Consider the following 72,089-nt stretch of genomic DNA (forward strand, 5'->3'; position numbering starts at 1 on the left):
CGCGTAGGTGCAGACGTACTCTACAACTTTCGTTTAGACTCCGTCGGCTAATTTTGAATTTATTTTTAAAGTTATATTTTTAACAGACCGGGATAGGAAAAGTCTGTTAAAAATTCATAACTTCTTCATCCGACGTCCGTTTTCGTCTGTCTTTTTACCGTTGTACTACTATTAATAAGATCTTCAATTCTCATTTAGGTTGCGTTGGCTAAAAATCGATCGATCTAAAATTCGAATTTCGGGCTGTGCACTGCTATGCAAAATCTTAGAAAAATCATAACTTCTTCATACGAAGTCAGATTTTGTCGTTATTTTTATGCATTCTCTCGGTTTAACGTATGCTACGACTTTCGTTTAGATCGCTAAGGCTAAAAAGCAATTTATCGTAAACTCAATTTTTATGTCACGCAGTGTCATGCCGGTTTAGCCGTTAAACTTCGACGGATCATAAATTCTTCGTTATAACTCGGATTTCGGCGTTCTTTATATGTACGAAACCCTTGTAACATATACTATAACTTAGTTAAGATTAATCCTTCTAAATAATCTTCCATCAAAACTCATTTTTGATGCTTATTGCCTCTAAATTGACTAGCCCAGATCTACGGGCGTTACATTTAGTTCTCGGGAAACTTTGAGTTCTCAAATAATCTTTCCTCTCTCTCTCACTCTCTCACTCTCTCTCTCTCTCTATATATATATATATATATATATATATATATATATATATATATATATATTGCATCATTTTTCGTCACATGTTATATTCATATATGAATAAAACATGTATCAGATTTTTGTTATAATTTAATTTTTATTTATATATGAATAAGCAGTATGTTAAAAAAAGACGAAGTGTTTTGAAAATTCGAACTGCTTATTTATATATGAATAACAAATTAACTTTAACAAAATTACAATAAACGTGCTATTCATATCTGAATATAATTTATGAAGAGAGCTAATACACGTTTTATTCATATGTAAATTTAACATTTGACGAAAGCTGATGTAAACTATAAAATTTTATTATATGTTATATTTATATAAAATGATATTTAAACTGTAAAAAAAATTAGAATATTTTTCATTCATAAGTGAATAATAAATGTATTGTAATAAAAATCTGATACACTTTTATTTAATTATGAATAACTAGAGTTAAAATTATAAAAATTAATTTTTTATTTTATCTTAAAACTATGTCAATGTGGATGTCTATTTATAGAGAATAAAAAAATTAAAAATTTTGATATATTTAAAATCGTTTTTCAACAAAAATAGCTTCTTAGAAATTAAAAAAATGATAAAAAATGTATGCTTATAAAAAAAATATAACACGTAATAAATTTTTCTTACCTAAAATATTTTTTACATCATCTTTCATTACATGTTATATTTATATATGAATAAAATGTTTATTAGTTGTCATCATATGTTATATACATATATGAATAAAACATTTATCAGATTTTTGTTACAGTTTGTTTGTTATTCGAATATGAATAAGTACTTAAGTAGTATGTTAATAAAAGACGGAGTGTTTTGAAAATTTGAACTACTTATTCATATATGAATAACAAATGAACTGTAACAAAATTATAATAAATGTGTTATTGATATATGAATATAACTTGTGAGGAATACTAATACACGTTTTATTCATATGTGAATATAACAATTGACAAGAGCTGATGTAAACTGTAAAGAGTTTATTATATGTTATATTCATATATGAATGATATTTAAACTATAAAAAAATTAATCATACTTTCTATTCATAAGTAAATAACGAATGTACTGTAGTACAAATTTGATGCATTTTTATTCACTTATGAATAACGAGAGCTGAAACTATAAAAACTAAAAAATTTATGTTATCTTAAAACTATATCAATATGGATGTCTATTTATAGAGAATAAAAAATTATGAATTTTGATATATTCAAAATCATTTTTCGATAAAAATAGCTCTTAAAAACTAAAAAAAAACGAAAAAAAACTATGTTTTTTTATATATTAAGGAAATGATTAGCATAGTTTAATTTCGGTGGAGTTGGGATTCTCACCTACCGCTTGCGGAGTTTGCCTACAACAACAACTATCATTCTAGCCTTGGCGCCCCGTCATTCGAGTTGTTGTACGGGCGGAGGTGTCGCACCCCGGTTTGTTGGGGTGAGGTTGGTCACAGGGTGAGGGTCGGACGGAGGTGGTCTTGCAGACTACCGAGAAGATTCAGCAAATTAGGCAGCGATTGCAGACCGCTCAGAGTCGGTAGAAGAGTTACGCCGACCGGCGCCGCTCCGAGTTAGAGTTTCAGGTCGGTGACATGGTACTCCTGAAGGTCTCGCCCTGGAAGGGTGTGATCCGCTTCAGGAAGAGGGGAAAATTGGGTCCCCGTTATATTGGGCCGTTCAGGATCATTGCCAGGGTTGGCAAGGTAGCTTACAGGCTAGAGCTGCCGGAAGAGCTTAGTCGGATACACAACACTTTCCACGTTTCGCAGCTGCGAAAGTGCATTATGGATCAAGAGGAGGTGGTGCCGCTGGATGATATTCAGGTTGATGAACGCATGAATTACGTAGAGAGGCCTGTTGCCATACTGGAGAAAAAGATGAAGATTCTAAGGAATAAGGAGATACCTTTGGTGAAGGTACAGTGGGAGCATCGGAGGGGGTCCGAGTGGACGTGGGAGACGGAGGCTGAAATGCGGGAGCATTACCCGGAGTTATTCGCTGCAGCAGACTTCGAGGGCGAAGTCTAGTTCAAGTGGGGGAGAATTGTAACGCCCCGATTCTCAGTTATTGATTTAATGTGTGAGTTTCTTGATTTCAAGGGCTACTCGACGAGTTGATTGCCCTACTCGTCGAGTAGCAGCGGGTTGGTCCACGTATTTTAATGACCTACTAGCCGAGTCCAAGAAGGGACTCGACGAGTAGGAGCTGGCAGATGAAACCCTAAATCTCGGGGTTTTGCACCATATTTAAAGGATCATTGGCCTCCCACAGCCTCCCCTTTTACTGCTTATTGTCCCTCTCAAACCCTAATCGAGTGTGTGTGTTCCATTTGTGTATTTTTGAGCTTGGAAGAAGATTTTGTGGAGAAGGGAGCTTGGAGAGCAAGTATTCAGAAGCAAGGAGCTTATGGGATCTGAAATATACCTTATTGGGCATCTTCTGGAAGGTATAAATCGTTACCCTGACCTCATTTCATTCTAGATCCCCTCTTTGGACAAATCCTAGGGTTTTTATGGTATGATTGGAAGCTATTCGTGTGTGCAAGCTAAGATCTGAAGTTGTAACTTCAGAACTGAGCTCCCTTGGGCTTCTTAGTCCATAAAGTTTCCAGCTTGTGCAAGGATGAGACTCTCCCAAGGTGTAAAGCTCCATTGGAAGCTTAGATTGGTCATTTAGGGCCTTTAGAGCCTTGCATGTGCGTAAAGTTTGCAACTTTACGTGATAAACGTGCCTTAGAAGCTTGGATCTGTAATCTGGAACCTTGCCATGGCTTAAAAAGCGTCTGCATGGATAAAGGTCTGCAAGGACTCGACGAGTTGGATGAACAACTCGGCGAGCCCGTTGAAGATGGTCATAAACTCGACGAGTTGGATGAACAACTCGGCGAGTCCGTTGAAGATTGCCTTGAACTCGGCGAGTCGTTCGAAGACTCGGCGAGTCGGCTAGGGTTTCTCCCAATTCTTGGACACGTATGAACTCGGCGAATTAAAGGGGAACTCGACGAGCCAATCAAGGATTTCACGACTTCTCGAGTTCAGGAAGGACTCGACGAGTCGGTGAACTGCACTCGACGAGTCGAGTCAACATGGACTGTTGACTTTGACTTGGACCAAGGGTTGACCAGTTGACTTCTGAGGGTATTCTGGTAATTCGGAGATTTATGAAAAAAGGTTTTATGGTAACTATAGGTGGTGGAGTTCGTGTTGGTGATCCGGGAGTTGAGCTTTCTAGTTTCAGACGTCAGTTGCAAGGTGAGTTATCCTCACTATATCAACAGGGTCTAAGGCACCAAGGTCGGCCCTTATGGATTTGTATTTTGATTATTACATAATATGTGCATTGTTTCGCATCCTGTTAGTTAGGATGGTGATATGATTATGCTTAGTGATCGGGTTCGGTCGATATCCTAGTTACAGGATTATGCTATGATATGACCTGGGTAGGTCGGTGTCTTGGTTTAGGACGTTGCTATGCTATTTGATCTGTTAGATCGGTTTGTCTGTTATTATGATAGCCTATGAATGTATATGCACATGTTGTTTGATTTGGGTGTTGGGTTGAGGCGGTCCTGCTTTGTGCTGAAGGCCAACATACCCAGGGCGGTCCGGATAGACTATAAAACCCAAGAGGGTATGATAGTCAGACCGAAGGCCCGACGAGCGGTCCGGATAGGCTGAAGGCCCCGCGAGGCGGTCCAGACGTGCCGAAGGCTCGGAGAGTGGTCCAGATAGACTGAAAGCCTGCGAGGCGGTCCAGTCAGGCTGAAGGCTCATTATGCTTGCTGTTTGGTTATATGTTTATATGGCATGGTTATGTGGTTGGTATTTTGGGGGTTAGCTCACTAAGCTTTCAGGCTTACAGTTTCAGTTGTTGTTTCAGGTACCTCTGGTGATCGCGGGAAGGCGAAGGCATGATCGTACCGCTCCTCTCGCTGTTATGAATTTTATGATTTGATACTGGGATACTCTGATAACTGTATTTTGAAAACAAACTATGTAATGACTTAATGGATTAAAATGTTTTTAAAAGTTTAAATTGGCTTGAATTTTTGGGTGTCACATGAAATACAACAAAGTTGCATTGAATATGAAGAACGAGAGTGTATTTTAGTAGAATACACTCTCATTCTGTTAGAATATACTTTCATTCTTCTAGAATAAACTCTCATTCTACTATAATACATTCTCGTTTTTCATGTTCTAGACAACTTGGTTTTGTATTTAGAGTGAGTGGGTCACGAAACAAAATATGAACCCATACATACAAAACTAGATGTGAATTCATTCTGAAAGAATATTATTAAGTATGGAAATCATTTAATATCTATCTTTATTTGATTAAATAATAATTTAATTTTTACTAAATTCTTATTGGTGCAATTTAGCACACAATAGATGTAAGAAACATTTGAACCTAGATCTCTCTCTCTCTCTCTCTCTATATATATATATATATATATATATATATATATATATATATATATATATATATATATATATATGGCTATGATCATTTGTAACTAGAACTATTGTATAACCGTGTAACTAAATCTTAACAATTAGATCAACGAAAAATAGAAGAATTACTGAAAGAATATGATTGCATTTGTTATAATTATTTTTTTAGAATTTGAATTTCAAATCTATCTCATGGGTAATATAAACATTTTGTTTATCCTTATTTTAGGCAACAAAATATTCAAATCCAGATTTTAGGAATTGATTTTTTTTTTTGCAAAAAAAAAAAGAAAAAATAGAATACGTTTTCTTTCTTAAAAATAGTATGAATTTGTTTTTGGAGCAATACATTCTTAAAGGAACATCAAGTGGAAATAAATAAAAAAGATACACATTCCTGAAAAGAATTACATAAAAAACTAAAAAAGATCCTCTAAAATCTAAAATCATTCTTTAAAATTGATATATTTTTGAAAGAATTACATAGAAAAACATGTTCTTTCAATAATATGTTGTTATTCTAGAAAGAATACAAATTTTCTTCATCTTGGTGGTGGCTGGTTGTGTTGGTGATAAGAATCAATCCACTACTTGAATTGATGTATAGATGCAGGTGCTTTTTTCCCTGATGAATTTCTGATTTTACTAGTCATTTGTCAATATTTTGAGGGGCTTCTCAATTTAGAATACATAAGATGACATGTATAATATCTTAACACTTAACATAACAAGTAAATTTTCAAAATCAATAGCACCTGAAAACCCTCATCTTCCAATTTCTTTTTCAAATAAATATACGAAAGATATATTAAACCAGACCTTCATAACCTTAAAAAAGGTTGAAACGTAATTGATTTTTTGGATTTTCGAAGAAGTTAAACGAATTTAAAAACATCAAAACTTACTTGAAGCCGTCGAAGCCGAAGATTTCTGTGAAACGAACCTTAATGGTGACCGACCAAGGCAAACCAATAATGACAACATTGAGGGAGAAACAGTCGGTGGATATGTGCAATGTAGAATGAGAAGCATCGTTGTTGTGTTGACAGAAATTGAATGGGAGGGAGTTGGATTGTCCCTATATTGGCCTAAAAGGGAGAAATAGATAAAGAGAGAGAGACATATCAGGCGACATTTCTGGTTGAGCCATAAGCTGAAGTCATCAGATTTCGTTTCTCCATTTAATGCATCGGAGAGGTGAAACCGAGAAAGGGAGACTGATTTGGGGAATATGCTTGTGTGTTGTTGGATTCATGGAAAGAGGTTTCCCCTCTTAGTAAACTGATACTCCATCCGTCTCAAAATTATAGTCTATCTTTCCTTTTTGGTTTGTTCCAAAATAATAGTCAACTTCTAAAAATAATAACATTTTTACCAAAATATCCCCTCATTATTTACTTAACAAACTAAACATTTAATGAAACATTAAATGCAAAGGACGAAACTGTCATTTTATTATATAAAATTAATGATAATTAATGATTTCTTAATCTGTGTGTTTTTTGTCTGTGGACAATAATTTTGGAACGGAGGGAGTATTAAAAACCTATTTTTGAAGAAATCTTATAACGATGTTGAAGGGTTTACAAGCATTAGACTGTGATGGTGGCTTAATGAAGGTGGTGTACGAGATCTGGAAAAGAGTGAATCAGTCAAAAACCTTGAGCGTGATTTTATATGTTTCCAATTATTATAGTCTTCAAATTAAGTAGTTACCAAAATTATAGGCTATAATTTTAGTTTAATTAATTAAGTTATAACTGAAATTACCTTCATATCCACCATTGTCTTCGACATCATCCATGCGTTTTTGTCGTGATGAAGCTCTGGTAAGCATGGCAAGCAGGTCATGTAAAATCATAATATGTTCATTGCATATGTTTATTTTTTTATTTTTTATAGGTATAGAAGAGCAGTTACAAAAGACTCGGCCACATTTATTACATTGATACCAACAATTAAGTTTAAGGGTAATGATTTTGGTTATGCTTCAATTATAGAAAAACTTCTTGAAGTTCTAAAAGAAAAGTTGTGTTATTATATAGTGGTTGTCTTCAAAATTATCTTATTATACTTCTAATTAGAAATTAAATATCTTCTTACATTTTCTTCCTACTTATCTTTCTATCCACGTGACATGGTGATAAGTGTTACATTTTGATAAAACTAATAATATATTTAAAACACTTGTCATTATTTCACATTGGTAGAAATATATATAGTTGTGTTATTATATTAGGTTATCTTCAAAAAAAAAAAGTTTTAAATTCAAAACTAAAGAATTATACATTCCCATCTTAAAACTATGTAAAAAGAAAATGAACGAATGGAGAAGTAAGTTGTTTTTGGATAATAATTTGCATATTATTATATTTGGTTATCTTCATAAAATTCCTAATGTTTTGATCAAATTAAGATAGAAGTCTTTATGTTTTTCTTTTTTTTTTATGTTTTTTTATATATATATTTTTTATTAACGAAAAATTCTTCATTACTAGTTAAAATATATGAAATTGGACAAAAGGATTGATTTGAATTTTTTATTTGTTAATCAAGACTAATCTATTTAAGAAAAATAAAATTTAGGACTTTCATAAAATAAAACAAAATATTAGGACTCTTCTAATAATAACCCGTTATTATTATGAAATTAATAAAACACCATCAACATACAATCAGTTTAAGCTTATGTTCAACCACTTCATGCTCTTCCATTCCTTTTCTTCTTCTCAAACCAAATTTCTGCCTTTCCCTCTCTTTACAAGCTCCATAACCAACCTCATAACCACTAAAATAAATTTTGTGAAAAAAAAACACAAAATCAAAATTAATACATGATGAAACTGAAATCTCAAAACTAGAAAAATCCATTGAAATATAAATTAGAAAAACATAACCCAAATTCTTATGAAACATAAATCACAACACCATCGATTAATTTAGTTGTTCCAGATTCAAACCTGTTGCCATAGAAATGTGATAGATTAGAGAGGAGAAAATGATCGGAAAGGAGAAAAGCTAGAGCAACTCGATGACGACAACAATTTATAGATTTTGTTAGTGATTTTAGTGTCACTAGGTCATTTTGTGTAATTGGAACTTACATGTGAGCTAAAGACTTCGTAATTTGTACACTAATATACGTTTGGGTTTGTGCGGAGTGCACGCATGTATAAGATCGAATTAGAAGTCGGTTCGACGACAAGTCGGGGGTTCGAGTTTTCCAAAGGGGCAGCGCCCCTAGCGGGTTCAAAGGGGCAGAGCCCCTGGCTGGGGTCCTACTGACTAAGATCGTCAGTTTTGGAAACCCTTAATTTCCTCATTAATTCCAGATTCTCTTGACTTGTTTTCACAGGAACCATGAGGACCAATCCTAAAAGTAAAGCCTACATCTCATTTTCTATATAAACGACTCTCCTCTTGAGGAGAAAATATCATTTTTTAGCCCCTCTTTTCTTCATACGAACTCAAAATCTACTAGCAACTTGGCTTATGTTTTCTGTGCCTAGATTCGTTAGTGTCCCCTTGGGATTATCCTAGGCTGAGTTTCTTGTAACTCGGGCATATGGTAGAAATATCAATTCAGATAGTGTTTACACGATCCAAGGGATATCCATATCTCCACTATAACCCTACCCAATTTCTAACAGATTTTGGTTTCAGATCCTTCATCAAAGTTGCAAGATGATGATGGCCACCGACCCTAGCCAACTCTATTTATCTTATTCCCTCTACTTTCAAACTAAAACAAACCTAAATCAATGAAGAACAAATGGACACAAACCCAAAAAAAATTGACTTTCAAGTGAGTCGTGACCTCCTCTATTCATTGAATAAACCTTCATTGGGAAGGATTTCATGGTGATTTGGTAATGGTGGAAATCTTTACTAAACAAACCTGATGTAATCACGAGAAATTTGATTAGAGAATATGGTGAATCATGGAATGAAGGTGGTGGATCAGTGAAAATGATGGTGGCGAATCCACAATTACATGTTGTAAATCGTTGACCGGAGAAGGAGTCATGTAGAGGGCGTGGTAGGGAGAGAGGTCTAGATGGTGTCGATGTTCACTAAGAAGATGGAGGTGCTAACATAGGTTTGTAGGAGGCTTGGAAGGATACCGTTGTTTAAATGGAGAGTAGCAAAATGAACAACACACTGATGGCGACGATGGGTTCATTTGGGCACTTGAAAAACAAACAATAAAATGATAATAGTAAAAATGATTACAAGAATATGTAAGGATAAAATTGTCTTATTATGTCTAACATGAATCAAAACTGAAACAAAACAAACTTTTAGGACCGACCGGGTGAAAAAATAGTTACGTACTAAGCACTCAAATTAACCCGGACCATACAGACCATTTGTGTAATCTACTCTAAAAATTAAAATTAGAATAATGGACTACAAAATAAAATAAAATAAAATATTGTAAATGAGATAATAATAAAATGGCCATTTTTTAATTTTTATTTAAAGAGAAATCAAATATCCTCCTACTTTTTTCTTTATATTATCTTCTTACACATTACACATTTTAAGAATTTCGATACAACTTTTCCGACAAAAATATTGTTTGCCAGAATTACATAATTTTTCGAAATACATCTATAGTAAAAGTTAGCAATTAGTTTTGTGTGTCCCGAATTTTTATTATATATTTTTATTATATATTTTTTTAAAAAAAATAAAAACTTATAATATCAATAAGGGCCTATTTTATCTGGTTCGTCCAGGGCCTTTGATGATATTTGATTCCCCAGGACCAACCCTGTTCCTAAACATCTTCCCTAGATAGCTAACATTTCGTATAATTTCAGGAACGAAAATTTAATTCTAGATGATGACAACTTGTTTGAAAAATTAGTCTCCTACTCATTTCTATCTGAGTTGTCATCAAACTCAAACGTATATGCCCAGGGCCGGTCCATAGGTTTTCAATGCCCTGGGCCAAAAAACTTAACAATGCCTCAATACCTTTATAAAATATATATCATAGTTAACTTTAGCATTTTCAACCGGTTCATCAGAGTTACCCCTAATGTAATCGATTTAAAAAAATATAGAGCCAAACAAAATTATTAATAGTAAAGCACAGGAAAACAAAAACTAGATACATTAAATTATTAGAATGTGACAAATAAATAACTCCTAATGTCATTATCTTAAATGTCAATATAATGTCAGAATTAGAGAAACATGTCACTGTGTTCATCAATTTGTAATATAATCTCAAAATTGAGACAAGTACACTTCAAATCTTCTATCAAAACTGGGAACAAGGTATCTGTCAGCAACAAAACATTGTTAGAATTGCAGAACCACCCAATTAAGGTAATCAACCTCACGGGGCACAAAATCCAAGGGTATAATCGTCCAGCCAATCTATCCCTTTAATATTCTTTGAATCCAAACTCCAGGTCACTTTAAATTGACAAATTTAACTAAATACACCTCTATGAGCGGGTTATAGCATCAAGGGCAGAATCGCCCAAACCAAACGTGGCAAACAACATTACACCACACCTGGGTAAAATTCCAAAACAAAAAAAAACATAACATTAGATAAGAAAAAATGACATCTAGAAAAGCTAAGCGACAAATTGAGAACCGAGTAATTTCATAGCAATCGGGGCACGATCATCCATAATAAGAACCATACAGAGAATACTTCCATTCCAAATCTGATCAGTACTAGATCGTAGAGAAGAAAAACATCCAGAGAGTCACGGAAAATAATAGCAGGAAAGAGTCAAAAAAATGAAAAATAAAATCTTCTTGTGTTCTTGGCAGAAATCGAGAGACAAGAGTGGATAGTTTAGAAAAATCGAGAGACTAGATAGGAGAGTTTAGAGAAATCGAGAGAGAATATACGAGAGTTTATAGAAATTACATTTCTTATGTTCTTGACAGAAATCGTTTTGCGTATCCGAATAAGAGCCTCCTGACTAATCGACGATTGAGAAACCAATCGACTCCTCGTCTTCTACATCTTGGCATTTCAACTTTCTAGGTAACGATTGGGAAAGATGGAAGCGAGTAAGCGACGGTGTATCGAACTCGGAGATGTTGAACTCATTTGGGCCAAATGCCTATAATAATAACACGATGGACTGAATTTATACCCTTCTCTTTATTGTTGCCCTGGGCCTCCGCCCATCTCGCCCAGGTATGGGCTCGGCCCTGTATATGCCTATTCCTAGACCTTTAATATCAAGGATCTGTAGAATCCTAGATCTTTGGGATCTCATGTCCTATTATTCTTTTGATTCTTCTGGGGTCTTCCATCTACCAAGCAATTTGAACCAATATTATAACTTAATCAAATATAACCAATGGAAATGTTAGCATATTTGGTTGAGTCTGAGCTCATCACTGCTAAATCTTTCTTTACTAAAAAGAACATTGATGTATTCACATCCTTTTCACAACCTTCTACGTGCATGTTGTTTTTTTCTTTGGTTGATGGAAAGTTTGGTAGGCATAGACATTATTAACCTACAATTCATCATGTTTTAAAGGTTACTTCTCGACTTAAGTAACTCGTTTACCCTCTAAATCGTTTGTACGAAAGGTTATATGTCGAACAACTTGCAGTCGAAGCCGCTCCGCCGGCATATTCGTTTGGTTAGATGCAAACTTAAACATGAACACCATGCAATTCACTAATCTAGGGATGAAAAACACTCAAAATTCTACAATTTTGAAACTGTTCTAAAAGAAAAAGTTTCAAAAATGTTCTTATGTTCATATAACAAAATTTGTTTTGATTAAGAACTTTATGATGCATATACATCAGTGTTTTAAAAATCCCGATTAATCTCCAATTAATCCCTAGGCGCTACTCGACCGACTAGCGGCCACCTAACGATTAATCATCGCATACACAATGAGTGAAATAGTAAAAAATTATGAAATTTTAATACTTTGAAGAAATTCTATATTAATAGAAATTATTTGATGAATAATTAATTAATTAGTGTTATATTAATCATATTAACCTATTTTGTTATGATATTAATGGTATTTACAAACTTTGTTATGATATTAGTCATATTTAATTTTTTTAAATTCAACAAATTAGCGATTAATGGTGTCCGATTAATCCACCGCCTAGTCGATTAATCAATTAACCCCAATCGACCGACTAACTATCATTGAACCTTTTATACAACTATGGTATACATCAATCTAAAAAAACCCATAACTCATAACAAGTTTCAAAATGTTGTAGAAGTTATTACGACTTTTTGGACTATAAGGAATTTTTGAAATTTCATTACCTTTCGGGTGACTATTTCTAGGAAATTTGTTATTTTTGATGATGTTGTTGATAATATATTTTTCCAGATTTCTAATATATGTAAGAAAGTTTAGTCATCTTAGGTGTCTTGGTTGCACAACCCTTGCTTATCTTGTATTTTGCTCTAATTGTTGTTTTTTCTAGTTTTTTGTTAGTATTTTATAAAATATTGTCGTTCAAAAAAAAAACTTTATATAAGGTTTATACATAGTCTAGCAACGAAAGATCTCAAAACTCATGAAATACAAGTATAAAATTTTCAAAGGGTTTGGTAATTGTTATCGTAAAAAATAGAGTTTTGAAATTGTTCATGTAACAAATTTACCATGTCCTTAAATATCATATACAACGTATGAGATACCTGTCTTGCAATGTAAACGTTTAGATATCAATGAAATAACGTAACCCAAACTGTTCATGATAAAATATAAATATTCATATAACGAATTTTGCAATTTTAGGTATTATATAATGTTTATTTCATATCCTCCACCCGTTTTGCAACGTGCCTTCTGAAGTTGATGACTATTTTCGGAAAATTACTTGTTTTTTTTAAATAAATAGCTATTTTTTTTTGAATTTTCCATCCTAATATAGTCATTTTTGTGATTTTTATTTATTTATTTATTTATTTTTGTTTTTTTATTTATTTTAATAATTTTATGATTGCCTATAAAAACTTAAAGAAAGTAGTTAGATATATAGAAAGAGACATGGTGCACGAGGTTGAAGTGGTGCCATTTGGAGACGTGGTGCGCGGTGTGCAAATGAGTGGGAACCAACATATACATACAGCCTAACACATATAAACATATATGATACATACAATGGCCAGCCTTTACGAATATTTGGGCTGGGATGCACGATTTCGAACTCTTAGCTAGTACAATTACTTATGAATTGTGTATTCGATATTATGGTTATTATAGTATGCAAAACGTCTTAACATATATATTATTCGATATATCGTTTTAAGTAAATAATGTAATACATTTTTGTAGATGTTAAATATGTTATATATCTTTTTATACCGACACCAAACTAAATAATATTAAAGAGTAAATTGCACAAATCGTCACTCGTACAGGTGTCAAAATACACGTTCGGCCAATTTTTAGCAAAAATGATCTAAATGAGAATTGAATATCTCATTAATAAGAGTTCAACGATAAAATAACAGTCGAAAACGTAGTCCGTATGAATTTTACACGGTCGTTATATGTGTAATCTTCTCAGGCTGTTAAACTTAAAATCGGAGAATTAGTCAATGGTATCAAAAGAAAAGCTGTAGATTTTGTCAATACTTACACGTGGATATAAAGAACGTCAAAAACAGAGCTCGTATGCGAAAGTTATAAATTTTTTAAGATTGGTTGTTTTATATGCGTCCAGCGTCACGTATCAGGCGAAGCCTTGGAGCCTACGCAAGGGCACGATGTGAATTTTAAGTTCAAAACGTGAATCGCCCCCAGACAACCTATAAATAGAGGCGCAAATCATCCATTTTCTTCACACATTTCCCATTCCTTCTCTCTCAATACTCCCAAACTCTCCCTCCCATTCCCTAGCACTTCCCAAGTGTGAGAGGCGAGTCCCGGAGCGCCAGAAGGCTCCGAGAAGAAGAGCTTTCTGCTTAGAAGTTCTGCCCCCGCAGAGCTCGGTCCTAGCCAGGCCCCCTTGTAAGTGAGTTATGCTTACCCTACTCTAAGTATATGTAACATCCGAAATCTTGAAGAGAAATTGTTGAGAATAACCCTATTTCTAGGTCAACTCGATGAGTTGGAGGGACCAACTCGTCGTGTTGAAGATGAATGGGTCGCGAGGGTTTAAGGAACCAACTCGACGAGTTGGGGAGCCTCAACTCGACGAGTTGGGGAGCCTCAACTCGACGAGTTGGCAGCTGGGAAGGAAACCCTAATTTTTAGGGTCTTGCACCATATTTAAAGTCCTTTAGTCCTTTTTTTGGCTTCCTTAACAACAAACCCTAAAACGAGTTGTAGCCTCCATTATCAAGCTTTTGGAGCCTTGGAAGGAATTTTGGTGTTCATTTTGTGCATTGTGAAGGAATTAGAAGATCTTGAAGTTTCTAGCTTGGAGAAGGAAGTCTTGGATCCAGAAGCACTCCATTTCTTGCAGTCACTTTAAGGTATCAAGTTCATACCTTGACTTTTAGATGATTAGATCTCCTTATGTTGGGTTTTGTTGTGTTTTGGCCTCTTTTGGGGATGATGATGGAGTAAAGTTATTTTAGGGGTTGTTCTTTCAGATCTGAGTTGGTTTTGGTAAACTTGAGCTTAAAGGTGCAAACTTTATGAGGATTTTGGTGTCATACATGCATTAAGTCAATTATTATGTCCATTCCAAGCTTAAGAGCTTCATTTAGACATGCATGAACGTAAAGTTGGCAACTTTACGTGGTTTTCCAGCTCAAGGAAGTCAGATCTATGTTTTGGAGTCATGTCCTTATGGATTAAGTGCTTAATGTATTAAGAGGTGAGTTTCTGGCGAACTCGGCGAGTTTGTTGGATAAACTCGGCGAGTTGGCTCAGTTTTCCTTGATATTTTCAAATTGATATAGGAACTTGGCGAGTTTGTTGGTTAACTCGGCGAGTTGGCTTGGTTTTCCCCGATCTGTGCAGTTGATGGAGAAACTCGACGAGTTGAAGGACAACTCGGCGAGTTGGGCCAACTTGGACCATTGACTTGGACTTTCGATTTATGTCTTTAAGCAAGTTTGTTCCAAGGGGTACTAGATGGTAAAGTGTATTGTAATAAGGAAAATTATGGGCTTAGGATAAGACCTATATGGGGTTGGGGCCAATTTGAAAAATTGGGCCATTAGTAGATCTTTTGGTTTTGGGCCTTAGTTTTGGTTCATGTTGGGTCAGGGGTGAAATGGTCATTTTACCCCAAGTAAGGATTATGGATTATAGCGTGGAACCCAATTTCTAATTGGGTGTGTTGTTGGTTTTGATAGCTCTGGAAGCTGGCAGGGCAGTAGCTAGATATTTCTTTTGGGAAGTTTCTGCATTTGAGGTCAGTTTTCCTTATTGTACTTGCGGGTCGAAGGCACCAATGTCGGCCCTTTGGATTGTTATCTTGGTCTATCGTATGATTGAGTACTTTGGTGATCTGTTATATTTGTATCCTGGTAGATAGGATGATGCTATGCTTAGTGATCTGTTAGATCTGCTTGTTATTTGTTCTGGCTATATGTTTTCCAGTAGCATGTGTTGATGTAGTGAGGTTGGGTTGAGACTATACGGCTTTGTACTGCCAGTTAACAAACCTGGTAATGTTTATATCAATACATTGTATGTATGTTTATCTGATATGTATATGGCGACATGGTTTGTGTGTGTGGTTGAGTTGAGGCAGGCCTGCTTTGTGCTGAAGGCCAATAGACCCAGGGCGGCCCGGATAGACTGAAGGCCTGCGAGGCGGACCAGTCAGGCCGAAGGCCCGGAGAACGGTCTAGACAGGCTGAAGGCCCGGTGAGGCGGTCCAGACATGTTGAAGGTTCTGTGAAGGGTCCAAACATGCTAGAGGCTCTGTGTGCATGATGTTATTTGTTTATGTTATCTGTTGGGTGTTGGTACTTTGGGGAAACTCACTAAGCTTCGTGCTTACAGTTTGGTTTATGTTACAGTCTCAAGGTGAAGGCATGACCGTACACAACCTCGTGTTTTGGACTTATGATTTATGGGAAACTCTGATAATGTGAATGTTTTTAAAACTATGTTGAAAGAGATTCTGATTTTTAAATAATGTTTTGGGAACAACGGTTTTTGTAAACACTTCTATAGAAAAATGGTTGTTTTGAAAAGTTTAAATTTTATTTATTTTTATGGATGTTACAGTATAATTTATGTTTAAGTTTATTATCGTTATTATGAACCTATAAGCAATACATGAGCTAAGAATTTTAAATTATACAAAGTGTTATAATACTTTTTAACTGCTCGCGGTATGGGGAATCTGGTTTGAAGGGCCTCTTGGTTTGTTGGATTTCAGAACGGCTTAATTGCTAAAATGGTCCTGCCCTCCGGTGTTTCATGTCTGGCCCCTATCTGTACATAGTAGTTGAAAAATATTGTTTAACGCTTAAACAATACAAGAAAAACAATATTTCTCGATTAATAATTAGACACAAAAATATTAAGCTAAAATCTAGTAATAATGATACTAGGTTTCTTCAAAGGGAAATAAAATTGTTAGAAACGAAGCGCTGCCCGAGTTTGGAATCATCACTTTAATAAGTGAGTTCATAGTTACTTTCATCTTACACACAAATATGAAGTATTTAATATAAATTACGTTCTATGTCTGCATATTATATGTGTTCTTGATATCTATGCTGGATGAATGATTTATACATGTTTTATTTGATTTAAACTGTATATGTACTTTTATACCTATAAATATATTGAGTAAAGATAGGTAGAAGAGTAATGAGAGATAGGTGATGATAGATATGCAATGACGAATAGGTGATGTGAGATATGAGATGATTTTAAGATGATATGAGATGATTTATAGATGGCGACCACTGACTAATCTAAACAAGTCATTTGGAAACACTGGCAGACTTATAACCTGTAGGTGATGAATTACGAGTTCAGGCGATGTTGTAACTATGTATTCATGTGATGATACTCTAACCTTTACTGGACACGTATTGGGGAAGCGATCCCCGAAACAGTACTGTCTATGCGATGCACGCGATGATCCTTATGAAAAATTCTTAAGAACAACCATATACGAAGATGCGATGTAAGGCGATGAGAGATAAATACGACGTAGGAGATGACCCTTAGGGTAAATCCATAAGGAAGAATAAATAAAGATAATAGGGATGAGTAATCGGGTTAATTGTTTGACATGAAGTATGTGAAGAAACAAATTAACTATATTATTGTGGGTTGAAAACCCTATGTACTCACCAGGTTTCCCAACCTGACCCACTCAGTTTATTTGTATTACATGTATCGATGCAAAGATACATCACACTGAGAGATTAAAGGAGATGTAACTCATTAGTGTAAATGAATGTAAGGTCTGTTTATGCTTATGTTTATGTATTGACGATGACATCCTAATGTTTTAAAATGAATAAAAAAACCACATTTCTTCCGGAAATACTTTGATAATATATTTATCATGTTTTCCGGGAACAAATTTCGTAATAATATTCTTCAAAAATGATACTCTGATTTTTAAATAAGCATAAATAATTTTTTTAAAATAACCATGAATTTGCAGATGTCACATGATTCATAAAAAAATATTACTCTATCTTGAACTTGGAGTTTCTTGGATTCAACGGTTAGAGATAGCAATCAAGATAGAGATTAAGAATATTGAATTGTTATTTGTTAATGGAAGCTAATGTATTGTTTTCGTGTATGGCAGGAAACTTTTGTACCTATAAATCCATATTGGAAGTCTGTATTGTACTCTGAAGATCTCAAATCAAGCATTTAAAGGTTAGTGTTGTAATTAGCATTGCTACAGAATAATAAGCCAAATGTTGAAGGAATGCCATTGGGTGTATATGTCCTTTGTAGCATATTTAAGAGTTTAATTTCATACATGTAATATTATTCACTTTAGGTAAATGTGAAACACGTTTACAAACCATAAGTGTACTTAATTTACCTTTGAAAAAGACTATTATAAAAATGAGGTATTTTATAATTTTCCAGTCAAATAAAACTGTAGTCTTTTAACCCCAATATACTGAACTATTTCATTTCCTCTTTGATTCCGACGTATCTTTAAACACTATAGGATAAGTAATAGTCATTTAGTAATTGGTTCCTTTATTATTTCCTATCACATAGGTCCTTTGAACCATCTTCGACTCATTACCCAATTTTTATGACAAAAAGAATATTGTAGTCTTTGTATACATCCTATTTTTGAAACAAAATATTATATATATATATATATATATATATATATATATATATATATATATATATAATATTTCCAAGCTTACAATTTTAGTCCTTTTATTAGTTGAGAGATAACTTTGGTCCTTTTATTTCTTCAACATAAAACTCATCATAGTTCTGAATAACCATAGCCATTACATTTGCTTTGAAATATGAAAATGACACCATGTAACTCATTTTCGGTAGATGAACACGACGATTCCCTTCAAACAAAACCGGATGCCAAATCCAATACCTCAGTATTACTTTAATATGAAACTTATTGTTATCAGATCAAAAGATGATGCCAAATAAGTCACAAGCACCCACGTTGATCTTTATGGTGGTATTAAATGGTCCATGTGACATCCCTAATATCACGTCCGGAAAAGACCCATTTGTTTATGTTTATTTAAAAATCAGAGTATCCTTTTTGAGGAATAACATTGCGGAATTTGTTCCCAGAAAATATGATAATGATATTATCAAAGCATTTCCGAAGAAATGTATTTTATTTATATTAAAACATTGGGATGTCATTGTCAAGACAGAAACATAAGCATAACGAAATATTAAAAGCCTTACAATAACTAAACTAGTGACCTAATACTCCTTGAATCTCTCAGCAAAATGTATATTTAATATCGCTACATGTGATACAATAAATTGAGTGGGTCAGGTTGGGAAACATGGTGAGTACACAGGGTTTTCAACCCACAATAATATAATTATTATGTTTAATCATCAAACAATTAACCTAATTTCTCATCCCCATTATCTTCTTTATTCTTAAGGATCTGCCCTAAGGATCATCTATACTAGTTCAGGGATTTCTCCATGATACCTGTCATTGGGTATTCTTCTATATTTATTCCTAAGGATTTGTCCTAAGGAATAGGCACGAAGTCTATCGATGTCAGGGTTTATCTAATAGGCACTAAGTCCATAGCTGCCAATGCTCATCTATTAGGCACGAAGTCCATAGTTACCAATGTTCATCTATAAGGCACTAAGTACATAGCTGTCAATGTTCATCTATAGGGCATTAAGTCCATAGCTTCCAGTGTTTATCTAATAGGCACTAAGTCCATAGCTGCTAGGGTTTATCTCCTTTATTGACAGTATTATTTTAAAGAGTCCATCCACGATACATGTCAATGGGTTTTTAGAGTACATTTGGTGAACACTTAGTTCAAAAACACCTACAAGTTGCAAGCCTGGTAACGTTCCATTGGACTGTCTAGAATAGTTTGTGGTTGTTATCTATACTCTGCTAGATGACATCATCTTTAAAGTCAAGGCCTCTCATCATCTATTTCATCTTTCATCTTTCATCATCTATATCATCTTTCATCTCTCATCTTCTACATCATCTTTCATCTACCCATCTTTACCCAATATATTTATAGGCATAATATACATATACATTTTAAATCAAATAAAACATGTATAAATCGTTCATCTAGCAGAGATATCAAGAACACAGATAATAAGAACATATAACATGTATTGATATTAAATACGTCATATCTATATGTAAGATTAAAATAACTATGCACTCACTTGTTAAAGTGACGACTCGAAATTCAGAAAACGCTTTGCTTCTAGTAACTGTCTTTTCCTTTGACGTAACCTAGCTTCTAAAAAAGTATCAAATACAAATACATATTACTAATGAAATAACAATTTACAATAAACTTGGCATCCTTTAGCTTCAAATATAGATATCACCAATCTAGTAAGTAGAATCCTATTCTACAAAGGGTAATAATGTCAAAACAATATTGGTACCATTCAAGCTCTCAAAACTTCGTTGTCATCTTGATTTAATAGCAGCATGGACCTCTTCACTCAAATTTGTATGTAACTTGATCCTGCAATTGGAAACAACCATAATAAGGCTAAGACATACACATACAAATCAGATGACATATACATAAACACATACATATCTGATTAGACACATACACTCAAATATTACTTTTGAGCAGCAAAAAGCATATATGATTCAATCTGATCATGTTTAGTTCAACCAAAACCAGGTAATATTCTAGATTACGACTGCATTTTCTCTTTAAAATTGGAAGCATCCTTGAATTCTGAAATAAACGTGCAAAAATGAGCCAATTTTTACATTTCCATTAGGTACTTAACTTTGTGATGTGCAGTTAAATTCCTTCTGCAAATGCAAGAAATAGCAACGTATTATCATTGGGTTTTTTTGTCTATAGAATCCCACAACATTGATGACATGAGGCATAAACTATCTCCAGCAGAAGAGTGAAACCAATCACCTGTGGGAAATTAAGAAAGTGAATATCATAACCTCAAAATTCATCCCTAACTCCAAATCAGCCACAATTACGCCCAAAATTTCAATTATCAGAAATTGAAAATCCAAAACTCAAGAGAAACCCTTAAAATAATGGCAAAATCAATGCAGTCTGATAAAAATTGGAACAAAAACTAAAGAAAATATGAAAAAGAATTGTATTTTTCACCTGAAAATCGATCTTTGAGAGCTGCAATGGTGGTCGACTTGCTTCACCTGCAAATCGATGTTTGACCTACAAATCGAGCTTGATGCTTTGCCTGCAAATCGATGTTACACCAGCAAATCGATCTTGGTGGGTGGAAATGGTGGTCCGTTGTGTGAGAGAGAGAGAGAGAGAGACGGAAAGGAGAAGAAATCGAGCTTCACCTGCAATGAAAATCTGTTAGAAAAATCTAGGGTTTTACGTGGGAGAAGAAATCGAACAAAGAGGGTTCGAAGGAGGATGCGACGGAGCGGAGAAGGGGACGACCGCCGGAGAAGTGATGAACGCGAGGTTTTTTTGGGAGCGTTCACAGAAGACAGATAAGGGAGGAAGAAGGAAACGGAATCGGTCGTTTCTTTTTAGCAAAAAAAACCCTAATGTGGAATATGTAATGGCAAGCGACAAAAACGAAAAAAAATGGGCAGGAGATTCGAACTCGGGCACGAAGCATACAAAGTTCAAGATCATACCATTCGGCCGGGCATGCCACATCCGTTTAGGAAGGAAATATATATGTATTAATACAATACCGAATTCCTTTCATTTCCTTTATTATTATTATTATTATTATTATTGTTTTCATTATTATTATTATTATTATTATTATTATTATTATTATTATTATTATTATTATTATTATTATTATTATTATTCGAGTCTTAATTTTTTTTTGGATAAATTTTCTTACATATTTAAGACACGAACAGTTAACTTTCTAAAAAGGGTCAACTTTCTAAAATTGGATTATTGATGCATTTTTTAATATAGCAATATGGTGATGGTGATGGTGATGGTGATGGTGATGATGGTGATGGTGATGGTGATGGTGATGGTGATGGTGATGGTGGTGGTGGTGGTGGTGGTGATGGTGGTGGTGGTGGTGGTGATGGTGATGGTGATGGTGATGATGATGGTGGTGTGATGATGGTGGTGGTGATGGAGGTGATGGTGATGGTGGTGATGATGATGGTGGTGTGATGGTGATGGTGGTGATGGTGGTGATGATGATGGTGGTGTGATGGCGATGATGATGATGATGGTGGTGGTGGTGGTGATGATGATGATGATGGTGATAGTGATGATGATGGTGATGATGGTGTTGGTGGTGATGGTGGTGATGGTGATGATGGTGATGATGATGTTGATGATGGTGATGATGGTGGTGATGGTGATGATGGTGATGATGATGGTGGTGGTGGTGGTGGTGGTTGTGATGATGATGATGATGATAATGGTGTGGTAGTGATGATGATGATGATGATGATGATGGTGGTGGTGGTGGTGATGATGATGATGGTGATGGTGATGGTGATGATGGTGATGATGATGATGATGCTGATGATGGTGATGATGGTGATGATGATGATGATGATGATGATGATGATGATGATGATGTAGGTATACGTGTTTGTGAGATGTATGTGAACGTATTCATAAGCATTATAGTGTTAAACCAGTAAACGAGTAATGGATCCCGTATGTGCACACGACTTTATGAATGATATTAATACCTATAAGTTGGTGAAAATATAGATAATCATGTATAAAATAGGTGTGAAAAAAACGGAGCGAAAAAAACGACGTTTGGTGCCCGAAAAATCGAAAATAAGAAAAATCCGTAGCTAATTAGCTACGGATTAGCTACGGATTTTTCTTATTTTCGATTTTTCGGGCACCAAACGTCGTTTTTTTCGCTCCGTTTTTTTCACACCTATATTATACATGATTATCTATATTTTCACCAATTTATAGCTATTAATATCATTTATAAAGTCGTGTGCACATACGGGATCCATTGCTCGTTTAATGGTTTAACACTATAATGCTTATGAATACGTACACATACATCTCACAAACACGTATACATATACATATACACGTACACATATACCACAACTCATTCATGTATATAAATATACATATACAAACATAATCCATCACAAGTTGGTGAAAAGTATATGCATTACAATGTTAAACTGTGAAACGAGTACTTGATCCCGAAGGGGCACACGACTTTATGAACGATATTAATAGCTACAAGTTGGTGAAAATAAAGATAATCATGTATAGTAGAGGTGTGAAAAATACGAAGCGAAAAAAACGACGTTGGTGCCCGAAAAATTGAAAATAAGAAAAATCCGTAGCTACTTAGCTATGGATTAGCTACGAAATTCTAACGGAAAGCTTACTCCGTAGCTAATCCGTAGGTAATTAGTATCCGTAGGTATTCCGTAGCTAATTAGCTACGGAATAGCTACGGATTTGCATCTGTTGCTATTCCGTAGCTATTCTGTAGCTAATTAGCTACGGAATAGCTACGGACCCGCATCCGTAGCTATTCTGTAGCTATTCCGTAGCTATTCCGTTACTAAACTAGGGCATCCCATTCTGTAGCTGATCCGTAGCGATTCCGTAGCTAATTAGCTACGGAAATTTTCCGTAGCTATTTTCCGTAGGAAAACGCATGTTTTCTAGTAGTGGGAATTCGTATTAAGTATTCACATCTGACTTTGTTATCTTATTAGTTTTAATGATGATAGAGTTTATACAAAATAGTTTGAGCATTATTGAGATGCTTTACTTTCATCTTAAGGCAACAATGTTTCACATTTTTTTTTTTCGTTTTTTTTGCAAAAGTGGTTATTTTAGATTGCCGAATTACATTTGTTGGATCAGTATCCTGTATGACATACATTTGTTACGGTTTATTCGTTCACACCATTCAACTCTGTTCTCTTTTTTGTTTTCCAGTGTAACAATCAAGTAGGATCTACAACCACATATTTCGTTTCTCTAAAATTCCAAAAATATGAAATTTTAAAAATACTTGAAGCCCTTATGATATGTGGAAAGCAAGAGGGTGTTTGGAAATGTGTTTTAAATTTGATTACTGCAACTTGAAGAATTGGAATCTGACAATTATATAATCAGTTAATTTGTAAGAGACACAGACACAATGCAAGTTTACTTTGTTTTTGTCCTTTGTTTGATACTACTTTTCAGTAATGTAACACATTTGCTTTATCGAGTTTTTAGAAACTAATTAAAGCAAAAAACAATTGCAACAGATGAAGATAACTATAAAGAAGCTATTGAAGTCTCATTTAATGTTTTTTCTCCCCAAGGAATTTGTAAGTACCATGAAGCCATTTTTAATTATTTTTATCTTATGTTGTTTTTTTCTCCCCAAGGAATTTGTAAGTACCATGAAGCCATTTTTAATTATTTTTATCTTATGTTGTTTTTTTTATGACAATTCATATAATAATAATAAATAATACTTTCCTTTTATGAACACCTGGTTCAAATTTGAAACAATAAAAAACAATTTCATATTTATAAAAACCATGTTGAAATTTGAAACGACTCGACACTATGTGTAACGGTGAAGTTGAGTGTGCTGATCATATTCTTATGAGATGCTCGTACGCAAGACTTATGATGAACAAGATTTTGAATGGTGTGGATTAAACAAAGAAGAATTCAATGATGTTGGTGAACTACTTCATTTTGCAGCCTTATGGGGTCGATGTCCTAAAAAGCGCATTAAACTGCTATAAATTTGCTACAGTCCGCTATGGAATCTTTGGAGGATCAGGAATAGGGATGAGCATATGGACCGGGGAACCGGCCGGAACCGGTCCCGGAACCGGAACTCGATGGAACTGGTCGGGCCGGGACCGGTACTATAATCTCGTCAATTTTTGGAACTGGGAGCCGGTAGGAACCGGTCGTTGGAACCGACCCAAAATCGGGAACCGGACCGGATAACTCACTCAAATTTTGAAAGTTGCATAACTCACTTAATTTAACTTTTTTTGACCTGAATCTTTTTCCTACATGTAGATTATGATTTACAGTTAAGTTTAGACTATAAAAACGCTTGATTTGGTTAAAAATTGGATGAGTTACAAGCCCCGCAAGGAAGGGTATCAAATTAAAAAAAAAAATTATGTTTCAGCAATTAAATGTAAACTGACTTTGTTGTTCAAATGTGCATAACTCACTCAATTTAACTTGTTTTGACCTGAATCTTTTTCCTACAAGTAGATTAGGATTTATAGTTAAGTTTAGACTTTAAAAACGCTTGATTTGGTTAAAAATTGAATGAGTTACAAGCCCCGCAAGGAAAGGTGTCAAATCAGAATTTTTTTATGTTTCAGCAATTAAATGTAATCTGACTTTGTTGTTCAAATGTGCATAACTCACTTAGTTTAACTTGTTTTGACCTGAATCTTTTTTCCTACATGTAGATTAGGATTTTTAGTTAAGTTTAGACTATAAAAACGCTTGATTTGGTTAAAAATTGAATGAGTTACAAGCCCCGCAGGAAGGGTGTCAAATCATATATATATATATATATATATATATATATATATATATATATATATATATATATATATTTATGTTTCAACAATTAAATGTAATCTGACTTTATTGTTCAAATGTGCATAACTCACTCAATTTAACTTGTTTTGACCTGAATCTTTTTCCTACATGTATATGAGGATTTGTAGTTAAGTTTAAACTATAAAAACGCTTGACTTGGTTAAAAATTGAATGAGTTACAAGCCCCGCAAGGAAGGGTGTCAAATCAGAATTTTTTTATGTTACAACAATTAACCGTCATCTGATTTTGTTGTTCAAATGTGCATAACACACTCAATTTGAGTTGTTTTTTACCCGAATCTTTTTCCTACACGTGGTTTAGGTTTGTAGTTAAGTTTAGAGTATAAAAACGCTTGATTTGGTTAAAAATTGAATGAGTTACAAGCCCCGCAAAGAAGTATGTCAAATCAGACCGGTTCCAAAATCAAAAACCCGGCTAAAACCGGAACTGGTAGAACCGCCGGGCCGGTTCGGTTCTTGATTTTGGCCGAAGCCGGTTCCCGGGTCGGGTCGGTTCCGGCCGGTTCGGTCCGTTTGCTCATGCCTAATCAGGAATGAAAGATTATTTAGAGGAGTATCTACTACAATCTATAGAGGCACTGAAAACATCAAAGCGTTGACATATTTACGGCTCAAATGCAGGGGCAATGGTCGAGTTGGTAAATAGATAGATTGGAATTTCTCCCCCCTTTCCCCTATGTAATGAACTAAAAATTAAAAACTATGTTTGTTCTTCTTTGCCCTTGCCTAGTCACTTGCTAAACATTGGGTTTTTTTAATATATTTTGCCGTTTCTAAAAAAATCATATTTTTGGGTTGTGGTTGCAGCATTGAAGGTAGTTTAATTCTTCATTTATATTTCATTTTCCTTATTCATTTTTTGTTAATTAAATGAAAAAAATATATATTTTAGTAGTTCATTGGTAATGAAGGTGGTGGTGAATCAACAATTATTCAAGCATTATGCATGTATCATGATTTTTCTGAAAGATTATCCTACATAAGTTGAAAGTGAACAAAAGTTTGTAGCAAATGATGATGGTTTGGATGATTACTAAAAGGTACTACATTGATGATTATGCATCTTATATCATCATTTGTCCCATTATCACTTATATGTAATTTCGTTTTTTCTAATTGTAGCCACATTCTTAAGATATACACTTCGAAAGTGGATGAGGAAAAAGCGGTCAAACATTAGTTTGCATTTATTGTCATAAGGGTATTCTTTTGAAAATGTTAATAGAACATTTTCTTTATGTACAATAAACCCTGAAAGTTCGTTAAAATACGGAACGAAGCCCGGACTCTTTTACACGTTATTTTTCAAGGGTAAATTTAATTTTGTTTTGATATTATCAATGAGTGACATTGAACCACCATTGACCTATTTGAAATTAACTTATTAAAAAAAAAATCCAATTTCCAAATTCTATTTCTAGTCGATCCAGAAAAACAACCAATAATTATTTTTCCAGATTAAATATTTATTTAACTTAATAATATTTTTTTAATAAAGGGTTATTTCCATAAAAGACCTTATATTCTGATTTTTTTCTTTTTAAACCTAAAATCTTTTTCTTTTCCAAAAAAGACCAAACTTTTATGTGTTACTTGTTATTTCAGACCTAGCAGGTCACCAATAGGTAAATTAGCTGGTTTTGTTTCATAAAAGACCCTATATTTTGTAGTTGTTTCCATTTTAGACCTAAAATGTTTTTTTTTTCAAAATAAACTCAACTTTAAAATCAGTTATAATCTTCGAGACCAAATATATAAGGTACTTCTTGACTACACCGAAAAAGAAAGTATACATGTATACATTAAAAAATGTTATCTAATCTATTATCTTTTGAGCGAATATACCTAAAAGAATTGCAAAATTTTATTTTTGTCTAAAAGATATAATTAAACTTTATCTTGGATATATATTATATCATTAAACATGATATATTGTTTATAGAAAATGTTATTATTACTGATAATAAAAAGTTTGATGTTAATTTGATATTTTTTGGTAACATGGATAATACATGGCTAAGAAGAATCTTTGAGCATAATACCAAATTTTTTTATTTGTAGAAAAAAAATACCATATAATTTGACAAACTGTATGCAAAATAATTTTTTTTAGTTTGTCTATTATACTTATTTGGTGAGTTTGGACATATTTCCCTCTCTCACTTTTCTATATTATTTTTTTGGCCGCATTTTTTAATCAATTTTTTTACAACAGTTAACAAACACACTCACTATCATACTCCTAAACCAAAGTCATAGAATATTTTGTAGCATTAGCCCATTATTAAATAATATGTTATAATTATATCAAATAAATACATAAAAATATTAATCCTAAACATTGTATTAGTTTTGTTTAGATATATGAGATTCAAGTTTAAGACTTTCTTAAAAAATGTTAACATCACATATGAATACATAAAACTATATTTTGGGAATGAAACCGTTAAGCATAAGTTGAAAATCCAAATAACAAGAATGATACCGTACATTTAAATATCAAAATACGATGGTTGACATTATTAACAATGGTTGGAATGTGGTGAATGAGCAAAACTGACAAAACTATGAAATTTTGTTGTAGATAAAAGAAAATTGAATAGTTGGCCTACTTCCTTATTTTATTAATCTATTTTATGTATACATGGTGTTTAGATCAATACATGGTTGTTTGTATATCACTGTTATTGAATCTTAAGGATAACCATAATAATTACCAAAATAAAATTTAGGATTTCATTTTAATTTGAAAGGATATAATCACGTTTTTATGCATGAACGAAGTTAAGCTTCATTAAATCGGTGTAGTTAAGTACCTTATACAACTAGTGTTAAATGTTGTAACCAATTTTAAAGTTGGGTTTATTTTGAAATAAAAAAAACATTTTAGGTCTAAACTGGAAAAAAGTACAAAATGTAGGGTTTTTTTATGAAATGAAAATACTTTATTTCCCTTTTGGTAACCTGCTAGGGTCTAAAATAACAAGTAATAGGTAAAAGTTAGGTCTTTTTCGGAAAAGAAAAAAAGTTTTAGGTCTAAAAAAAAAAGAATCAAAATATAAGGTCTTTTATGGAAATAACCCTTTAATAAAAATGCTTATCACCTTATTGTGTTGATAAAAATAGGATTTTAAAAAATATGTTTGGTTTAAATTATATGGTAGCAAAAAACAATAAATTGATAAAATCTTTTAAAAAATATATTTCGGATAACTTAACCTATTTCGAAAACATCTTTTTATTTTCCAAACATTTTTTTAAGTTTATTGGTTCTTTTTAACAACAAATTAACATTTCTCAAACTTAATTCCAAATACCTCTAATAAATCAAATCAGTGAATCACCCATGGCCCAACAAATGTTTAAAGTTTAAAAATTGAAAAAGAAAGTAAGAGTGAGATTAGAGGCCAGAAGTGATAACCAACGTCGAGACTAAACCGACAAACCTAGCTACATAATCAAAGTTCTTAGTCCAAAAGCCATGTCTAAAACTCTGATTGTGGGCTCTTCCTTCCGATAACCACCTTCAGATAATTTTATCTTGTCTTTAATTCAATACATCAAAGGATAAACGACTGATAGTTATAGGCCCCCGATAAGAATGGCCTATGCAACCACAAGTTAGACCTGCACATTTGCGGTCCCAGACCGGTCTTTTTGAGGTCGGTCTCGGAACGGTCCGGTCTTTTATCAGACCGGTCCCGTTCGGTCTTTTTTCGATCCGGTCTTTTTTCGGACCGGTCTTTTTGCGGATCGGTCTTTTTTTGGACCGATCTTTTTCGGTCTCGTTTATCGGTCTTTCCGTACGCCTTTTTTGGTTCGATTTATGGGTTTTTTTGTTCGGTTTCGGTATTTTTCGAATCTTTTGTTTGGGTTTCGAGTTTTTTTCCAGTAATAAATGTGAGATTAACACCAAAATAATAAACTAAGATCTATTAAAAATGATAATTTAAATTTAATAAAAGAAAAATTGATATAAATTAGATAGTTTGTGATTAAAAATTGTATAATTAACACAAAAATTATATATTTATAAAGTTTGGTTACAAGCATTGTTGCAAAAATCGAGATTAATCGTGGATTAATTGTTTGGCGTTCTCCAACCGTCGAGGATTAAGATATTAATCGGAAATTTAGGATTAATCGGCTTTGGTGGGATTAATCGGCAACAAAAGTAAAAAAAAAAAAAGTCAAGAAAAGGTTAAAAAAAAATTCAAAAAAACAACTTTTTTTTTACTCCAAAGTTTTCAAATTTTCAAAATTTCAAATATTATACCAAAATGTTCATATTTTTGTATTTTCAAATTTCCAAATTACAAATTTTCTTATTTTCTAATTTTTGAAGTACTTGTTTTTCTTAAGATATATTAATATTTAATTAATTTTAATATTTTTTAATAATCTAAGGTCCCCGATTAATCTCCGCCAAGACCGATTAATCCCTTAACACCAGTCGACCGTCGAGCTACCGTCGAACGATTTTTACAACCTGGTTAAAAGTCTATTTTTCCAGACCGGTCTCAAACAGGTCCGGTCTTTTTTAGGACCGGTATCCGAACGGTCTGGTATTTTTCGGACTGGTCCGGGACGGTCTCAAGCTGGTTTTTTTCGGTCCGGTCTTTTTTACGACCGGTATTTTTTCGGTCCGGTCACGTTTTAAACCGGTTCGGTCTTGGTCTTTTTTTGGGTCCGGTCGAAGACCGGTCTTTTTGTGCAGGTCTACCACAAGTTGAACGCCTTTATGAGCTTTTGGCCAGGCCTGACTCACAAAGGAACTCTTTAACATGTTTTAGTTTTTACTTATATTATATACAAAACTTCATAAATGGTCATTCTAGTTTCACAAAAGCTAAAGTTTCGTCCCTAATTTTAAAAAACTTCAAGGATGGTCCCTATGGTTTCAAAACTTTTAACAAAAGGCCCATATTGCTAACTTCGTCAGGTTTTGTCCGTTAAATGAAGGATATTTCCGCCATTTCACTATCATAGGCATAGCCGGTGGTAAGGGGGGGCAACGAGGGCCTGGTTTTGTAAGGGGCCCATTTTTTTTAATATATTCAATTGCAGCCCATTTTAAACTCTTAGCCCAAATCTTTTCTTAGTCCACAAACGTAGATAGCAGGTCGGCACTCGACAACAAAGGCTTCAGCGACAATTCATCAATTGACAATTATTATTGATTAATTGATTATTAGCGGCTTAAGCACTTATCGCATATGTTACTATGAATTCGCTGCGGCAGAAGGGAAGGAGAAGCATTGAAATTGATCATTCATAACTTCATATCAGGCAATTGTCTATTTGATTATTCACTTATTCAGATAATCAGATTAATAGTTTTATTAGTTTATAATTGAATGATGATTGATGAGCAATTGGACTTGAATCATTATAGAATAATTAAACTTGAATCATAATCAAAATTCACTAATTCAATTAAGATTGAATGTTGTTTATGTGATTATTGATTGAATTTTGAAATTAAGTTGAATTCAAAAATCTGATTATATGATTGAAGGTTAAATTCTGTTGAAAGTTGAAATTGTGATTATTATGATATTATCATATTGAAAGTTGAAAGTAATAAAATTATAGTGATGAAGTCTAAACAACCATCCGGTAGTCAAAAACGTAAAAAGAGAAAACTAGAAGAAGAAAAGAGAAAGTCGACGCCGATGCTCTAGATAAGTTTATTCATAGACAACCTGTTGAAGAGCATGTTGAACACCAAGAAAATGTAGAAGTAGAAGTAGAAGAGGCAAAAGAGTAAGAGCCCGTTAAAGAGCTCGTTGATATATGTGATCCAAGAAGGTGGGAAAAACTTAATTATGAATAGCTTAAACTTTTGGTTGAGAAAGGTCCTAAAAGAGATACTAGTATTATGTATGGTCCCTACGATAAATCTGTTAGACGATTTTCTACAGCTTTATATACAAGAACTTTACCAAATTTGGAGAAGTGTGATAGAGAATGGCTAGTATATTCGAAAGAGCTCGACAATGTATTTTGTTTTTGTTGTAAAGTGTTTAGAAAAGGGATTTCTAAAGGTAAATTGGGTGACGAAGGTTATTCAGATTGGCACCATGTTACGAGTAGAGTTAAAGAACACGAAATTTCCTTGGATCATCTCACAAATAGGAATAAGTGGTTTAATATGCGTAAAAGATTGAACTTGAATGAAACAATTAATAAAGTTCAATACGAGCAATACAAGAAAGAAAGAGATTACTGGAAACAAGTCCTTTTGCGAATCCTTGCAGTTCGATTGTACTCTTGATTCAAGTCACCAAGAATAGATGACTATAATAGTGAGGTATTTAAAGTTATCATATAATTATGTTACTGTTGAGGAGTCCTTTTTAGGTTTTTTGAATGTTGATGATACCTCCGGAAAAGGACTATTTGATATTACACTTGAGGAGTTAAAGTCTTTTGGTCTTGAAATTGATGATATGCGTGGTCAAGATGATAATGGAGCAAACATGAAAGGAAAACACCAAGGAGTGCAAAAAAGATTTTTAGATATAAATCCTAGAGCATTTTACACTCCTTGTGGTTGTCATTCTCTTAATCTAACATTATGTGATATGGTTAACAAGTGTGTTAAAGGAAAGAACTTTTTTGGATTCATCCAACGCATTTATACTATCATTGCAAATTCTACTAAGAGGTGGGAAATCTTAAAAGATAATGTAAAAGTTTGGAGTCTTAAGTCAATGTGTCAAACTCGTTGGGAAAGCCGAGTTGAGAGTGTAAAGGCTATTAAAATGCAACTTGTTGACGTACGAGAAGCTTTACTTCAAGTTGGAGAAAAAGATAATGATGCTGCAATTGCAAGTGAAGAAACTTCACTAGCAGAAAAATAACTTGGTGACTTTGAATTTTTGGTATCAACTGTTATCTGGCATGAAGTGCTAAACCATGTGAATATTATGAGTAAAAAGTTAAAGTCAAAGGATATGCATCCTGATAATGTTGTTACAGAAATAAACAAATTGATTGGGTACTTCAAGGATTATTGAGAAATGATTTTTTAAAAGCGATTGATAAAGCTAAGAACATTGCTATTGAAATGGGTATTGATCAAATATTTCCACAAAAGCGTTTGATTGAAAGGAAAACAAAGGTTTGATGAGAGTTCAAGTAGAGAAGAAGTTTCATTTACACCTGAAGAGAATTTCAGAGTTAATTATTTCTTATACTTTGTTGATCAAGCTATTTCTTCTCTTGAGACAAGATTTGAACAATTCAAAGAGTATGACAAAGTATTTGGTTTTTTATTTCCACATAATTTGAAGGGAATTGAAGATAAAGATCTTAAGTCGTCTTGTCATCGTCTTGAAAAAGCACTCAAATTTGAAGAAAGATCGGATATTGATGCCGAGGAACTTTATACGGAGTTGAAATTATTTGAGACATTGGAAACCAATGAATTTAGCAACCTTATAGATGTTTTGAAGTTTTTGAAAGAACTTGATTATTTCCTAAATGCAAGCATTGCATATAGAATATCGTTGACTATTCCAGTAACAGTGACATCTGCAGAAAGGAGTTTTTCTAAGTTGAAGTTATTGAAGTCTTACTTACGCTCCACAATGTCCCAAGAAAGACTTAGTGGTTTGGCGATGATATCTATCGAGAACGAAATCTTAGAGAGTATAGACTACGAAGATTTGCTCAACCAATTAGCTATCAAGAACGCTAGGAGAGCTTCACTCATATCCATATCCATATCTACATTATAATAGAGGCTTGAATCATCTACATATAATGAATTATCCTCACTATCCCCACCATCCTCACAACTTTCATATCCATTGTGATTAGTTGCCTAAATAGCCTCATTGGTTTCATATCCAAAGAGTCCGTCTCCATTTAAAACCCTTTCTCCTTGAACATTATACTCTGAATCAAATTCAACTAAAATTGAATAATCTTCTAGGATTAACTCATACTTATCTACCATATTACTTTAGACGCCACCACCATCCTTATATCTTGGAACTTCTACATTCTGGAAATTACATTATACATGATAGCTTGGCTCTTACTCTTGGCTTTTTCAATTGATCAACTTGATCTATTTTTGCTATATCTTGCACACCTCTAGTTTCTGCTTCAATGTCAACATTAAATACTTGACTTTCTGTCAACATTAAATACTTGACTTTCTTCGGTAGCATTTGACATTCTATATGGTACAATACACTTATCATATGATACGGCTTCATCAACAACAGTTACTTGTGATTGTGTTACTATAAGTCCCTCACATACATGTTCATTTAAATCTATTTTCCTACTACAAGAACTCGTGTCTCCTTTTCTTGCTTTTCTTTTTATATACTCTGGTGAGACAGTTTCAGTTTCCAATTCCTCAGTGACAACCTTGGACATGGATTTATAATATGTAAAAAACCTTGTGCCCCAGTTTCAATATATAAACAGATTTGTCTATGTTTAGGTGCATATGTGACCATTTTTATAACATCACTGTCATTCCTTAAGGGCATTAAGCCATAATCTAATGGGACATCAAGGATACAGTAATGGTAGTATAATGAATTTTCATTTTGGTATCATAAATCTTTAACCATTTCATCAAGATGTGTATTGAAAAAAGGTTTGTATCAATGAAGTCAAAATATGAGACAATCCCATCTACATATTTTTCTACATGGGGTCTTGGTGAACAATCCAATGTAATGTATCTTAAATATGAAGTAGTTGGGAAATCCTACAACAATCACAAATTAGAAAGGGTAAACACATTACGACTTTGATCAACACATTATAAGTAAAAAATAGATGCTTTTATGTAAAAGTGTACCCTATTCAGCTTCCTAGTCTATAATATTTTTTTTTTGGTTTTTCCATGCATATTCTAATTTGTAAACACAGAGTACCATTATCCTTTGTTTACTTGAAACCCTAAGATGTTTGAACTTGCTCTGTTAATCGGAAGTTGGGAGGACGAAGGAAGATGTGGGTTTCTTAGGAAAGGGATGAGGTTGATAAGATGGAGAGGAAGATGGAAATACATGCATCAAGACGAAATGATCAGTAACATTAAATGAGGAAGCTCAATTGAATTGACGAAAATACCCTTACATACAAAGCATGTGAGGAGAGTTAACGTCTCCAATATGACGGAGTTAGCCAAAAATAACAACCATAAATTTTTTTGAAACCACATGAACCAACTTTAATGACCTAAAAAGTTAAGGGCTATTTTTTTTTTTTTGAAAACCACATTTTTTTTAATTTGTGTTTTATAAAAATCATTTTAGAACTCTCTTGCCTATAAAAAAAATATCTTACAAATCTATTTTATAAAAAATGAATATTGTTCGGTCATAGTTTCTTTTTCAAGATGGTCATTCATCTTTTTTTAGTAATTACAACATGATCTAGCATTTTAGGATAGCAACCATCTGTTCCCATTGTGATACGTGTCACAGCGACACGCTGTGGCACAATATCCCAAACACATAGCACGGTTTCTCTACGTGTCATCGACCGACGTAACTTGTGCAAATCTATTTAAGGCATATCCCAATCTTCTTCGGTTCAATCTACCATCCAACTAAAAGAAGATCATACAAACTTTCTCACTGTGAAACAAAATGCAGACAGGCAAGAATACAGGATCATCCGTCAAGGAGTCGGCGGCGAACATGGCCGCCTCCGCCAAAGCTGGAATGGAAAAGACCAAAGCCACCCTTCAAGAGAAGGTTTCCATTATTGGTTCTTCTGTTAATTTCGCGTATGATTTCTGATGATTACTATTTAGCATCTCATAGTTTGTTTTTGTTTGTTTGTTTTTTTTTTGGAATTAATAGGGAGAGAAGATGACTGCTCATGACCCGATGCAGAAGGAGATGGCTAGGGAGAAGAAGGAGGAGAGGAAACACGAAGCTGAGTATGAGAAGGAAGCGGCTCGTGAGCACAACGCTGCACAGAGACAGGCGGGAGGAACCACCAGTGTTACCGGCCACCACACCGGCACCGGCGGCACCTACCTGTGATGGATGTGCATGCATATGGGAGGTTGTAGTATGGAATGGATGCATACTTAATTATAATATTAATATGTTTCTGTTTGGCGTATTTAGCAGTCTCGCTCTGTTTTGTGTTTCTTTTTGTGGTTTGTGAACGGGGTGCACAGTTTGCATATGATGTCCTCGGGAAGTACCCGTCGTTAATAATACCTCGTTTGAATTAGTAGGTAAGGAATATGTTATATATAGAGTATGGTAAGTTTTTAATTAGAACTAGTAAACCGGGCCAAGAAAAATTGGCTTCACATGAGATGAAGTTCAGCGGTCCATGCCCAAGGACTTTTTGAAAGCAGGTGAAGGTGGGAAGTATATCTGTAATTTAAATAGGGATATATATTTATAAAAAAAAATTCTTGCCACATTTCATTCTTTTATTAACTTCGATCAGAGGCGGACGCAGACTGTTTTAGTAGGGGTGTCTCTCGTACTTCAAAACGGTACACCTAATTAGAAAAAAAAAACAAATTTACACGTGTCGTAAATTGAGCAGTGGCCCGGGACCGCTCCACTAAGGTCCGCCGCTGACTTGGACACATGTTATTTTTCGGTATTTTTGAATAACTATTTTTTCATTCGTCATTTTTTTAATTTTTTTTTTTAATTTTTTCTAAATTAACACATAACACAACATGTTTATACTTCAACTAATAATTTTCAATTAATAATTTTCTTATTTGAAAATAACTACTTCAATTAATAATTTTGAATTAATAATTTTCTTAATTGAAAATAAATAATAAGTTATAATATTATTACAAATATAGTATTTAATATGTTTCCTTTTAAATTTAAATTTTAAATTTCAAATTTAAATAAAATTTTGTTTAAACCTTTATATTTAATTTTTTGTTTTATTCAACCCGTATAACATTCGGGTCTTACAACTAGTTACTATTAATTTGGCCATGGAGGTTCACCTGTAGTGACTCCAGGACATGAGGCAAAGCCTCATGTTTATAGCGATGATTAGTCAGTGCGCAAAAGCTGGCCCGAAAACCCTCGTTAAGAAAGTTTCCTTTAAAAAAAAAAAACTAGTTACTATTAATTAAGGTATCTATAACCTAATTGAAGTTCATAGAATTTAACACATTCTTACATTATTTTCAAATTTGTATATAGTTTTTGTTATAATGTACTATTAACTTTATAAAAATATATTTTCATACTATTTTCAAAATTTTATATATTTTTTGTTATAATGTATTAAACTTTATAAAAGTATACATGACATTATATATATATATATATATATATATATATATATATATATATATATATATATATATATATATATATATAGAGGTTATTGTGTTCTAACTATCTATTGTGTGCATGTAAGATTGATTCTTGACCAATCAATTTAGTTATTTTAAGAAAATAACTAATGCATATTACATGTTGAAAATATAATGAGTATTAATTAAATCTTTTACATTTAATATGCATTAATTACTTTATTAAAATAACTAAAATGATTGGTTCAGAATCAATTCTACATGCACATAATAAATAGTAGAAATATTTAAACCGATATATATATATATATATATATATATATATATATATATATATATATATATATTAGTTATTTTATATCAAATAGTTTTTATTATTGCGCTGAAATTTTTTAGTAACCGTTTGAATTAGTTAATTTAATTATTTATTAAACTATATGTGTCATGCTTTATGCTTTTTAAAATATTTTTTTATTCAATTATATTTATTGCACCGTATAAAATATATGATGGATCATATGTGCCATTCAATATGACTAAAGGGAATTGTGCCAAATATTTTTTATTTCAAGAGTACAATGAAGTATGATTGAGTAGTACTTTGCTTCCTTTATTGTCTTGATAAGTTCTTTTTTAATTTCTTGAGCTATCGAAAGTATTAGTTCGTTTTGGATCGTGTGCCCAAGATAATGCACATGAACTTCACTAGCAGAAAAAGAACTTGGTGACTTTGAATTTTTGGTATCAACTGCTATCTGACATGACGTGCTAAACCATGTGAATATTGTGAGTAAAAAGTTAAAGTCAAAGGATATGCATCCTGATAATGTTGTTACATAAATAAACAAATTGATTCGGTACTTAAAGGATTATTGAGAAATGGTGTTTTAAATGCGATTGATAAAGCTAAGGACATTGCTATTGAAATGGGTATTGATCCAATATTTACACAAAAGCGTTTGATTGAAAGGAAAAAAAAAGGTTTGATGAGAGTTTGTAGCACCCGATTCCTGGTATGTCATTAATTCAAGAATTTTATGTATTTTTCTCTGGGACTCGACGAGTTGATGGCCCAACTCGTCGAGTAGAGACGGGATCCGCGGACAGTTTAAGTGACCTACTCGACGAGTCGGAAGACTGACTCGGCGAGTAGGTGTTGTTTGGGTGAAACCCTAAATTTGAGGGTTTGCACCCTATTTAAACATCTTATTACAACCTCCTTCATCCCTTATGCTCCCAGAACACCTCATATCGAAACCCTAGCTGCTTTGAGTGATCTAAGGCCATTTTTGGTGCTTTTGGTGGTTTGTGAAGCTTGGAAGGAAGGAAGAAGCTTAGGAATTCGAGTTGGGGCTTGTAGATCCAGAGATCTTATTCCATCTTCAGCTCAATCAAGGTAAATACCTCCTATTTTGGTCTTTCATTTGGTTGTTCATCTTTAGGGCTTAGATTTTGGGTGCATTTAGGGCTTTCTAAGCCATTTTCGGGTTTGTGAAGTGATTCATGGGGTTCTACTTTCAGATCTGAGTCATTAGAGGGGTCTCATGGCATAAAGGTGCCAACTCTATGGCCATGAGAGCCCCATGCACATTGTAAAGCACCTTTTATGGATTTTTGAGCCAAAAACCCCATGCATGTGCACCAAGTTTGGAACTTTACGTATAAAATGGACATTAGGAGGCCAGATCTATGGTTTTGACATGTTAAGACCCATTTAAATCGATTGTATGGTAAGGGTCAAGAAGAGACTCGACGAGTTGTTCTTGGAACTCGGCGAGTCGGTGCGTAGTAACCACTAAATCCCTTCTGTGGTTGGACCAGTGGTTCGGGAAGGAAATCCCGTAAATGTTTAGACTCGTAAAAGGGTCTCGGGGACCATGGGACTCGGCGAGCGTATGAACATACTCGGCGAGTCCAAGGCAATCTCCCAACCCTTGAATAGGGACTCGGCGAGTTGTTCATACAACTCGGCGAGTCACAGACTGGACATGTTCATAGGATGAAGATAAACTCGACGAGTTGTTCATACAACTCGGCGAGTCGGATGAAGATGGTCCTGATGGTTTGAATGAAGGAGAACTCGACGAGTTCTCGCAAGGCTCGACGATTGGTGACGGGGTTGGATCGGGTTATTGGGGCATGGACTCGACGAGTTGGTAGACCAACTCGGCGAGTCAGGTCAACTGGGCGTTGACCTTGACCAAAGTGGACTTGCCTGGTTTTGGTATTGACCCGGGTTGGGTTGTACGATCGGTTTGATGACTTGAAGGTTGTCGTGTAGGGATTGAGGAGTCGAGGAGGGCCGAACTTCGCGCCGAGGACAGTTCAGACAGTACATGACATCGAGGTGAGTTACCTTCCAGTAGTGGTGGGTCTACGGCCACAATGCCGGCCCACCAATAGGAGTTGTATGTTAGATGATTGTCTTGATGATATTCATCTAGGTTTGCTACTACCTGTTATGTTTATATGCCAGCATGATATAATGTTAAGTGATGATGGTAGTAGTAGGGGGGAGGGGAGATAGTCCCCAAGTTACCGGCCGATAGGGCCGAAGGGGTAGTTTAGTACCTAGCTATGTTAGATTACGATTACGTGACTGTGTGTGATAGACCGGTCGAGAGGACCGAAGGGGTAGGCCAGCACCCAGAAATGCTAAGCAAGGTCACCGGTCGAGAGGACCGAAGGGGTAGGCCAGCACCCAGAAATGCTAGGCGAGATCACCGGTCGAGAGGACCGAAGGGGTAGGTCGGGCACCCAGATATGCCTGGCAATATGTATGTCATGTGTTTGTATGGTATGTGGTATGATGGGGGAACTCACTAAGCTTCGTGCTTACAGTTTTAGTTTTGGTTTCAGGTACCTCTTCAGCGAAAGGGAAGGAGCCGGCGCGGTAGCTGCACATCATACACACACTGGATTCCGCATTATGAGATTTCTTGGGATTGTACTCTGACATTGTCACTACTTTTATGATATGATTTTAAGACATGATATTACGGTTTTTACGAAATGATATGACTTCATGATATTTTCTTATGACTGTTTTCTATGTTGTATATCAAAAATCGAAATTTTTGGACTTGAAAAATGGGATGTTACAAGTTGGTATCAGAGCCCTGGTTTGAGGGATTCAGACACACCCTCGGGAGTGTCTGGACTCAAACCAAGGGATTTAAAAGATTTTTACAAAGAAAATGGTTTTCTAAAATCTAAGTTAAAGAGTTTTGAGAAAGAACAAGGTGTGTGATGTGCGCAACCGGCCGAGCTCAAGTAAGTACCCCAAAATACCCATACAAGTTATGTTATGATGTGCTTATTAGAACTGCATGCTAGATTAGGACTAAGGATCTAGGAGGACGCCTTATGTGCCTATTATATGTGTATGAGCCTTATGGATTGCATGCTAGTATAGATTCCTGAGTAGAGGATAGAGCAGTATGATTGGATTATGTGGTAGGTTTCCTTCGTCTGAATGCTACTTGCTTTGTGCTTTGTGGGACTCTAAGTGATGGGAGTTAGCCATTAGGTGAATAAGTTAAGTCACATGTAATCAGGGTTGAATAATCTCAGAGTGCTGGATTTGGCCCTATTGCGCAGCTCTTGTTTGAGTCTAACCGTTGTAGGGACGAGTCCGTTACTCGAAGGATTATCCGAGCCTCGTCACATATGATGGTATTCGGGTAATGGCTAATTGGCATCATTAGGATACCTTCAGTAGTCGAGGACTGAATTTAGGTTGGTGGTTACCCTAGGGCAAACCTAGGATGAGAGTAGGGTTGGGAGCAGTGTTAGTAGCAGTGAAAGGGACTTGGTAAAGTCAAAGCAATCCTCGAGGAAAGTACGGATAAATGTGGAAGGTAGTATGGGCCCGTACTACTAAAAGCAGAGGATTCGTACTCGAATCGAGGAGGGCCGAGATGGAACATGAAACTTGTTGAGTGCATGGAACCTCTCAAGGTTTATATATGATTCTGACATTCATGTGTTATATTTCAGAATGGTGATGATCACGCGTCATGGAGGAGGAGGTTCAGGATTAGGATCGGGTTCCGGATCAGGTACGGGAGCAGGTACCGAGCCAGTTGATGAGGGACTACGTGAGTTCATTGCTTCTGATACCACGAGAGGTATCCTTGAGTCGACCCCGGTGATTTTCGGGTCGATCAAGGAAGGGATCATTGAGTTGATGGAGGATCGACTCAGGGCATTCAGGAGTGACATGGCGGCCAGCCAGTCAGGATCACGCACGTTGTCCTTTAAGGACTTCAGGGGCAGTGGTGCGCCGGATTTCCATGGGGCAAAGGACCCCATTGTTGCCAGACGATGGATTGCAGACATTGAGTCTGCACAGTTGACTAGCTTCTGCCCCGAGGGGTCGAAGGCTCGATATGCAGCGGGATGCTTGAGGGACAGGGCCAAGGATTGGTGGGAGTCGGTTGGTGACTCTCTGGGAGCCTCAGCTATTGAGGCTATGACATGGTCGGATTTCGTGACCCGGTTCAGGGCTGAGTTCGCACCCGCTGAGGAGCTCCAGCAATTGACCCGGGAGTTCCTGGATATGAGGCAGACGACTGAGACAGTGGCGGAGATCACCGCCAAGTTCCGAGAGAGGGCTTTATTGGTGCCCCAGTATGCGGGAGATCACCGCCAACTTCCGAGAGAGGGCTATATATATAGGGTTAGGTTATTATGTTCTAACTATCTATTGTGTGCATGTAGGATTGATTCTGGATCAATCAATTTAGTTATTTTAAGAAAATAACTAATGCATATTACATGTTGAAAATATAATGAGTATTAATTAAATCTTCAACATTTAATATGCATTAATTACTTTATTAAAATAACTAAAATGATTGGTTCAGAATCAATTCTACATGCACATAATAGATAGTAGAAATATTTAAACCTATATATATATATATATATATATATATATATATATATATTAGTCATTTTATATCAAATAGTTTTTATTATTGCGCTGAAATTTTTTAGTAACCAATTGAATTATTTAATTTAATTATTTATTAAACTATATGTGTCATGCTTTATGCTTTTTAAAATATTTTTTTATTCAATTATATTTATTGCACCGTATAAAATATATGATGGATCATATGTGCCATTCAATACGACTAAAGGGAATTGTGCCAAGTATTTTTTATTTTATTATTTTTTTTTTGGAAATGACAAATATTTTTCATTAATAATAAGAGAACCAAACAAACAAGTAGTTTAATTTGTGAAAACAGGAACAAAGTAGAACGAAAAAGAGATCGAAACAAAGAGATACATGTGAATAAAAGAGCTAACGACTAATTTAAGGAGGAGCAGCTCCATTCCGTCCACTGCTTTTTCAAATTTCCACCATTCAAATATTTACGTAATGATGTGATCAACAGTTTTAGTTGGAGAGGCCAATTTTCTTGAAAATTTTATCATTCCTAGCAACCAAATGTTTCATAATATGGCAAACTATTTTTCCTTCGACAGTTACCCCACTTTGCCGCGTAGTCCAAACAGTTTCTGACAGAATCAAATTTTCTGTCAAATTGACTATGTTGTAGCTTAAACTCAAATTTAGCTCTCCTTTCCTGGACTGAACCTTGCTTATTCTTAGATTCTTGCCCTATGGTAGCACAAGGGCCTACCAGTACTTCCATGTTGTTAAGCATCTCATCCATATTGATCAATGTCTATCACTGACCAATGTACACCACCTTTTGCAGTCAAATGAGAACCATAGAACTCATAAGCATTTCCAACTCCACTAGAAGATGCACAGAAACAAGAATATGTCAACTGAGCACGATAGGCCCGAGAGTATGGATTAGGTAAAGTCATTCGTTTTAGATATGAAAGTATACATCATATCGTTGTGAGGATCGACGGGGTGGAGTAAATTGCTTATATGAGGTGAAATTGTATCTTGCGAGTTCATATATATATATATATATATATATATATATATATATATATATATATATATATATATATACTGGGAAACCTGGTGACTGCATAGGGATTTCAATCCCAAAATGTTATAACACAAACACACATGTATATATATATATATATATATATACATGTGTGTTTGTGTTATAACATTTTGGGATTGAAATCCCTATGCAGTCACCAGGTTTCCCAGCCTGACCCACTCAGTTTATTATATCACATGTAGCGATATAAAAGATACCTTCTACAGAGAGATTCAAGGAGTATTAGGCCACTAGTTTATTAATGTAAGGCTTGTAATATTTCGCTATGCTTATGTTTCTATATTGATGTTGACATCCCAACATTTTAATATAAATAAAATACACTTCTTCGAAAATTCTTTGATAATATCTTTATCATGTTTTTTGGGAAAAAATCTGCAATATTATTTCTCAAAAAGGATACTCCAATTTTAAAGAAGCATAAACAAATTGGTCTTTTATGGCCATGAAATTAGGGATGTCAAAATTGGTATCAGAGTATTAATTTAAGCGAACTAGAAATATTTGAGGATTTCTAGACTTAAACTTAGAATGCTAAGAAATGATTATGAGATGAGTGTCTGTTATATTTAGGAAGTATGCATGAATAGACATGAGCACTAACTTATTTAAGGGAGATGCCTAAATTGCTTTTTTGTGCTAAATGATTTATCCTATAAGATGACATATATTCTTTATGATGCTATTATTTGATCGGATCTATGGTCTATTTCCGACCGGATCTGGAAATTTTATGTGTTCAGATTTCTAAACGTTTAAATTACGGTATTTAAGTAACATATAACTTTTCGAAGTGATAAGGAGATTTATACATGTATCGTAAATAAATATTTTCATATCTTAATTCTCGTCACTATACTCTGAACGTCTGATTTGGCGTATAGATCAACATAGTGAGAACTCAAAGTGGATTAGGAAATGGTGATCATCAGCCTGAGCCATGAGTGATTAAGCGTGCACCAGAGATAGCAGTTGCACATGAGCATTACATGATGACAGGAGTCCAAGCAATGATTTGGGCTATTATAGCTGAAGAAAGGGAGGAGATGAGACAAATGTTGCATAATAATAGAGATGAACCTACCGTACCTTTTGTGCAACTTGAGTTGAACGAAGGACAATCTGAGGAGGGAAACTACAGTTAGATTGTTAGCCAAGCTCAGCCTAGAGTAGGTAGAAGGAACCAACCAAATGAAGGAGATGATGTACGTGAATGCAAGTACAAGGATTTCATGGAGTCCAAGACACCAAGTCTTTCTGGAAGCCCAACACTGGTGGAAGTCATGGATTGGATCTCTGAGATGGAGATGTTTGAAAGTTGCGACTGCGACAACAAGAAGAAGACTGTTCTCACGGTTAGAAAGTTGAAGACTGGGGTATTAAGCTGGTGGAAGTTACTAGCTGATACCATGCCTAAAGGTGAAGCTAGCAATATTTCTTGTGAAGACTTTCTGATGCAACTAAAAATATAGTACTACTCTAAGCAGGATTTTCTGGATATCAACAACGAGTTCCAAAATCTGAAGAAGGGAAAAGCGTCAACGAGTATGCTGCAAGTTTTACGGAGAAAATGAAGCTAGTTCATTATTTGGTTCCAACTGAACTCTCCAAGGTCAATAAGTTTGCTAATGGATTGCCAGCGGACTTTGGTCCAATGTGTTGGATTAGATGTCTAAGCCCATAACTATTATTGGTATGTACTTGACCCGAGAGTAGCATGGTCCATTTGGGTTGCATATCATCAGGACAATTTGTTAGGATGGACTTTTGAGAGAAGGTTATTTATGGTTTATTAATATATTATAAGTTATAATATATTAATATGAAATCATATGTTTTAATTAGTATCGATCAAGAATTAATTTGGAATTAATTTAGTGATCAAAAGAGACTAATTAAATCTATGGGGACTAATTATGATAATTAGTTATATTTATATGTGTTGGGCTTATGATCCATGTTGGACCAAGTTTATGTATGGATACATAAAGAGTTGGGCCACATGAACCATGGATCATAAAACCCATGGGTATGGATTATGGGTTATACCCATGACCCTTGGAATCCTACATATAAATAGGTTACTCCATAGCCAAAATTACCACTTCTTTTCTTAGAGAAATATGGAGGTGTTTTGGTGCATGGAATTCTCTCTCAAGAGCCACCTTTGTCCTAGGTGTGTTGTGATTCCATTTGAGGCATTTCATACTATTGGTGCTAAGCTCTTAAGGCCAAATACATCAAGACTTCATGTAACATCCCGAAATTCAGGTACAACTATTTAGCCCTTCTTTTATTCAAAGTGTCAAGTTAAGCCCTTAAGAGGAATTGGTAGCAAATGAGTACGCTGGGCGTACTCAAGAGTACGCTGCGCGTACTCATGCTCTTATTTTGGACGCGGACTCGTCTGAGTACGCTGGGCGTACTCAGGGTTACGCTGGGCGTAAGGTGTCCAGGTGCAAACCCTAATTTCTGACTTGTGCCCTATATATTGGATGCTAAGGCTCATTTCTCAGCCTCCATAGCAGTGAGTAAAACCCTAAGAGAGAACTTTTCATCGTTTTTAGTGAGTGTGTGTGATTTTGGAGCTAAAAGTGCCTTGGTGTGCTAGTGAAGAAGAAGGAGAGGAGTTTGTGGAGACTAGAGTTTGAAGTGCAAGTTTGGATCTGAGATCTACAGAGGAAGGAGCTGCATTTGGAGGTATAAAGTTCAAAACTTTCCTCTTCATTTGGTTTGTTGCTTCATGGACCATTTTAGGGTTAAAAGTCCCAAAGGTGGAGACTTTATGAGTGTAATGTGCTCCATGGACCTAGATCTGTCCCATTTTAGTGGTATTTGTGTTATAGATCCATAAAGTTCCCATATTGGTCGTGGATATGAGATCATGCTTGAGTATTGGGCTTTCTAGTGTTAGGAAATGGTATATTTTGGGTGTTAGTGACTTGTTCAGCCATGCAAAGGCTTAAAGTCATCGACTTTATGGATTAAGAGGCTTAAAAATGGTCAGATCTAAAAGCTGGACGTGAGTCTTAACTGTTTAAGACCTCAAGAGCTAAGGGACTGAAACTGGGATTTACGCCGGGCGTAATCCCAATACGCGCGGCGTACGGGGTGGCGTTCCCCGATTCTGAGAGACTGCCGGGTACGCCCAGCGTACACATCTGGTACGCGCAGCGTAACCCGGAGGGTTGACTTTTGGTTGACTTTTAGGGTTTGGTCTATAGTGGGGCCTTTGAGTTATGAGAGGGGTAAAATGGTCTTTTACCCTTCTGAGAGTACTAAGAGGAGGAATAGTCTAGCCTTGAGAGATGTATTGATTGAGAGTATTTATTTTACATGATTAGGCGGAGGCTAGACCTGATTTTTCAGAGTTCGAGCTTTACCGAGTTACCCGAGGTGAGTCTTCTCACTATACTTTACCTAGAGTGGTAATTAGAGCTATGAGACAGAGTATGTTGTATGCTTTTGCATGATGTGATTTCTATGTGTTATATGCTATGCATGTTACAGAGTTTTCAGAGTTAGGACCGGAAGGTCCACAGAGTTAGGGCCAGAGGGTCCACAGAGTTAGGACCGGAAGGTCCACAGAGTTAGGGCCAGAGGGTCCACAGAGTTAGGGCCAGAGGGCCCACAGAGTTAGGGCTAGAGGGCCCACAGAGTTATGGGACTGGAGGGTCCCACAGAGACACCTTGACCAGAGGGTCATCAGAGTTATAGCCTCGAGTGGCTAATATGTGTTACATGTGGTATTTTTGGGGAACTCACTAAGCATTTATGCTTACAGTGTTGTGTTATGTGTCTCAGGTACCAGCGAGGATCGCGGGAAGGCGTCGGCTTGATCAGTACACACACGGGGAGATTTTTACTATGATCTTGGGATATGATGTTATGATTGACTATGTGATACAATGGTGTTTTTATAACGATTATGAATGAAAATGTGTTTTATAAAATGTGAAAAATTGTTTTGAAAATTTGGGTGTTACAAGTTGGTATCAGAGCCTTGGTTTGAGGGATTCGGATACATCTTCGAGCGTATCTGAACTCAAACTGGGGAATTGAGAGATTTTCAAAATAAAATTTGCAAAATTTTTCACAAGAGTAAAGAGTTTTGAGACAAACAGAGCAAAGCCGTGTGTACGATCAGCCAGCGCCCGAACGGTGAATTCCCAAAATACCCTTGCAATTAGTGTTATGAGATATATTATGTTATGATATGCGATGAGTTATGCTATGCATGCTAGAGTAGACTAGGTATTCTTATTAGGACTAGAGTGGCCTGATATGTGATGCCTTAGTCTAGGAGTTTTGCTGCTAGGGATACTTGAGAGTGTTTAGATAGCAGCGAGGAGTTATGAGAGAGCTGCTAGTGAGTAGCATATGGTTAAAGAGAGTAGAGTACTTTGGACTTGGGATCCAAGGAGGAGGACTTAGAGTGAATACTGATGCGGTGTGGACGGTAGTATAGGGCCCGTACTACTGAAGACACCGGAGCAGCGCGCACCCTAAGTAAGAATCCATTGGGTACTCAGGAACAAGTAGGGTTGAGTTATCGAGTGCGAGTATACTCGATCGAGTCTTTGGTATCTTCATATTGTGTTTCAGAAACATCATTGTTGGAACACCGCACACGCCGGAGGGCAGCGGTATTAGCGATGAAGAGATTCGCAATATGATTTTGACGAAATGACCGTGGCGATCCGGAGGATTGTGAGTAGCGGATCGAGGGGTGATGTCATGGTTCGAGTACCATGATTAGTAGCAGATCGAGAGGTGATGTCATGGTTCGAGTACCATGATTGGTGGCAAAATGAGAGGTGATGTCATGGTTCGAGTACCATGATTAGTAGCAGATCGAGAGGTGATGTCATGGTTCGAGTACCATGATTGGTGACAGATCGAGAGGTGATGTCATGGTTGGAGTACCATGATTAGTAGCAGATCGAGAGGTGATGTCATGGTTCGAGTACCATGATTGGTGACAGGTCGAGAAGTGATGTCATGGTTCGGGTACCATGATTGGTAGCAGATCACGAGGTGATGTCATGGTTCGAGTACCATGATTGGTGACAGATCGAGGGGTGATTTTGTGGTTCGAGTACCATGATTTGAGGCGGGTTGAGAAGAGAGGACATGGCTCGAGTACCATGAAATGTGGCGGTGAGTGCTTCTGGTTTTGCCGGTTATTCCGCAGCGATTATCTAGACCAAGGTCGGATGTGAAGGAGTATGGGCCCAGAAGGCCAGGGAGAACGAGTTTTAGTGGAGCATCCCTTGATAGGGAAAACGAGTTAGTTCTAAGGGATTTGTTGGTGATATGCCAGTGGAGTCACAAGACTAAGAGATGAGTAGGGACGGTGCATTATGGAGGGGTACGGTCTGAGCTGGAGAGCCGGCCGATAGTAGATATGTCACTTTCCGTGACCCGAGTGGTGCTATTTCCGTTTCTTATGGGAGACGTAAGGGGTGTTGAGATTTCGGTTTCTGAGTTGGGGTGAGCCCTGTGGAATCGCACTGATGGTGACTTTTCAATCAGAGTATCCGGCAGTAGGTCTGTCACGAGGGAATGGTATAGCTTGAGCAGGTTGACAGTGAAGACTGAAATGGTCAAGGATCAGGATACACCCTATTTGAGTATAATAGGGCATGTGTTAGCCGCAGTGTTGGGCGATCAAGAGGGGTATATCAGGGCAGTGACTCCTATGGTTCTTGAGAGGTATAAGGAGTGGAAATGTGGTTTCTGCTCTTATGATAAGGGGCATGTTGGAACGTTGGGCAAGGAGTCAAGGATGAGGAGTATGATGGTTCATTATTTCCAGATCCAGGGTTAATGTTAACACTGGACAGTTGGGAGGTCCGGTGAGGGTATAGTGTGAGATCCTAAATGACTAGAGGCAGTCACGATGGTAAGTACTGAAGGTTGCATACGAGATCCTGGTATTTGGAGTTGTTTGATCTCTGTCAGGAGATCATCGAGAGTTGCGTATCACCTTCCAAGAGTAGGTGCGATGATTACTGGTGGGGACAGTCGGGGTGATAGATTGTTGGTACGCCAATTAGGGATGGTTCGAACCCTAAGCGGGGAAGAACCGAGTATTCTATCTGAGGAAAGCCGCACCTGCTGCTAGAGTTACCGAGGCCAGGCCAACGAGGGCCGAGGCAACCGAGGCTCGCGGGAGAGCCTTCCAGTTGATGGCGGGGGAGGTCCGTGCAACGCCCGATGTCGTGGCTGGTACTTTTCTTATGAGTTATGTACCTGCTTTAGTGATATTTGACTCGGGAGCGAGTCGATCATTTGTGTCAATAACGTTTGGTCGGCACATCAGTAGCCGACGAGAGGCGTTGAGTCGACCTCTACGAGTTTCCATAGCGGACGAGCGAGCGGAGTATGTTATGAATGTGAGTCGAGGATGTGTACTCGAGATCTTTGGTGTTGAGTCCCCGATAGATCTGGTCCCAATATCGATGGGGGACGTGTGTGTCATAGTGGGCATGGTTGGGTTAAGCCGATTTGGGGCTGTCATAGACTGCGAGCGACAGTTGGTGACGATACGAGACCCCAGTGGGGGAGTACTTACGGTGTACAACGAGGGTAACCGATGTGGGTCGGCGTTTTGTTCAACCGCCAGAGCGAGACAGAGTTTTCAGCAAGGCTGCAGCGGGTATGTGTCCTATGTGATGGACACACGAGAGGCCGCTGGGAGGCCAAGTTCGATGGATGACGTTCCGATAGTGCGAGAGTCCCCGGATGTTTTTCCCGAGGAGTTGCCGGGTGTGCCTCCCGAGAGGCAAGTAGAGTTTCGCATCGAGTTGGTTCCGGGGGCAGCGCCTATCGCCAAGGCGCCTTATCGCCTTGCGCCGCCAGAGACGCAGTAGTTATCCTCGCAGCTTCAGGAGCTACTAGGGAAGGGTGTTGTGATGTTACGGGAAACCGTAGTACTCACTAGTCAGAGAGAGGTTGTTGTGATACTATGGGGAGCCGTAGTACTCACTAGTCAGAGAGAGGTTGTTGTGATACTATGGGGAGCCGTAGTACTCACTAGTCAGAGAGAGGTTGTTGTGATACTATGGGGAGCCGTAGTACTCACTAGTCAGAGAGAGGTTGTTGTGATACTATGGGGAGCCGTAGTACTCACTAGTCAGAGAGAGGTTGTTGTGATACTATGGGGAGCCGTAGTACTCACTAGTCAGAGAGAGGTTGTTGTGATACTATGGGGAGCCGTAGTACTCACTAGTCAGAGAGAGGTTGTTGTGATACTATGGGGAGCCGTAGTACTCACTAGTCAGAGAGAGGTTGTTGTGATACTATGGGGAGCCGTAGTACTCACTAGTCAGAGAGAGGTTGTTGTGATACTACGGGGAGCCGTAGTACTCACTAGTCAGAGAGAGGTTGTTGTGATACTATGGGGAGCCGTAGTACTCACTAGTCAGTAGGAGGTTGTGGTGATGTTATGGGGAGCCGTAATACGCACTAATTAGCGAGAGGTTGTTATGAGGAAGCCTTCTTGATCTGAGCATGACACATGAGGGTTTTAGGCTTGAAAAGCCCTACGCATGAGTTTTGGGAGCCTGGTGGTCGGACCAGGGGTGAGACCGGGGTCTCCTCAATGATTGGGAATCATTACATTCTGAGTAAGTGTGGACATCCAATCCGAAGGGATTGGATAAGTAAAGTACACATGGGTTGCGGGTCCCCAAGCTATGAGTTGAATGAGTCATTGGAACGAGCGATTCCAACTACGGGCGGACCAAACTCTTGAGTTGAGTTGAGTCCTGGTGATGTGTTGTACAGACCGGACCGAAGGGTCCAACGATATAGACCGGACCGAAGGGTCCAACGATGAGTATCAGATGATAGAGGTCGGGGTTGAGTCAATCTCCAGTTGGGTACGAGGTTGCATTTCAGTACCGCCTACCACCCACAGACAGACGGGCAGAGCGGGCGGACGATTCGGACGCTCGAGGACATGCTTCGGGCATGTGTATTGGACTTCGGAGGAAGTTGGGACACGTATTTACCCTTGGTTGAGTTTTCCTATAACAACAGCCATCATTTGAGCATCAGTATGCCACCCTTTGAGCTGTTGTATGGGAGGAGGTGCCGGACTCCCATTTGTTGGGGTGAGGTCGGGCAGCGTGTGATGGGTAGTACAGAGATAGTACTTCAGACGACTGAGCAGATTCAGCGGGTCAGACAGAGGTTGTTGAACCACTCAGAGTCGCCAGAAGAGTTATGCGGATAGGCGACGATCCGAGCTCGAGTATCAGGTCGGAGATCTAGTGCTCCTGAAAGTATCTCCTTGGAAAGGAGTGATCCGTTTCAGGAAGAGAGGTAATTTGGGGCCTCGGTATATTGGTCCTTTCAGGGTGACCGCCAGGGTGGGCAAGGTAGCCTACCGTTTGGAGCTACCTGCGGAGTTGAGTCGAATTCATGATACCTTCCGCGTGTCTCAGTTGAGGAAGTGTATCGCTGATGAGTCCGCAGTGGTTCCGTTAGAGGACATTCAGGTGGATGCGAGCCTGAATTATGTTAAGAGACCGGTTACGATTGTGGATCGAAGGATCAAGACTTTGAGAAACAAGGAGGTGCCATTGGTTCAAGTCCAGTGGCAACATCGGAAGGGTTCTGAAATGACCTGGGAGTCGGAGTTAGAGATGCGCGAGCAGTATCCAGAGTTATTTGTTGAGTGAGACTTCGAGGGCGAAGTCTAGTTCTAGTGGGGGAGAATTGTAACATCCCGAAATTCAGGTACAACTATTTAGCCCTTCTTTTATTCAAAGTGTCAAGTTAAGCCCTTAAGAGGAATTGGTAGCAAATGAGTACGCTGGGCGTACTCAAGAGTACGCTGCGCGTACTCATGCTCTTATTTTGGACGCGGACTCGCCTGAGTACGCTGGGCGTACTCAGGGTTACGCTGGGCGTAAGGTGTCCAGGTGCAAACCCTAATTTCTGACTTGTGCCCTATATATTGGATGCTAAGGCTCATTTCTGAGCCTCCATAGCAGTGAGTAAAACCCTAAGAGAGAACTTTTCATCGTTCTTAGTGAGTGTGTGTGATTTTGGAGCTAAAAGTGCCTTGGTGTGCTAGTGAAGAAGAAGGAGAGGAGTTTGTGGAGACTAGAGTTTGAAGTGCAAGTTTGGATTTGAGATCTACAGAGGAAGGAGCTGCATTTGGAGGTATAAAGTTCAAAACTTTCCTCTTCATTTGGTTTGTTGCTTCATGGACCATTTTAGGGTTAAAAGTCCCAAAGGTGGAGACTTTATGAGTGTAATGTGCTCCATGGACCTAGATCTGTCCCATTTCAGTGGTATTTGTGTTATAGATCCATAAAGTTCCCATCTTGGTCGTGGATATGAGATCATGCTTGAGTATTGGGCTTTCTAGTGTTAGGAAATGGTATATTTTGGGTGTTAGTGACTTGTTCAGCCATGCAAAGGCTTAAAGTCATCGACTTTATGGATTAAGAGGCTTAAAAATGGTCAGATCTAAAAGCTGGACGTGAGTCTTAACTGTTTAAGACCTCAAGAGCTAAGGGACTGAAACTGGGATTTACGCCGGGCGTAATCCCAATACGCGCGGCGTACGGGGTGGCGTTCCCCGATTCTGAGAGACTGCCGGGTACGTCCAGCGTACACATCTGGTACGCGCAGCGTAACCCGGAGGGTTGACTTTTGGTTTACTTTTAGGGTTTGGTCTATAGTGGGGCCTTTGAGTTATGAGAGGGGTAAAATGGTCGTTTACCCTTCTGAGAGTACTAAGAGGAGGAATAGTCTAGCCTTGAGAGATGTATTGATTGAGAGTATTTATTTTACATGATTAGGCGGAGGCTAGACCTGATTTTTCAGAGTTCGAGCTTTACCGAGTTACCCGAGGTGAGTCTTCTCACTATACTTTACCTAGAGTGGTAATTAGAGCTATGAGACAGAGTATGTTGTATGCTTTTGCATGATGTGATTTCTATGTGTTATATGCTATGCATGTTACAGAGTTTTCAGAGTTAGGACCGGAAGGTCCACAGAGTTAGGGCCAGAGGGTCCACAGAGTTAGGACCGGAAGGTCCACAGAGTTAGGGCCAGAGGGTCCACAGAGTTAGGGCCAGAGGGCCCACAGAGTTAGGGCTAGAGGGCCCACAGAGTTATGGGACTGGAGGGTCCCACAGAGACACCTTGACCAGAGGGTCATCAGAGTTATAGCCTCGAGTGGCTAATATTTGTTACATGTGGTATTTTTGGGGAACTCACTAAGCATTTATGCTTACAGTGTTGTGTTATGTGTCTCAGGTACCAGCGAGGATCGCGGGAAGGCGTCGGCTTGATCAGTACACACACGGGGAGATTTTTACTATGATCTTGGGATATGATGTTATGATTGACTATGTGATACAATGGTGTTTTTATAACGATTATGAATGAAAATGTGTTTTATAAAATGTGAAAAATTGTTTTGAAAATTTGGGTGTCTAAGCCCATAACTATTATTGGTATGTACTTGACCCGAGAGTAGCATGGTCCATTTGGGTTGCATATCATCAGGACAATTTGTTAGGATGGACTTTTGAGAGAAGGTTATTTATGGTTTATTAATATATTATAAGTTATAATATATTAATATGAAATCATATGTTTTAATTAGTATCGATCAAGAATTAATTTGGAATTAATTTAGTGATCAAAAGAGACTAATTAAATCTATGGGGACTAATTATGATAATTAGTTATATTTATATGTGTTGGGCTTATGATCCATGTTGGACCAAGTTTATGTATGGATACATAAAGAGTTGGGTCACATGAACCATGGATCATAAAACTCATGGGTATGGATTATGGGTTATACCCATGACCCTTGGAATCCTACATATAAATAGGTTACTCCATAGCCAAAATTACCACTTCTTTTCTTAGAGAAATATGGAGGTGTTTTGGTGCATGGAATTCTCTCTCAAGAGCCACCTTTGTCCTAGGTGTGTTGTGATTCCATTTGAGGCATTTCATACTATTGGTGCTAAGCTCTTAAGGCCAAATACATCAAGACTTCAAGCCACATAAAAGGTATGTTTCCCTAACTAGTATATTATATGGTTTATGTCAAATGCATGCTAGTTATAGGTTTAATGCCTTGGAAACCATTTGCATGTATAATAGAGAAAACATAGATCCAAGGTATTTAGGGTTGTATGTGCACCATAGGATGTTGTAGTATTCTAAAACCCAACAGTGGTATCAGAGCCATGGGTTGTTTTCTATTATATTTGATGCAAATGTATTTTTTTTTTCAAGTTGAAGGAAAAAAAAGAAAAAAAAACATGAAGTTTGTCAAATTTTATGATAATTACTTGATTTTATGAAAAACTAATTATTTATAAAATTTGAGTCACTTTACTACAAGAGTTGAATTAGGTCAATTTATTAAAAGATAGAATGATATGATTATTTTATTTGTTTTAAAAGTTTGATCTAAATGGTTTTAAGGAGTTACAAATTTTGTCATAAAATTTTGGAACTCAAAAGTTTTTTTTAAAGTTATGATCTTAAGAGTTTTGAAACTTCCATAAGTTATGGATGTGAAATGTCTCATTTATTAACTCTTTAGGTTATGAATTCCAAGAGTCTTCAAAGGATAATTGTCAAATCTTCAAGATTTGTATTAGTTTATATGATTATCTAATTTCTTGAAAATTGTTGATGTGAATTATCTTTACTTATGAGTTTAATCTAGATCATAGAAAAATTATTTGATTATTGTGTTAATTGGAATATTTGATCTTAATGGTTTTTATGAACTCCATAACTTGTCCTCAAGTTATGGAAAGTGAAGAGTTTTTCTTTTTAAAGTGTCATTAAGTCTCATAGGTTGTGAAAATAGAAGAGTCACTATTTTTAATGTCATCATTAAATGATTTAATGTCTTCCATAACTTGTCCTCAAGTTATGGAACTTGAATTTTTTTTTCATTAAACCTTAATTAAACTCATAAGTTATGAAAAATCCAAGAGTTTTGAAAGGTTTCAAAACTTGTCCTCAAGTTTTGGAATTTGTAAAGTTACCCCCATGTATACTTTAATTCCAAACTAGACCTTAGAATTTTAAAAGTTTAAAATTCAACCCTTATACTATTATTATAATTTTAATTATATAGATATGTATAAGATAAAGTCGTCTTACCATTAGTAGGCCTCATTCACGAAGCCGGTCTATAAGGGGGGGTATAAGGTTACTGCCTATAAAATGGCAGTTTAATGGGTGTCCACTCTCACTCACCGCTTCCTTGACCGGTGGAGGGTCGTTAGCCGAACAGGTAGGACAAGGACTATAATTCTCCCTTCATTATAAGTATAATGATAAATACTAAGTAACTAAACACTTATAAATTCCCAATCTTAGTTACTTAGGAAAATGTGAATTTGGTGTTAACCCATGAAATTACACTTTGCGCTTTGCTTAAGTCAGTTAGTGGAGCATGTGTGGTTAACCGGCACACTAGCTTGATTTAACAAGGTAGGCAAAGGGTAACTTAATGTTTATCATAGTATCGGTGGAGCGTGTGTGGTTAACCGGCACATCGATTGAGGGGTAAATATTAAGGGTACCAAGTATATTTGCATGGTTATTCACACCTTGTTTTGTGATCCTCGGCATCCCAGTCACAAAACCTGAAGGGCACACTCGAGATTGAAACATGCCTTTGAAAAGTTCAATGAATCTCAAAAGAATCTAGGAGTTTCAAAACCAATTAAAACCTAATAATACATTTCGTTTATCTTGGTGGAAATTGGTGAATCGTCATTCACCTACCTTCAAATATTTTATAGCTTGGATTACGGCATCCCTCTTCCAAGTTATAAAATAGTTTGCTGGGTCCTAGCCTTAATATTTCATATTGGGTGTTATATTAAGGACTTTAGATCAACTATCTTGAATATCTCCCAAAAAGATGTCTGGTTCAGACATCTATGATCCTCCCAAATCTCTTGGAACTTCACTTCCTCCACCTCCTCCAACTATTCTCCCTAACCCACAAGTTCAAGGTCACTCAAGCCCTATTGGCAAGCAAGGTCTATGTGTGATCGCATCTTGGAGATGAAGTCACATATTGACAAGCCGGGAGAGTTGGGTGTCAAACTCTTGAGAAAGTTGGTGGTTCAATCACTTTCTAAGTCACATAGTGAATTCCTTTGGGACTACTATGAAACAGACTATGACATGACCCTTAATGATCTTATCTATTTGCTTGGTGCTGCTGAATCATCAATAATTTGGAGCACTGGGAGAGCAAATTTGATTAGTAGATCAACTTCCCAAACTACCATGGACATTGACAATGGTAACGGATATCTAGAAAAGCCTTCTCTTCCCAAGTAAAGGGATTGACCATAGTCAACTAGGTTGACCAAATGGTAAAGAGAAAGGCTAAGTCTGCGATAGTCCCATGTACCATTCCCAAAGAGTCCCTATGTTTCTCTTGCCAAAGGAAGGGGCATTGATTGCGAAGTGGCCTATTTACCTGAAAGATCATAAGGTTGATCAAGTCAAGAAGATTGACTCTACTTCAGCTAAAGTCCACTATCTAACTCTGTTAAGTTTCTATTCTGAGATTCTTGTTACATGATGTGCAGTAAGACTGGTCACTATTCCAACGAATGGGAAATGCTCTTAGGAAACACATTGGGAAATGCTCTAAAGAGATGACCTGCTTCAAATGCAGTAAGACTGGTCACTATGCCAACGAATGTGCGATCAAGTGAGAAGTCTGCTTTAAGTGTGGTGAAGAAAGACACTTTAAGTTAAACAGGGTCAACCTAAATTTAGTACGCCCAACGTAATTAGTCACTACACCCAACGTAGTAAACCCTTGGCCAAAGTTATGGAGCATCAACTAGGTACATGCAACGTACCATCAGGTACGCCCAGCGTACTCAGCTGGTTCTCTTTTTCTCAATTAAGTGCTTATTGCATTAAGATACCATGCCCAAAGCTCAGATCTAGCCCCAAATATCATTTTAAGTCATAAAGTTTCCAACTTTATGATTTTCCATGACTAGTAGTTGTCCAAAAATCAAAACCCTAACTTAAAACACAAACCCAAACACCATAACTCTTGCATGAAGGGAAGAAAAGGACCAAGACCACATTTTTATGATTCCTAATACTCAGAAATGTCTGATAGGATAGCTCTTATGGTTTAGAGTAATCCATACTCATGAACACCAAGATTTTTGGACCAAAAAACATAATAACTTAAGAACTAGCAAGATCCAAGGAAAACATCCATCAAGTTCCAAGATTTATACCTTCAAAGGAAGCTTGAGGGCGAGAAACTTCTAAATGTAAGTTTCCTTGAGCTTCCAAGATGATTCCACTTCCTTCTTCTTCCTTCAACAACACAAAAGGGTTTTGAGGGGATATGGATGTTTATATAGTGCTCAAACCCTAAAAATTAGGATTTTCTCACTTGCCACGTACGCTCGGCGTACCAATGAGTATGCCCAACACACTCATATGAATGCACGTCCCTTTTTAATGAGCTACGCGATGTGTACGCCCCAAGTACGCGTGATGTAAGGACCAAATTGCGACATAATATATCTTTTGGGTCAAAAAGAAAATTACCAAATATCTAGGTGTTACAGATTTAGGTAATTAAGAGGTGGAAATCATGTAGTTCTGATAAGCATACATTGTCATTTGGGCTGTTTTTCCATTGCCATGAGAAGTCGTTCCTACATAAACGCTCCAGTAGGGTACTATTAACGTATCCCACTAGGAATACGCCAACTATAACAGAGCCGTCATCTCTTAGATGACTTAGTTAAAGGTCGATGCATACCTAGAGTCGAGATCGGGCCTTCGCCCTTGCGTCCCTGCGTTTATTCCTTGGCGCCCAAGCGCCAAAGCCAACTCCAAGACAAAACAGTACCAGTCACCTCCCAGAGCAATAGGTGTAATGCTCAGGGCACTAGCCTCTGAGAATTATGCAACAATAACAGTTACCACTAGTGGAGCACAATCCGCCAGTAGGGAGCCTCCGCGTCCTATCGGCGCAGAAGGGACAAAAAGTAATTGTCGGGATCTTGTATCTGCCGCGACAAGTATAAATAGAGCCTTTCTCCTCCAAGAGAAGGGATTTCCCCTTTTCTCTACTTTTTCCAATAGAACCCACAGTATCTCATCTAGTTACTGAGTAGACCGTCGGAGCTTCGTTCCAGGATACCCTCCCGGATGTTGACAGAAAGTCTTTTTTTTGCACTGTGACTCTCAGGCTTAACTCCATCACTGTCATCGGAGACGAAATTAAGTCCGGGGAACATATCACAACATTTGGCGTTATCCGGACGTGTACTTAGTGCTACACAACCTGTAACAGAAGCCATAACCAATCTATGGTATCCCCCGCCCGATCAGACCAATGTTGTCCCTCGATGGTAGTGGTTCATCTGCACTGGGGGGAAAATACCCACACAAACACCAGCAGTGCAGGCAGCCAGCTCAGCGACAGAAGCCATAACCAATCTATGGCATCCCCCGCCCGTCACAGCAGAACACCTGGTTGCAACAGCCAACATAGCACCACAAACGACACCCACTCGCCAACCACAAATAGCTGATAATAGAATCCAACCACAACCACGGAGAACAGAGACAAATACCTGGTCTCTAAGCATAATCATACTTCCTTCCTAGCAACAAACGACGACTCACCAACTTTCCCCTATGGCAAGTATGTCATACATCCCACTCTTCACAAAGCAACCGATTTTAAACCCTTACTACCATCACTTCCAAGGAGTTCTCCCTCAAGCTCCGCAGTCGCAAGGCCAAAACGCCCAAACAAAACTGGAGCATGGGTAAACTCATGCACGCTGGAGCAATCAGACTCTAACTCACCATCCCAGTAGCCCACTTACACAAACAGGATGCAATAACCATATGTTCCACAGACGACGTGGTACAATCAAGGGTACAACTATGGATATGGACAGGAATACAACAACTTGTACTACGCCTAACAAACCATGCAATATGGAGGCTTTCCCTCCATGGACGGACCAGTTCGAAGCTCCAATTCTACATTCTGCCCGGAGCTCCTGTTGTATGAGATACCCCATTAAACAATAATCCCAAATATACCCAAATACAATGGCATGACAGACCCGGACGAACACATAGATACCTATGAATGGACGATGACGTCGCTCTGAATGGACAAGAGGTTCATATGTACATATTTCCTCGTCACGTTAGCAGGGAATGCAGGCAAATGGTTTAAAGCACTCCGTCCGGGAAGTATCTCAAGCTTTGAGCAATTACAATATCTCTTCCTTAACAACTTTATACAACTTCAAAAACGGAGAGAAGACGCGAACTTCATCATGGCGTGCAAGCAAAAGGAAGGGGAGTCGATACGGGAGTACTATGAAAGGTTCACCCTCACAACACTCAGCGTGCCAGGACACAAAGAATTCCCCTTTATAGGCGCCTTCGCCCAAGGACTTCTTCCTGGCCCTCTATCAAAAAAGATACAGAGAACAATGCCGAAAACAAGAGACGAACTAAAATATAGGGTGGAGAAGTACCTGAGGCAAGTCGAGGGCGAGGAGCAGAAGGAAGAAAACATTAAAGCGATGGCAAACGTATATATCAAAAAAGAGGAAGCAAACGCTCGTTCTAGCTCCCACCATCGGGAGCGAAACAGAGGGTATCACGATAAACACAACCGACACACGAGACACTCGTCTCGAAGGTTCCGCCCATTCGGCAAAGATGAGTCACGTGGAAACAGATCCGAAGTGCATGTTGTTGAAAAAAACACCAATAAAAGCAGAGGAGGAGAAAGGGAAATACTATGGGTATCACAAGAGTAAGTACCACGACACCGGTGAATGCACAATGCTGGAAAAAGAAATGGAAGAAAAAAAATTGGCCGGTAACCTTGTGGATATAGTGAAAGATTTGAGATCCAAATTCGACACCGATCGTAAGAAGACGTGAACTAAGAATGACATCAGCAAGCGTCCGGTAAAGAAGGGAGAAGATTTGGGCATCACGAGACTCCGAGAAGGACGCGACTCCCAAGAAGCAAATAGCGACATCGAAGTGTTACAGAAGAACACCCTTAACATCAACTTTTCTTTGGAAGACGCTCGAATGCCCAGATAGAATCCCAAAGACCTGCTTCTGATAACTACCTACGTGCGCCAAAGGCAAATTTACCAAGTACTAATTGACAACAGAAGCAGCACATATGTTCTTTACGAGCATTGCTTCCGCGAGCTCCCTCCTCCTGGAAAGAAGGATTGAAACAACCAACCAAAGGCTCGCTGGTGGGATTCACAGGTCACCAGCTACAGCCGGCGGGCACCATAAATCTCCCTCTCCCCCTGGTCTGTCACGACAGGAAGGAAAGAATAACGATGGTGATAGAATTCTCAGTAGTAAACCACCCATCTGACATGGATATGTTCCTCGGACGGATGACACTTTTCCAGTTCCAGGCCATATCGTCAACGATCCACGACATAGTGAAATTCAGCACTAGCACGATATCAGCCACGATCATCGCCTTCAACCTCGAAACACAACGCCGCGAAGCTATCACCACACTGGAGGCCGCATATGTCCTAAAAAAGCGAAGGACAAGCCATAATGGACAGAAGAATCTAGCTCCAGTAACCATTAGGCAAGATCAAGAAGGTGAAAGAGAGAGAACGTCCTAATGGGAGACAATCGGGGAGGGGGGATGGGAGGGCATAACTATAATAACAAAGCTAAGCCAGGAGCCACAAAGGCAGCCAACACGAACACCTACACGGGTTCCATCTTTCCAAACTTCCTCGGACATCAGCCCACGAAAATAATCCATCACGGACGACGGCGAAAGTCCAAGAGTTGACCTACCCCGAGTGAGGAAGTGTTGCTCAATAGAGGCCCATAAGTCCACCTCCCCTGCAATACTAAAAAAATGAAAGCATTGGGATATAGAGCAAAGATTGTCAAACGCATGGATAGACATGAAAGCCATGTGAGCTCCTAGAAAAGAAGTCAGCTTAGGACAAATCAACAAAACCACCCTTGTCGCGCCCCCCGCCAAATCAGACTACACTCAGATCACCTCCGGGATGAACTCCCACCAAACAAAGCCCCAAACAGCAATACAAGGGGAGACATGGAGGTTGTGACAAAGATGAAACTAAAGAAATAGGCAGAAGGCACCAGGAGACGAGAGGATCCAAAGGTCTCTCCTGGGAAGGCAGTCTACCGGGAAATATCAAGATCCCGCATGTGCAAGGACACAACCATACCTTGGGAAATTCAAGTAAGTTTATTTTAGTTATTTTTTTAACGTTTTTATCATCGATATCATTAGATAGCCCACAAACATGATCCCTTTTTTTATTTTTGTAGAATTTATTAATATCTTCCCTTACCCACTAAGAAAATTTGCTATTCTTTTACAATAAATGCATCTATTATTAAAATTAGCTTTTAATCAATCATGTTATGTGCGTGGTCCCTTTTTAGTATATATAAAACAATATTTCATCTTTTGATTATTGGATAATGTTCATATAGTTGTGAATGAATCGCAGATGATCACGAACGGGATCGATCTCTTGGATCGTGGATTTGTATTTGATGATTTGGAGATTAATAATAGTTGCTTGGTAGTAGTTGATGATTACAGAGATAAGATGAAGAGGATGACAGGAAAGAGGAAAAAGGATATATATATATATATATATATATATATATATATATATGTCTCTCTGTGTGTGTGTGTGTGTGTGTGTTTTGGTCAAAATTTACACAAGTATAGATCAACCAAATTGAATGATAGGCTGTGATGTTCGAATTGTGCAATAGAAAAAGATAAAGAGAATGACATGATTAGTTACAAGGAAAGCCCTTGATCCTTGCTAGGATCTTTGGGAGGTGATAATGATCACCTGTCTTGATGATTTTATTAATATAAATTGATGATTACAGAGAGTATTTCAGTAAGAACAAGTGAAAAAGTTCTTAGAGTAAGCTAAGAGTCAGTAGTGTGTCGTGTGTTAGACACATGTGTCAATTTATATTCTAAACTAGCTAACAAGATGTATGATATTCTAGGGATCCTCTATGACCATCTTTGTGAACGTTGTTTGACTTGGTATTCCGGGTCTTTAGCATAGTTGAGGCGAAACTCTGTTGAGAATAAGTCTTCTCTTGACTATTTCTGCACATGTGTTAGTTAAGAACGAAATATGACTGTTATAAATGTTAGTAAATAATAATAATGGTAATAGTCGGGATCCTGAGATAGTTGAGGATCCTGAATATTTGATGAGGCTTAAGGATCCCGAATGCTTTGAGGATCCTGGCCCTAACAATTGCCCCCAAGTTATTCCTGGAAATAAGTGAGTTAGTTTCGATAATATTGAAGGAATAACTTAAAGGTAAATTAAAAAGAGGAGATAAATAATAGTTTAAAAATTGTCCCTTAATGGATAAGTTTTATCTATCTCGAGGTAACCGAGAAGCAGTCAAATCATCTTTCTTATCTCTTCTTTGCTATAAATGTGGGCTTTCGGTAATTTCTTCTTTATTCTCTTCAGTCGTCATCGTCTTATTTCGAAGGTAAATTTTCTTCTTACTTATTTTCTTTTGTTCTTCCGATCTTCCTTGTCATGGCTAAGAAAACGTTGTTAATTCTCCCGAGAACGATTTCAATGATCAAACAATCTTAACCTATGATGAAGTTGTTGGATTAGGTGTCTAATCCCATAACTATAATTGGTATGCACTTGACCCGATAGTAGCATGGTCCATTTCGGGTTGCCTTCACCAGAACAATTTAAAAGATGGATATTTGAGTAAGAGGTTATTTGTGATTTACTAATATATTATAAGAATAATATATTAATTGACAAATCATATTATTTAATTAGTATTGATCAAGAATTAATTTGGAATTAACTTAGTAATGAAAAGTGACTAATTAAATTGATACATATGGATTGGGCTAATGATCCATGATTGATTTGTGATTGACTAAGCTTGTGGGTTAGTCCAAAGCAAATGCATGGATCATAAGCTTAAGTGTAAGAATTAAGATTACACATGACCCTTAGAATACTACACTATATATATGTAACTCTAAGCCTAAAATCGGTTACCACTTGCATTCCAAGAAGAAGAATCTGATTTTGAGTCTCCTTAACCTCTCTCATATCCATCTAGTTGTTTATTGGTGTTTGTGACTTGTTTGAGGCACAACACTAGGGGTGCTAAGTTCTCTTAAGGCCAAAGTTCCACTAGCTACACCAAAAGGTAATCTTCTAACTAGTTTTATGATTCATGTATCAAATTTTGTATGCTAGTTTAGGATTCATGCTTTGGAATCCAATATTGCATGTATAATTAGAAAAAACTTAGATCCAAAGCATTAGGGTTGCATGTGCACCATAGGAATGTTAGAGTACATCAAACCCAACCGTTTGCTCCTTCAACGATGAGGATATGGAATCGTTGAAAGCCATTGGGGCTTTTCCTTCCGATGTAGTTTTTCGACCTTTTGAGGCTACCGTTCAACCATATTTTTTTCTCCAACGTGGGTTTGCTTTCATGAATACCCATTTACTCTAGCTTTAACTTATCCTTTTATTGGTATCGTTCGTGATTTCTTTTCGACTACCCAAATTTCTTATATCCAAGTTATGGATGTGGTTTGGAGGATCCTGTTTTGGATTGATCGCTTGAATCAGTAGAAGAATATGGACATCGGGTCACCCGAGTTGGCTCTCGTTTATGATCTTTCTACTTTTGGTTCTTCCCGTTTCCTGTTAAGAGTTAAGACAAACAAACACCACCTTATTCTGAAATCTAAACAAAATGATGGTGCTTGGAAGGATAAATACTTCTTCGTGAGACGTGATTCGATTCCCGATGGGGATTCCCTGCCAAAAACAATGATTAAAAAGGGTAGGACTTGAATTTAGATTTCAAGGGTCTTGAAATTTAATTCCCTTATTTTGTTTGCTTTGATGCAACATTCAAATTTGAGGAGCTTGTTCCTGCCACTGGTGATTCCGAGGACAGGATTTCTATATTTATTGCCCTTCATGCACTTGAAAAGTCGTTCAGGCTCGAGCATTCTAGTCTCCAAGAGGGTTCTTCTACTACTGCTTCTATGGCTACTAGTAACATTATTTTGATTAGATACTTCTTTTAGATTGATAAGGATCCTGAGTTGATAGGGATCTTTGGTAGGTTCCAAGAATACTCGGTCCAAGGCTTGTTTTGGTTTGGTAGATCTTAAAGATGATATGACGAGTGGTTTGATCAAGGTTAAGCAAGAAAAAGGTGTCACTCTTCCTCCTACCAAGAGATCTCATGTAGACCTTATAGTTAAGGCGCTAGGATCATGTAAGCGGAAGCCATTTGAAGTTGTGGATTTTGGTTTAGAGAATGTTGGCATTGAGGATGGTCTCAGGAAGTTGCCACTTTTACTCAAGACGTAAGTTTATCTTTCATTCTTTGTTATTTTTCTATTTCTTATTTTCATTTGATCTTTTTCATGTTTCCGACCATATCTCTGCTGATTTGAGGTTCCAGACTGAGAGAACTAAACAGGCTCTTCAGGAACAGGAAAATATATGGAAGGCGACCAATGAAGATCTTCTGAAGCGAGTGGAACTTTTGAGTAAGGAGAAGGCTGAGAAGGAGGGTGAGCATGCTGCGGAGATTGAGGAGGTGATTGTTGAGGTGAAGAGTAATGCTGAGAAAAAGAGCAATATTAAAAAATAAGGGCAAACTGATTGATATGGCCTATGATAGGGATATAGTATATGATCTCGTAGGAGAGTCGAGGGACATGTTTGCATGTGAAGTTGGGAAAATAATGTGGCGGATGGTCCCTTTTGATAAATGGTCTTGGAAAAATGTTTCCCCTACGATAAAGGATACAGTAAAACAAAATTTAGGGGTAAATTATTTATATAAAAATATTTTATATGGTTAATTATGATTGGTTTTACTTGGCTAACTTTTTTTTTCTATAGACAAAGTTTGATTTGGATCGGATGTCCTGGGATCCAGACACTGCTATGTTGTTAGAGAGTTTTGAAGCGGCTTTGTTAAGAGGTTATCGAGAGCGTAAAGCTGATACAAAAGAATATTTTATGAAAGTTGGAGGGTATGAGGATATCCCGAGAGCATTGGTTACCACCCCAGATGATATGGAGGTTGATAATTGGAGGAAAGCAGTTGAGTGTTTTCAAACGGATGAGCTCGTATAGCAGTACTTGTTATAAAAAGTTAATGTACGATATATGTAATTATTTATTTAAATATATTGTAATTTTTAATGTTAAATACAACCTGAAGAGAGTGGAAACATTCCGCAAGGCTCATACCGATAAGAATGGTGTATTTGTTAATGTCGAGGCGGAATAGCAATATGTAAGTATTTATTTGTAATTTTATCATATAATTAAGTGTTTATGTATACTTAATTGTTAATCACTTTTGAAAAACACATAATCGGTTAGTGGAAGAGCTCTTAGAATGAACGCAGGGGCCAAATGTGAAAGAGAGTTAACAATCGCTGAAGAAAGAGATACTTTCGAGAGAGCATTAAGTGAGCGACGTAGCCATATCGGAGGCATTGGCCGAAAACCTTCTGCTATCCCGCCGATAGTACATCCATCACAGCCACCACCACCATCATCACAGCCATCACATGTAAAAACAGATTATTTAATTTCAATAAATGCATGTTGATTTGGTAATTTTGGTTTGTGGTAATTATTTGCTAAAAGCTTTGGAAATTATTTTTTTGTCCCAAATGTAAGAAATAATAATGTACTTTGGTTTTTTGTCATAGTTTAAAAATAGCAATGTACTCTAGCATCAGTAAATGCATGTTAATTTGGAAATTGTTTTTTTGTCCCAAGTAGGGGTGTTCGTTTGGATGGATCGGTTTGATCCAATCCAATTAGGTGAATCCAAATTATTTTTCGGTTTTCAAAACGTGAATCCGAATAGGCCAAACTAAATTCAAATCCGATCTGAACCAATCAAACTACAATTCGGTTGGATCGGTTTTTAAGAAGCAAAACATTTAAAAACATATATAACATAATATTAATCAACTTTAAAATAAACTGTTTGGTGAGAATTAAAAGTATGAACAACTATGAAAAATATATTATAATTAAGTATTTTATAGATAAAAAGCTTTTGAAATGTATACATTGAAGTATATTATTGGATAATATTTTCTAATCTATTCAAAAATACAATTTAGCAAATTAATAAATAACTAAAAGATTTATATATATATATATATATATATATATATATATATATATATATATAAATATAATAAACTCTTATTCGGTTTTTTGGACTATTCAGTTATAATTTTATAAACCGTAACCAATCCAAAATCCAAAATAATAATTCGGTTTTACTGAAAACTCATCCAAAAATCCAAACCAAATAGTCCAATCCAAATTGTCCAATTGGAAAATTCGGTTTTATCCGAATAGTGAACAACCCTAGTCTCAAGTGCAAGAAATTGCAATGTATTTTTGGTATTTCTTGTATTTAAGGTTCTTTAGCACAAAAAGTAGATTATTTAATTTCAAAGTCTCATGTATCCATATAATGATTAATAAACTCTTGTTGGTTTGGTAATTATGTTTGCACTTGTGTTTATGTTTTAAGTGCAAGAAATAGCAATGTACTTTGGTTTTTATCCCTAGTTTAAAAATAGCAATGTACTTCGACATCAATAAATGCATGTTGATTTGGTAATTGTGTTTTTTTCCCTAGTGCAAGAGATGGCAATGTACTTTTGGTATTTCTTGTATTTAAGTGCAAGAAATAGCAATGTACTTTGGTAGTTTTTGTTTACGTTTGATAATTTAACTTATAAGTTTATACATGTTATTTATTATTTAGTTGGAAAATTTTCTGGCAATGTTGAACGACTCGGCGTGTAGGGAGGAACTTTATGCTTTTTTTTCAGTCGGGGAAAGATCAAGGGGGAAACGACGGGAACGAAGATGATGGTTTGTCGGATAATTAGTTTGTGTTTTGTATGTTAGACTTGTCGTGACACTTTGGTACTTCTCGGAATTATAAAACTATTGTTAGGGTCGAATTTGTTGTAAAGAGTCGAAGTGTCAGTTTGTTATTTCGTATGTATTTTACTAAGGCATTATATGTTCGAAACTTAATGTTTAGCCCTTAGTATTTTTTGTACTTTCAGGATCCTATAAATAGGGTCAAATCTTGAGTTTAGATAGTAGAGTTTTCCCACTTCTATTACCTGATTTTGTACTCAGTTCTTTGAAAGTAATAAAGCTGAAACCAAATCATATTTACATCGTGTGTTCATTTCTTTGATCTTTACTTGAATTACTCTGATCTTAATTCGATTACTCATTACAATTCCTCTTCAATTGGTATCAGAGCAGGATTCAAACTGCAATGATCTGATTTTCATTCAAATCGATTGTTTTTTAGTCAAAAGTTGTCTTAGAAGTTTCCGCACTTTTCGATTCTGAAAATCGTCTTAGATCATCTATTTTGTTTAGATTCTGTGATTGAATTGTAAAATCGAGTGATCAATAACAAGTTTTTGATCAAATCATCATTGCAATTTTCAAATTCATCAAGTTTTCTGAAAAATTTCTTCCGTACAACAATGGCGAACTTCAGCATGAACACGATGACTTCTTACTCTCATCTGCTTGGATCATCAACCAAAATTCCGATGCTAATCCAGAGTACTACGATCAATGGGCGGATCGTATGGACGATTATCTCAATGGTCTTGATGAAGAGTTATGGAATTGCATAACTGGAAGTGTTAACCCACCACCTACTGTTCAAAACATTGGATCATCTGGATCAACTTCATCTGTTGAAGAACAATCATCTCGATTGAAGAAGAATGAGAAACAATGTGTGAGGGAGCTGAGAGGTGCATTGCCATCTGTTGTTTACAACTACATTCGTTGTTGTAAAACTGCTAAAGAGATCTGGATCACTCTTAAGGAGAAATATCAGGGGAGTGAGAAAACGAAGATCAATTCAGTCAAGCAGTGTTTGGTAGAGCTGAAGGAGTTCAGACAGAAGGAGAATGAAACAATTGAAGTTTATTACGATCGTCTGAATGAGTGGATTTACAGATGCAATCGGTATGGAATTACAAGGTCTTTAATGGAGTTCAACCTCACTTTTGTGATGGGACTTCGAAAAGAGTGGAGAAGTGTGAGCATGATTATTAAAAGTCAACAGAGTTTTGACAATTCGTCTCTAAATGATCTATACAATATGCTCAAAACACATGAAAGTGAAGTTAAGGAAATGGTGGAAGAGTCGAAACAGAGCTTAGGAGGTCCATTGGCTCTGGTTTCGAAAGTTTCTAAAGTGGAGGCTATTGAGAAAGAGGATTCGGATGAAGAAGGATTTCTCAAGAACTCTGATGATGAAGTTGTAGTCTTTTACTCGAACAACCGAGTTAAAAAGTTTTTTAAGAAGCCATTTAATCCTAAAGGGAAGCAGAGTGAAGCTAAGGGAAGTTTCGTGGGAAAGTCAAGTGTTGAAGAGAAGAAGAAGTTTGAGAAGAATGATGAAAAGGCAAAAGAGTCAAAGAACGAAAAGAAGCTGAAAGGAGATTCGCGAATAGACTGTCACTGTTGTAACGGAGCAAACCATCTTGCAAATGATTGCATGCTTAGTAAGAAAGAGGAGAAAAAGAATCATGTAAAGGACGAAGCTTACTATGTGGAAAGGTTAGAAGAAGTTCATGCGAAGACAAAGGGCATGTCACTTGTGGCTAGAGGTGAAACTGAAGAAGAAGGCACATGTCAGATATGGTCTTCTGGATCTGATGATGAAGAATTAAGAAATCCTACTCATGGTGCAATGTTTGCGAAGTATGAGGATGAAGAAGAAGATACGGTGACTGGTCGATGTTTCATGACTAAGTCAGGAGACAAATCACCAATGACAACTAAGGTACGTTCTATTCTTGAATCTTTTAACATTCCTTTACAAGCATATGACTCTAAGATAATTGCGTTTGATGATACTGTTGCTTATTTTGATGCTATTGTTGTGTCTGCTAGTAATGAGGCAAAGAAATTGAACAATCAACTGCTAGAGACACAAAAGTTGCTTGATTCGAAACGCAGTAGAGTAGAGTATCTAGAACTACAACTGAAAAATGTTAACAATGATAGAGAAAACTTAGACGGTGATGTTCGTATGTTACTAGCACAGCGTAACATTTACTGTAATTCTGCAAAAAGATTGTATGCAAAATTGACAGCTTTACATCATTCGTGTGAAATCAGTAAAGAACAACATCGAAAGTTACTACCTTTTCTTGTTTTTGAAAGAGAAAAAGTCGATGTCTTGTCATATGATTGTGAGAAAACCATAGCAGATTTTAACAAAGTGCCTGATGATAGATTTGCTTATGGTATTATTAAGATAGATGAGTTTCTAAATGTTGATGAACTTGTTGAGATTGTGAATGAAAGTTTGAAAAAAAGTGAACAAATCAAGATTTTGAAAAGAACTGAGCATTCGAAACTTGACTCTCAATTCAATTTTGCTGATATCGAAGTTAATTCTGATAGTTTTAGCGAAATCAGTGAAATTGAAGAAGAGGAAAGTGTTGATTGTTCTCAGTTATCAATCATTAATGTCACATCTAAGTCAAAAGTTAAAGAAATTTATAATGATTTGATGGTTGAGGATGACACTGAGAGACCCTCTACTTCAAAAGTTTTTGATTTTGATGATGTGGAAGTAAGAGACAGTCAAACTAATGATAGTGATGATGAGAATGAAGATGATGTGTCAAACAATTCTGAAAAAGAAAAGAGTGTTTCTAACGAAACAAATATTCCACGAATAGTTGTTGACCAAGTTTATGGAGAAACAGAAAAATTTGACAAAGTGTTGTTTGAAAAAGGTGCTCAATATTTGGAAACCAATACTGTGGTTTATCCGAATTTCAAATGCACATATGATGGTGTGTTCCCGAATCAAGTTTTTGTAACTGCTGGGAATGCGGATAACATCAAACAAGAATTCAACAAATTGGTTGAAGAAGACAATAAGAAGACAACAGACAAAGGATTCTTTTCAAATCAAAGCACGATTGAAAACAATCTCACAAAGAATTCGTATGTTTTTCAAAGACAAAAACCACAAAGAAAATGGGTTGAAAAACAAGAAAAGCCAAAAGAGATTTCAAAAGAAGATTTTGTTGAAATAATTCAAAATATGAAACTCAATTCACAAGAATTTAAAACTCTTGTGGAAAAAATTTCGAAAAACAAAGGAATTTCAAAAAGGAAGGCACGAAAGACAATTTTTTGGCAAGTAGTGTCTAATGAAAAACAATCTTCAAAATTCTTATTAACAATGAAAATGTCTGAAAAGAGAATGCCTCAATCAGATAATAAGAAAAATCCCTCTCAAATCAAAATCCTACAGTTCAACAGTTTCTAAAAAACTAAACACGAAAGATGATTTTTCAAAATCAAACTCATCTATGACTTTTCAAACAAAGAGTCATCAAAAGATAATTTTCAAAAATAAACCAACCAATACTTCATTTCATAACCCAACAAATGTGATAGACAAATTTCCATCAACAAGGCATATTGAAAAATCCAATCAAAATTTTGAAAACATTCAAAAATTTGAGAATGTTCGAAAACTTGAGAACAATCGAAAATTTTAGAATATTCGAAAATTTGAAAATGTTCGAAAATCTGAAAATAATGAAATTTCCAAAACAAATTCAAAGTTTATTCCAAAGAAACCAAAATTTCCAAATCCATCTGCACGACAAGAGACCAAAGTCTCATACACGAAAGGTACATCTGAGGTGGAAACAATCAATCATTGGCTTGAGAACAATGGCAAAAAGTATCAATCAGGGAAGTTTTCATATCAACAGATCAAGAAAGAATATGAATAGTATTTGAATGATACTTCATCTGGAAGTTCATCTTCAAAAGAATCAAATACTCCTGTTCAAAGATGGCAACCAATCGCAAAGGAAAAACAACTTGAGAAACTTGAGAAAAAAGTTAGTGAAAGTCCAAAACTGTCGAAAAGTTATGTTTCAATATCTTTAACTAATGATGTTGACTTAATTGATACTTTCAAAACAAAAGTTCGAAGTTGGACTTTAGGTTCTAAAATTCATTCTCTTTTTCAAGCTAATAACCAAGGACCCAAACAACCTTGGGTACCTAAATTTTTTAAATAAATGCAGGTACTATGTGACGAGCAATATGATGATAAATGGTACATTGATAGTGGTTGCTCACGTCACATGACTGGAAGGAAGGAGAATTTGAGAGATTTTCGTAGTCTGGACAATATTGGAGTTGTGAAGTTCAGAAATAATCACAAATGTCAAGTCAAAGGTTATGGAAAAGTCACGAATGGTCAGTTCACTGTGAAACGTGTTTCTTATGTGGAAGGTCTTCAACATAATTTTATAAGTGTTTCACAACTTGTTGTGGGCACTGGTAATCAAGTTGTGTTTAACGAAGAAGGAAGCATCATTTCAAATATTGAGATGAATGAAGTCTTGTTGAAATCCAAACGATATGGCGATATGTTCACACTTGACATCAAACCATTTGTTGGAAAACCATCTGTTTGTCTACTTTCGAAAGCTCCAGTTGATGTTAGCTGGTTATGGCATCGACATTTATCACATCTAAACTTTCGAAATTTGAATAAATTGGTTGCAGATGATCTTGTTCGTGGTTTACCAGTTTTAAAATTTGACAATGACACTTTGTGTGCAGCTTGCGAACAAGGAAAACAACATCGTAAAGGTCATCCAATTGTCATAGATTCGAAAATTGTTGAACCGTTGGAACTTCTTCACATTGACCTTTGTGGACCATCAACTGTTGAAACACTTAACAAGAAACGATACATTTTGGTTATTGTCGATGATTTTTCACGATTTACGTGGGTGTATTTTCTCAGGTTAAAATCTGAAGTTGCTCAAACAATGATAGAATTTATCAAGAAAATTGAGATAAGTCTGAAGAAGAAAGTTCGAAAAATCAAACCTGATAATGGTTCTGAGTTTAAGAATAATGTGCTAGATTCATATTTAACGGAAAAAGGAATTTCACATAATTTTTCATCTCCCTATACACCTCAACAAAATGGAATAGTTGAAAGGAGAAACATGTCACTTTGCGAAGCAGCAAGGACAATGTTGACATATGCGAATCTTCCTCAATATCTATGGGCAGAAGCAGTCTCAACAACATGTTTTACTCAGAATAGATCTTTCATCCATAGACGTTTCAATATAATTCCGTATGAAATAATCAATAACCGAAAACCTAATGTCA

At 36.5% G+C, this 72,089-nt stretch overlaps 2 protein-coding genes and 1 long non-coding RNA gene across 4 annotated transcripts; 2 read left to right on the forward strand and 1 right to left on the reverse strand.

Moving 5' to 3' along the window:
- Positions 1-20,090: 20,090 nt before the first annotated feature.
- LOC145141151 (uncharacterized) lies at positions 20,091-21,074 on the reverse strand. 2 transcript variants are annotated; one of them, XR_013722469.1, is made up of 3 exons: positions 20,941-21,074; positions 20,594-20,733; positions 20,091-20,313 (listed from the first exon to the last, which is right to left on the reverse strand). It is a non-coding gene; the product is annotated as an uncharacterized LOC145141151 (long non-coding RNA). The 2 variants fall into 2 exon arrangements; XR_013722468.1 differs by having other exon boundaries at positions 20,091-20,733.
- A 10,608-nt stretch (positions 21,075-31,682) lies between these two features.
- On the forward strand, positions 31,683-33,131 carry LOC145139188 (uncharacterized). The gene is made up of 3 exons (XM_079073104.1): positions 31,683-32,223; positions 32,400-32,512; positions 32,685-33,131. Exons 1-3 carry the CDS (start codon positions 31,683-31,685, stop codon positions 33,129-33,131), a joined length of 1,101 nt encoding a protein of 366 aa, XP_078929230.1.
- Positions 33,132-34,959: 1,828 nt separating this feature from the next.
- On the forward strand, positions 34,960-35,651 carry LOC145140707 (11 kDa late embryogenesis abundant protein-like). Its single transcript, XM_079074109.1, has 2 exons — positions 34,960-35,120; positions 35,229-35,651. Exons 1-2 carry the CDS (start codon positions 35,013-35,015, stop codon positions 35,412-35,414), a joined length of 294 nt encoding a protein of 97 aa, XP_078930235.1. The 5' UTR covers positions 34,960-35,012; the 3' UTR covers positions 35,415-35,651.
- Positions 35,652-72,089: the final 36,438 nt, after the last annotated feature.

Source organism: Lactuca virosa, chromosome 9 (genome assembly GCF_052849685.1).
Source record: "Lactuca virosa cultivar CGN04683 chromosome 9, Lactuca_virosa_CGN04683_v6, whole genome shotgun sequence".
Classification (NCBI taxonomy): Eukaryota; Viridiplantae; Streptophyta; class Magnoliopsida; order Asterales; family Asteraceae; genus Lactuca; species Lactuca virosa.

Bases quoted from the DNA above. Each gene is read 5' to 3' on its own strand.
- LOC145139188 (XM_079073104.1), top strand. From the start codon at position 31,683: ATGACTATAATAGTGAGGTATTTAAAGTTATCATATAATTATGTTACT. The intron at 32,224-32,399 runs GTGAAGAAACTT...GGGTACTTCAAG, and splicing joins TAATGATGCTGCAATTGCAA to GATTATTGAGAAATGATTTT. The intron at 32,513-32,684 runs GTTTGATGAGAG...CATAATTTGAAG, and splicing joins TGATTGAAAGGAAAACAAAG to GGAATTGAAGATAAAGATCT.
- LOC145140707 (XM_079074109.1), top strand. From the start codon at position 35,013: ATGCAGACAGGCAAGAATACAGGATCATCCGTCAAGGAGTCGGCGGCG. The intron at 35,121-35,228 runs GTTTCCATTATT...TGGAATTAATAG, and splicing joins AAGCCACCCTTCAAGAGAAG to GGAGAGAAGATGACTGCTCA.